A 72,089-nucleotide genomic window follows, 5' to 3' on the forward strand; every position below is an offset into this window, starting at 1 on the left:
TGTATATAATAGAAACTCTAGTCCCAATACTTAACTTGCAATCAATTCTGTCACTGTACTATTCCATATTCTATTATATTAAATACGGAATTGCGTTCTGGGGGTCTTCGCCGAAGCTTCAGAATATATTTAAACAACAAAAATGTGTCTTAAGAATCATTGCTAAATCACCGAAACGCACCAGCTGGAAGAAACTATTTGAATCATTGAATATGATGCCAATTCCTTCTTTATACATATTTGAACTTCTCAAAATCACGTGGAATCATTTAGATAATATTAAAAGAGATGGTGATACTCACAACTACCTTACGCGTGGAAAAGATAACTTATCCACTGTGTACCACAGAACATCTGCATACGGAAAAATCACATATCTATATGGGTGTAAAGTTGTATAATAAACTAGCTGGGTACATAAAAAATAGTCATGGAAAGAGTTTCTTTGTGAACAGGCGGCTGGAAAGTAAGATAGAAGAGCTGTTGGAGGAAGATCAATTTGGATTCTGGAAAGGAAAAGGCACCAGATGCCATTGGATTGATGAAAATTATCTCAGAACGAGTCCTTGACGTAAAGAAAGAGTTGGGTTTGTGCTTCATCGACTGGCAAAATGCTTTCGGTCGGCTCAATTGGTTGAAACTTCTGAAAATATTTAAAAGAAATTGGAGGCAACTGGAGAGACCGACGATTCATTCGTAAACTGAAGGAAGTTGCACTTGAATGAAGGAGAAACTAATAGTGTGGAGATTAGAAGAGGAAGATCAATTTGGATTCTGGAAAGGAAAAGGCACCAGAGATGCCAGTGAGTTGAGAATTATCTCAGAACGAGTTCTTGACGCAAAGAAAGAGTTGGGTTTGTGCTTCATCGACTGGCAAAATGCTTTCGGTCGGCTCAATTGGTTGAAACTTCTGAAAATATTTAAAAGAAATTGGAGGCAACTGGAGAGACCGACGATTCATTCGAAAACTGTATAACGTAATCGTTATTCACCCTTTAAACAACCCTCGTATACGCAACAGGATTTCTTGGAATCACTGCGCACTGAGAGAAAATTATTAAAATTACAATGCTGTGAAGTTTTTCTATGTGTATGTGTGGTTGCTCGCCCACTTTTCTCCTCGTATAGCATAATATATAAATCGGCTCAGCTTGTTTTCTCCTCCTTCCTACACAAGCTAAATTGCGACGCTAAAAGGCAGCACCAAAATGCTATAATTTGCATATTTCGTAACAAATCCTAATTATTCATAGTGTCATATATTTAAATGTGATTAATATGTTTTCAATAATGTGATAATTAACCAATCAATTGTTATCAGTAAAGTAATTCTTTAAAAACTTAATGTTTCGGTATTCGGTATCTTTTGTTCTAATAATGTATTCATACTGCATTGTGCAAGAAAAAAGTAGTTCTCACTGGGCGCGAGGAGTGGGATTCCAGCAACTAAAGAAAACAAAGCACACAATTTCGTTCCCACTTCAGTTTTTTTCGTAAACATAATAACATAAAAATTTTCAACCTAATAAATAAAATCCATATGAATCATCAACTCTTTAATATAAAAAATGATTTACAAAAAGTTGTTAACGTTAAAGTGCTTCAAAAATTCCAATTATCTATAAAAATGTACCAAACGACGAAATACAGTAGTCTATGTTAACTGGAATGGACGATGGGACCAGCATGCAGAAAAAGTAAAAACATTTTAACAACCAGTGCATAAATTCCTTATCTCCAGTAAATAGTGTTTATACCTTTCGGTTATTCGACTTTCGTTACTGTAAATACGCGCGCGGATACATCGGTATTCAATTGTCAGCGCTATACGGGGCCAAATTGGGATGCTCTGAAAAGTATTTTAGTGTTTGTAAAATGTTAAGTGTTACAATAATTAAGAGGCTTGAAATATACGCATCAAATATTTGTGGGTATCAATTAATACACCAAGTAATCACAATAAATATGTGAAAGTGTGCATGTTACACAATAATATTTTATGTCAGAAAATAAGTATTGTGCATGTGTATATTTCATTACGTTTACAGTTTCCGCAGTGCTACAGATTATCATCCTTAATAAAGTGTGTGAAGTACGAATATGTCGCACCCAGCGTTTCCCGAACTTCTGACCGTAAAACTGGGTAACCACAATTGAAAACAATCAGCTGATTCAGCTGAGGTAAATACAGGGAGTTATCACGAACACGATGTAAACTTAATGCCAATAGTCCATGGTTCGAATCCCAACTTTCACCATTTTTGTTCTTTGTTGGTTAATATATGTACTTGGTTGGTATCATCCAATCCAAGAGTCTGTTTTCTTTCATAAATCAGTACAAAAACTTTCAGGGATCAAACCCGATACCATTAAATCTGTTTACACAAACAGTAACCCACAGAGAACGACCCCATACCTGTAGGAATATGCGCTTTAATGAAGGAGAAACTAATAGTGTGGCGATTGGAAGAGGAGTCACACAAGGAGGTAGCATGTCGCCCCAAGTATTCAACATTTACAGTCAACGTTTAATGAAGGAAGCATTAATGGGAATTGGAGATTTCAAGATTGGAGGGCAGATCATTAACAAGATCAGGTATGCAGATGATACGTTATTATAGGCAGAACTAAAGAAAGGACTACAGAAGATGATTGACAAAGTAGTTGACACTGGGAAACTATATGGAATGGAAATCAACCTCGAAAAGTCGAAAGTCATGAGAATATCCCGTGCAAGTGTTCTTATGGGTCAGAGTAGAACAAAGAGAACTCGAAGAGATGGATCACTTCAAGTAGCTACCTGAAAAGTATTAGATGGCAAGACTCTTACTGTACCAAAGAGATCAGGTCATTCAATAAGAAAAGATAACTCTTTACTAGCAGGTTTAATACTAGACTAAGGAAGAAGTTGATCAAGTGCTATATATAGGAGTATTGGGCTTTATGGTTCAGAGACTTGGACATTAAGGGTGTTAGAGAAGAAACGTTTAGGGAACTTCGAAATGTGGTGTTGGAGAAGATAAAATGGATAGAGAGAATGAAGATGTTTTGAAAAGGATAGGAGAGAAGAGAACGCTTTTAGCCAGTACCCTTCTTAGGAAGACCAATTGGATTGGATACATCCTGCAAAGAAATTGTCTTCTTCTTACTGCCCTAGAAGGAAAGATGGAATGGAAAAGAAGAATAGGAAGAAGAAGAACACAGCTGATCGATGATTTGAAAGATATAAGAAAATATTGGGAGTTAAGAGAGGAAGCTGAAGATCGAGAAAAGTGGAAGAAACATTTCCAGGCTCAAATCTTAGTCCCAGGACCTATCAAAAGGCACAATACTTAATAAAAAGTAGAAGTCATGCAACTTCGTGAAATATTAAGGTATACAAAGCATTCGTTGTGGAGTTATTGATAAAATTTGGGGTTGGACTTAGTGAAAAGAAATTTCACTAAATCACGATTGATAAAACCCATCCAAGCTTGGTATGATAATAAAGGTTGACGAAATTTGTACACATTGCAGCATAATATGAAATATGGTGTACAAATCTTTAGTTTCCAAGTTATTGGTGCAGCGAAGTTGCAAACCAAGACATTTCACTGAAACGCCACTGACGGAATTAAATGATGGATCTCGATTAAATTTGGTGGTGGTAGATCTTGATGAGCTTACTACTCACTTCGAATATTATGTTATGGAGAACTTTGGTCCTCGAGATATTTCCTACAGAAGTTGGTGTTTGAACTTACTTGAGACCAGAGTCGGATTTAGGTTTGCTGGGGTTCTAAGGTATTGAAGATAATGGGGCCTTTTAAGTATCAAGATGAACATAGGCACCCTATATAGAGAAGTGATATTTTATTAAGCAGGCTAGCAGAAGGGGCCCCATTACTGGCATCATACGAGTCTACACACACGAAGCACTATTGTTATATGTAATTTTATTTTATTTATCTTTTTTTAAATATTTTGGAAATATACATCCAGTTGTTTCCTTTAATTTTTGAGGCCCCCAAGAGAGTGGGGCCCTAAGCTATGGCTTGTTTAGCTTATACGTAAATCTAGCATTGCTTGAGACCAAACGAAGTTATTGAGTTGATTGTGAGTTTAACGTCGCTTTCAGCAGCAAGACTATATGAGACGGGACCTACTGATAACGTGGAATCACATGAGCTCCCGCCGGGAATCGAACCCAAGTCTCCCACGCCAAAAGCGCGTACGCTTACCGCTTAGCCACAAGGGAGCTCAAACTTTAAGTTATATATCTAATATGTTAAGAATCAACAAGGTGTTTCACACACGCATATTAATTTTGTTAAAGTCTACCAATACTTAGAATTTTGGTCAAGTGGAGATCTTTAGTTCTAGAGTTATTGCCTACCAAATTTCGGGCTTGGACTTACAAACAACATGGTCTTGTATTATTCTATCGTATCATATTCAACACAGCTTTAACATCGACAAAACTGTTTTGTTTACGAGAAAAAAAAAAAAAAAAAAAATACAAATCTCTGCTGATGTGAAAAAGAAACAAGGAAACCTGAATCATTTTATATTTGAATGTGAGTTATTACAACAAAAAGGAAAGATTTTACAAAAAGGAAAGATCTTTTAAAATGCTTTCACACCTTCCCCATCACAGTTAGCATGATAATTGCATCAGGAAACTGGAATCTTGTCAAGATCCTTTTACAGTACATACAGGATGATCATTTGAATCTATTTAGAAAGAAGAAAAATCTTACGAATTAGTTGTTTCATGGAATTACGTTTCACCCTTTATAACAAATTTAAAAGAATGAATGGGAAATAACTATTACTACTATTCTACTATTAATTCAACATGTTTACAAGAGTGAGTTTAACAATATTCGTTTAGAAACAATGCCAGTGCTTTTATCAATCATACCTCTCAGTGATTCCACTTACACCTTAGTGTTAAATATGTTATTTTATTAAATGTTCAGCTTCATTTTCAATAATTATAGGGAGAAGGCTATTTGAACTTAAGTTTTGAGCCTCTGAACAAGGCATTCACGGATGCCGAAATGGACTTACAAACCTTGAAAACTTTGGATTCAATATTAATCTAGGTCAGTTTGAATATTTTACTTTTCATCTCCGTCCTTCTTTCTTCCATGCCGATGGGGATAAACTTGCACTTGAACGACTTCGGGAATGTTACTATGCATCTCAGCGAACCCGAAAACTATGGGTTTCACATTAATATCGATCGTTTTCGATTATTGTTACGTATCAACCCACTACAAATTTCCCCTATCTAGAAAGTACCCCCCCTCCATAAAAGAGAATTTTAAAAAAATGCTAGAACACGTTCTGTTTATTTTTAATAACGAGTTAATATACTGAATTACAGCTCATTAAGTTGAAGGGCTAGTGAGATACTCCATTTCCAAAAATTCGGACCCCTTCCCCTTAGGATATGTATTATAATGAAAGTGATATGGTAACATCCTAGTTGGGATTGGGGCCTGACTATACACCAAAAGTAAATTCATTTTCCTTTAGCATTTGATCTCACACACATTTATTTTTTAATATAATTCATATATTACAGGTGATTGAAAAATATATTTTTCCAGTAGTCAGTTTCTCTAAAAACTCACAGGCTGTGACACGAAAGCCAGGTAGTAAGTCCTATTTGTATTATTACAACTACAAATATCAATATCCGAAAGTACCTGAAGTTCTTTTCTTAGTTACTTACAGTCATCTCAGGTAAGTAAATAGAAACAAATGAAAAAGGAAGAAAAATACAGCGTTCAGAAGATGCTGTCTACAATGGACTGAGCAATGTGAGCCGGTGTGTCATGGTGGATGGTTAAGTTTGGTTTAGAGTCCCTTTTGGCAGCGAGGCTATCTGAGACCTGGACTTACAGCTTAACTATGGATCCGAACTACATGAGCTCCTGCCAGGAATCGATCCCGACTGTTCTACGCCAAAAGCGCGTGCGTCATAGTGGATGGTGAGTTGCAGTGGGTCACGTCCTGTTGACCCATGACCCACTCACAAAACTTAACCTACTCCTTGTCTGGTGTGGAAGAGTAATGTGAGTGACTGCCCAGCCCTACATTATAACACTGGATGAAAGACTAAGAGCCCGTTCCTATAGCCACTTTTCCCAGAGTTGGCATTTATTAAATATGTTGTGATAACTGTTTGTGTGAATATTTACCTTTTTATTTCATTAATGATGATAATTGCATTTACAATTGCAAAGGATATGTTTGGTGTGGGGCGTGTTCTCCCTACTACAGAGTTCTCACAAGCTATTTCAAAACGGACTGCCTGGCTCGTATAACATACAATGTTTACAAGTTACGGAAAAGTGAACTTTATTGTTGCATTTGTTAACACAATCACCCTATATAAATAACATTTCGATTGTATGAGGCTCCTTACTAGAATGGTTTAATAATACATGTACCCCACTTAATTTTCTTCAGTTCATCAATTTTCTCTACCTCTCTTCGAGAGAGAGTGAGTAAAAGTTGAGAAGCTCAATGTAAAAGACCTGGGATTCTCTTTTTTGACAGCCATTTTTTTTTCGAAAAGACAGTAGCTGATAATTACTGACCGGACGTTGGGTAATCTGTTTATATTCTTAACAGTGTCTGTTTGTCTCAAACTTTTGATTCACACTTTACACCACAGCAGAGATCTATTGTTTTTTTATCTGTGGAAATTTCGTACACCTGTTCATTAGCAAATGACCAAATATTTTAAAAATTCATACCAGACGATTATTTATGAAAAGTCGAAAAATATATGGAATATGGGAGATGCTCTCAACTATCGCGTAGTAACTGAACAAATTCTAACTTTTTTCGGAGTCAACGTCAATTGTTTACTTCTAAGCACAACAAACGCGAAGTAGAAACATTATAACTATCTTGGGAAAAACTTCTTGGCAATTTACGGAAGCAGCAACAAAAGCTGAATAGAAATAAAAGCAGTAATGAAAATAATACTTTAAGGTGGATCACCACCCGGAAGTCAGTACATATTTTAGCTCATTCCCTTAACTACTGCGCAATGAAACGTTACATATTATAAATATTGTACTATAAGATATGTTTCAGTTACAGCACAAGACACTGATTCATTTGATCGTGTCTTCTGATATCGAAAAAGGTAACAAATAGAAAAACAATTGATTCGTTTTACAATGAGCACACAAGATGGCACTTGCTGTTAGATCTTACTAGAAGTGCTCAATTTTATGAAATGTTTATTTGTGTGTGTAAAGTATTTTAAAGTAACGATCTTATTACGAAATAGATATATTGTTTGACCGTTTTTCGTGTTATGTTTCAAATTTTATTTAAATATTAATTTACATTTAAGGAAATAGATTTTGAGAAGAAACTTGCGCAGAATGCCATAATGCGTTGTTGTCAAAATTTGTATGTTTAATTCCTGGATTCTAGCGTTGCAATTCCAGAAGCGGAACTTAGCTGTGAATTGCGGTAAGGGTCGAAAACTAATTTCTACAGTAACTATTCAAGCTGAATTTCATGATTACTTCTTTTATTATCTGGCACCAGTAAACACTGACACTACCTGGCAACGCCGCATTATTTAAGCAGCTTTTAGCATAGCACCGAGAACACTTAGTCATCCACCTTAAAAAGTTGAGAAGAACTTACTGAACAAGAAACTATTCGACTAGTAGAAAGATAAAGGAATTAAGAAAACAAAGCGGTGCCGTGAAAATAATGAAATCCAGATACGAGAGAAAGAACTGGGGATGGTATAGAGAGTAGTGGGGACAAACACCAAATGATTACTTGCACCAAGATCATTCCCAGAATCACAGCGGGGAGAGGGACGTTGACGTAAACGATATAAACGAAGAGGAGTGGGGGCAACATGAAGACAAAGTTGTAATAATAAACGGATTTGGAATGTAGATAGGGAGAGGGTGATGTCAATACCAAGCATTGGTAGAAGTTTGAGAAATGACGTGGCCCTGCGTAGCGGCGTAGTCGTAAACGCTCTCGCCTTCGGTGCGAGCGGTCCTGAGTTCGAGCCCCGATGGGGCACTCGGTCGAAAAAGTGTAAAACGCTTTTTCAGGCCAGCCACCCTGAATGAGGTTTTCCTCATTCACACTAGGCAAATGCCGGGGTGGTACCTAACTTATAGGTCCCAGATCGCTTCCTTCCTTTCCCAATCCTTTCTTCGTCGCCTTTTCCTGGATAGTGTACTCGTCGAGGGATGCCATCCGTCAAATGTGGCGGCCTAACATGGCCTTAGATGCCGAAAGCCCAGAAATCTAAATCCTAAATCTTTTGAGAATTTTAATGTTCTTAATGTTGTATGTGATGGGAAAGAAATGTTCAGAAGGAAAAAGTTTGAAAGAGGCCAGGCAACCAAGAGTTCACTTAACAGCCGTGCGAAGGTGAAGGCAGCAGCGTTGTCAGATCGTGCACAGTGTTGCCAGTCTCATTGCTCTTCTAACACACCTCGTATTACGCAAAAGTCTACTTGAACAATATCACAAATGAAATAAATGTGACGGAGGACATGTTTGAAGTGTGGAAGTTCCTGCAATAATATATTCTGAGTACGAACAAGTTCTTTCCCAGAAAAGAGGACTACTATACGTAATCATTTGAATGAATTTTCGAAGCAGTACATCCACCTTTGACTTCTCATTGCTGTTCTCCCGCCAAGTGAGCTAATGTATAATTTTATTGCGGTGATCAATTATTTTCCTTAATTAGTGGTCACTTCATGGCCTGAAGTAAGGACGATTACTTTCAAATATTAGTTTAAAGATTTTGTGCCGCATTAAACTTCTGCGTATTGCTAACTCTAATGTTATGTCAATTTTTTATTTATATTGCTCTGCTCTAAATTTAGTGTGATTCCTTAGCGAGAACGTCGTACACTTTGAAATGACATAAAATGAAATTTTAATTTAACGTATCACGATTATGCCATTTAGACAAAGGGAGACGGATGATTAATTAAACTGAATGATGGTGAAATTAAATTTTTTGTGCTCCCATTGGGAACTGAATCCAAGACCACGTGTACCAAAGACACACGAGCTAGCCACTAAAGAAGCGGGGAGTGTTATGTGATATATTTTCAGTTTGTGCTTTTTCATTATGTAAAACCTGTAATTTTGTAAGGACAGGTTGCTTTTCTAATTATTTGATAATCTTGAAATTTTTTTGTTTATTTTGTTCGATTCTGTCATATGTCTCTTAGTTGTCGTATGTTTTTCGCTGTCGTTTCTCTATAATTTCTGTGCCTTGAGAAGAAATGGCCTCGTACACCCCAAACACAAATCCTTTGAGGAAATGTTTCTCCTTCAAAAATTATATGTACACATTGTTAGGTATATTCAAATACCAATCTTAAAATTTCCCTCAGTAAAAGCTAGTTTCCTTACACCTTCACAGCCCTCCCCGCTGGTCTAGTGACTATGTACGTGGTCTCGAGTTTGATTCCCGGTGGGAGAGCACAAAAATTTAATTCCACATCATTCACTTTGATTAATCACCTGTCTCCTTTAGCCTAAAGGGCATGATCATCGGACGTTAAACTTAAACAAAACAAAACAAAACAAAAAAAAAAAAAAAAAAAAAAAAAATCTGATGCAATCACATTGTTAGAATTTAAACGTTAATTAGTGAAGTGCTTGGGAGGGAGTCGTTATACAGGGTGACCCATAATTATGTATATGGTGTTTCAAAAACTGCGGTAAAGAAACTACGAACATAACTTGAACATAAATATAAATATATTAGTCTCATACCTTTCCTTACAAGAATTTTAGCCTCTGTTCCCCATGGCATAGTCCACCAACGCACCATCGAAATCGATACGTGCATGGACATGAAGAGTACCGTTGTCACATGGAGCTTGATAGACCCATACTAGTATCTTGTGGAACTCTTCTGTGATAGCTTCTTATAGTTCGGCCTAATTGCGTATCTGATTGATACACTTTCTCCTTTAAAACACTCCATAAGGAAAAAAGTCAGGTGGTACAAATCAGGAGATCGAGCTGGCCACTCCACAGACCAACGTCGACCCATCCAACGGTTCGGGAATGTTTCGTTCAGCCACTCTCGCTGTGATATGGCATAATGTGGCGGCATAGTCCACTGATCGTTATCCTCACTCTCAAGCTACACAGTGTTGCCATATCGAAACTTTTTGTCCAGAATTACAAATACTACACTCAGTCAAACATTATATACGTAATTTTGGGCATCCTCTAGAGTAAGACATATGCTGCATCGGTAATGTATTGGTATGAATCGGAGCGAAAGATAGTCTATGAGCAGTAAAGTGGAGAATGCGATTACACCTAAATGTATAGTCTTACAGCAGGGCAGAGATTAGACTAAAGTGAGAAAAACTGTAAACAGAAAATCACGCAAAACGTACGTTTATTTTTATTTCAAGAACTTTCATTTTGTCCGGTAGATGGCAACCGCTGAAGGATCTATGCTGCTATCTAACAGCGTAACGTGTAACTTCTATCATTCTAGGAACATGAATCTTCGTTTCAATGGTAGAAAATGGGATGTGGATAGCCACTGTTACCTGTATTGACTCCATCAACAAACTCGACCGAGAAAAAAAAATATATTCGCTTTCGTTATCGTCTGAAGTAACGAACGTCCTTACGTAGCAAGATTACAACTTTATAAGTCGCACTTGCGTGCTAATAATAGCAAAGTCAGAAAAATTGTGTAGTCATTTTGAGGTGTATCAACTTCAACGTAGCCGCGTAGTAACCACTGCACGAATCGTCCGAGTAGCAGCACATTTTCTGATGAGATCCATCAAAAGAGCTTTCAGAGTTGTGTTCGAACAGATCGGTGGACTGAAACAAACAGCTTAGAAGCAAGCTAAAAAAAACTTTAATTAAAAATGTTCTCTGCGCGCCAAATAAATTACAACACTGAATGTTCCATATTTTTCAATCATTTTATAAAATGTTATTTTACAAGTGGATATAACTAGTGCTTCTTCTTCGGGATTAACTACTACTACTTTGAACAATCGCCTGCCAGTAACACATAAAAGAAAATTTTGTTTTATTTGAAAATTCGAATAATAAGCTTGTAACCTTGATTTACCTATTAAAGCTTAAATATTTTCATTTCGAATTATGCAAATAATTGAAAAGAAACGAATCATACAAATAATTAAAAATAAAATATAACTGGAATTCTCTTTTTACAATGAACACGCTTTCAAATGGTGTAACAAAGCATCGCATCCTTCTTGATTACGGTAATTTCGCTTTGTCGTTGATAGCTTCTGGTTAATTACCTCAGGGCACATTGGTCCCAACTCTTTCAAAGATTCTGAAAAGCAAGAAAAAAAAGAAACAATACATGTACTATATCTTTGATTATATATTGTTCATGGTATTTTATTATATCTATTTTTGTATTATTTACACTTATGAACTTCTGCAACAACTTTCACTACAATATTACATATATCGGCCCCGGGTGGGATTCGCCACTGGGCACAATATCTTACATCTGATTATAACAGGCTACTCAATAATATTTTAAGTAGCCAATAATTAGTTTTTGGATCAGGGGTCACAAAACTTTTGAACAGCCCTAAATCGAGTTTTCGTACATTTTACGGAATAAGGACATCATATTGAGTTAAGTGATAGTTTGGGTTTGACTACCCTATATGTAGTTCTTCAGATATATATGGCTTACAAGAAAATTTTTGATTGAATATTGGATCTTTTGATTTAAAAATAAATAAATAAAATAGACTCTTAGATAAATAAGTATAATAATCCATACCGGTAACACAATGACAATTTTTTTGTTATGCAATAATGAATATTCATATTCCTTCATCAATATATACAGGGTATGTCAAAATAAGTATTACAAGCCAATATCCCGCGAACTATACGTCAAATAAGAAAAATATTAAGTCAATGTATAATACAGAGGGGCCTAAAAATGGGGCAAACACGAGGTTCCGCCCCATTTTGGCGGAAGGGGGGTATACGCAAAATTTTCAAATGGGAACATAGGTCGAATGATATCTCGTTCGAAAGAGCTTGGAAAATTGAACAATTTTTGTAGGAAACAATTTTTGATATGGGGCACCGTTTTCAAAATGGCCTCCGAAAAAGGTTCCACGTTCAGATACAAAGCTCAGTGTTCAAATTGAGTGTTACAAGCCAATATCCTGCGAACTATGCATCAATTAAGAAAAGTGTGAAGAGTCAATGTACAATACAGACGGCCTAAAATATGGGTGAAACACGAGGTTCCCCCGCCTCCCATTTTGGAGAGAGGGGTGAACGTAGAATTGTCAAATGGCAACATAGGGCGAGCAATACCTTCTTTGATACATCATGAAACACCAAACATCTTAGTACAAAAGTTTCGGCGCCCATTTTGAAACAGACTTGCCCGAAATCAAAACAAATTTTGTACTAAGCTGCTTGTTTTTCACGATCTATCAAACAAAGTATCACTCGACTTATATTCCCATTTGAAATTTTCAAGTTGGTCCCGGGGTACCATGATGGGGTCTCTGGAGACACCGCGACAACACCATTCCACGTTGCCTACAGCTTTTTTCCTTTTCCATTTTTTGTTTCATCTTTTTCTACTTAACTGTTTCTGATTTATAAGTACTGGAAATTTTATCTGATACAGGACCATTTTTGGGGCCCATCTTGAAAACGGTGCACCACATCAAAAATTGTTTCCTACGAAAATTGTTCAATTTTCCAAGCTCTTTCGAACGAGGTATCACTCAACCTATGTTCCCATTTGAAAATTTCACGTACACCCCCTCCCCCCAAAATGGGGGCGGGGAGAACTTCGTATTCGACCCATCTTTTAGGCCTCTCTGTAGTGTACATTGACTCTTAACATTTTTCTTATTTGATTTATAGTTCGGGAGATATTGGCTTGTAACACTTATTTTGACTCACCCTGTATATATCAATATATATATATATATATATAACAGTTATTTACTACAGCAAATTCACGAAAACTACAATGAAAACTGCACTGCAAAATAAATTCTATAGAAACACAAAGTGTGAATAATTTTGTATTTACCTAAGAGCACTCCCTGTATCCGAGGGTCTGGGTCATCCAAATGAATAAGCATTGTTTCCAACACAGTCTGCAAGTGAACCTTCCGAAAGCCTTCATCACAATCCGTTGGAAGATTCTTAAACATCAATACCAAATCCTTCGCCGCATAAACACGAACGTCATCGCTCACGTCATCTAGACGCTTCAGAACAACTGAAACAGAACACAGTTTTATTCAGAATTATCAAACTGCAAATAATACTGTTCATTACGAATATTCGATAGTTTCAGTATTTCACAAAAGTCTCTAACCCAGCCTTCCTCAAACCGTCGTCTGTGAATACAAGTGGTCCTTGAGATCTGACTCTTCGATTGAACATTAAACACAAAAGAGACAGAAAAAATAAAATTCAAATGAACTGCGTATCATACAATATAGTTGAGAATCTCCAACAAAATAAATAAATAATATATAATCAGGCGTTTCTTACTTTCTCTCATTTATTACCTAATAAACTATTTTTTTTTCTTTTATTAATTTCTACATATAAAAGAAGTTCTGACTGACTGCTCAACGCCAGGCCGGTAGCCAGCCTAAAAATTTAGGGGGGGGGGGAAGCGATCCAACTTTATTATAGTTCATTTGCAAGCCTATCGTGAAAATTTTAGGGGGGGCCGGCTCCCTAGACCGCCCCTGGATACGGGCCTGGTCAACGCCCAGGCCAAACTGCTTAGGATAGAAACTAGAAATTTTGACAGAACATAAGATTTGTGATATAACATACCACTAAGGAAGGATTTTTCGAAATTCATCATGGAAGGGAGCAATTATTATAGTAAGATGTCCATATCTTGGAAACTTGTAAGATTAGATACGAAATTTTATATTTGGACTTCTTATTTAAAATAATTAAATATGCTTTTCAGCTGTTTTTGGTATTTGACCTACCAGCAACGAAAAAAAGAGAGAGGACTGCAATTTTTACATTAAGCTGTCCATATCTCGAAATTCATTTAGAATATAAACAGAATTGGCCGTCTTGTTTACTTAGTAATTGTGTTGGATACTTGTGTAGAAACTCAAATAGATCTTCGAAATGGTGTGTATGTTGCCTGTTAAGTGTACTGTGCTGGTAGTTAGTTGATTTTTAGTGGCACAAAAATATTACACAATATTTTGACTGTTATGTGGTGGAAAGAATATTCTTTTATAATATTTATGGCTAGGAATAGTAAGAATGATAAAGTGAAAAAAAAAAAATAATAATAAATAAATAAATAAAAATTCGAACTAAATCTGAATGTTAGTTGCTTTTCAATGTGAAATATTTGATTGTGAACATCCTAGGAGCTATTTTATGGGAAAGGAATTTTTACAAACATCTTCAAGAGAGACATGTAAATGAATTTGAGCTGCAATGTAAATCACGTAAACCTATATTTTATTAAACACACTTAGTCGATTGTCACTTAACTAAGGGCACATTCTCCTGCATCCATATGTTTTCAGTTTAGCTAAGTCCTACAACTTGTAAAACTATTGCAGCAGATGCAGAATTTTATAAAACGTAATTACTATTGTACAGACTTTAATTCATGTTAATCAAGCTATTTGTAGTGTCAAATTGCCTCGATCCATATCGAGTAGTTTTGTTGTTGTTGTTGTTGTTGTTGTGAATGTAGAGTTTATTTATGTATTCAATACGTGTAACAGGAATTTAGATAAGGAGTGGGTCATCATTATAAACTGGTTTACTAACACTAATTGAAACTTCATAGTTTACAATAGTAATGACTCTTGCGTGCAAATTCTACATCTGGATCAATATTTTTATAAGTTGTAAGTCTTATCAATATTGGAAACGTATGAAGGTAGCAGATGCAATGCTCATCTTTCTACTTCGTGTGTGTAACCAGCGAAATTTTTAAGATAGTGCTAATAATTTATGTCAATATTCGTAGCTCCCACTTTGGATAAACAATTAAATGAAATCTTTCAGTTTAACGCCCCACGATTATGTACTTAAGCTAAGGGAGAGACGATGATTAAACGAAGTGAATGATAATGGAAGAATCGGTAGAATGAGAAAGTGGAAGGAAACGGGAGTACCCCGAGAAAACCCACGGACACCATGTTGTCCACCACAAACTTACTTGGCCGGGGATCGAAACAGGAACCAAACGCACCAGAAGTAAGCGCTCTACCACTGAGCCACTATGCCTTTGTCCTAGCTTGGAATTGTAACTTTCTAATTTATTTTCAACTTATCCTTTTATTACAGTATTGAAAGTAACTACAATTATATTTGCTAATGCACGATATAGGACACATGCATTTTTTGAGGATACAAGGTTATTATTTAAGTTTATTTCACAATTTAATGTTCTCACTATCTCTTGGTAGAATAATGGAAGAAGTCGAAAATCTAAAGAAAGGAAATTTCTAAAACAATATGCAACAATACTGTTGCTATTAAAGTACATTGTTTAACATTTCATAACATTTACTTATTCTACTTAAAAAAAAAAAAATAAATAAAAATAAAAATAAAAATAAAAGTGGAAGACCTGAAACAACACATTCCGTGGTTTATTTTGCACACAGCTGAATGTCATTCTTATACTACCTCTGTATCATTTTGGTATCTGAAACTTGATTTCACGTTCAATCTGAGAAGCGACAACTAACACGATTACGTTATAAACATATCATCTTTGCTGTATTACATCGCTCAGGGGACGAAGATGTTCAGAGGTCTTTGGAGTATTTCTCCGTGGGATTACTCTAGTACTGCATTGTTCCAAAACATTGACTTAACCCATGATTTCCTCCTTATGCATTTAAATTTATTATACTACTTCCCACACGTTGGCACGGGCAACTGATCTAAGATATTAGGCTGGCGATCGCGTGTTCGAATCCCGCTTAAAGCATGGGTCTTAGTTTGTCCTTTCACCATTTATTTCATTGTTTCATTTAGCCTAAACGACAGAACGTGGGATGTAAAATTCAGAAGTAAATCACACACATCATCGTTTCAAAATTAGAAACTATTGAGCAAGAACACTATCAGGGAAACATTGAACAGCCTGGCTTAGTGCAAATGCGATTCACATAAAATCTCCAAATTCTATAATTTTGCTTAAACATTTATTTACTATTTTTAAAAGTTTGTTTACTCCGAAGATGTAGGACGCACGAAAGTTTCAACAGCTTTATTATTAAACATCAGGAAGAAGTTTGAAATATGAACAGACTATAAATAGCAATCAAGTTACGAGCGCTTTTTGGTAACTTATTCATTGATTCCATGGTTCAAATTTGGTCTCGAGTCTGTTTAGAAAGTGAAATTATGTAATAATTGCTCAAATAAATGGAAGTATCCTCGAGAACTTCCATAGGCACGTTTTTGTCACTGCTGTGACTAACGACTTTCCAAGTTCATTGAAAAGTTCTCATTGTTACAAGAGAAGTAGATCTCTCGATTGTTCTCAATTTCAATCAACTTCCTTGAGTTTCAGTCACAGCATTCTCCCCGACTTCTGAGACATTGAAATGTTGCCTGCTTGCTTTTTCTGAAGAAAAAAAAAAAAAAAAAAATAAATAAATAAAAAATAAAAATAAAAAACCTCAGTAGTAATACTATACCTAAATAGAGTTTCTCCAGATGGTTAAGTGGCAAGTGTGTGCCGCAAATTGTTGATATTCGGTGGACAGTTTGGCAAGTGAGCATTCGACAGGATTTAGACGTTTCTTCAATGACGGAGCATACAAGAGGCACCAGTTTATCTAGCAACGGCAGAAGATTGTCTCGGATGATGAAGCCCTCCTGGACACACGAAAACAAGCAACATACTGCAGCCGTCCTTACAGCTGCTGCTGTACGACCTGCATGCCACACCAAGTTGGGAATCACCATTTCTGGAACAAACATTTTTTTAACTAAGTGCATTTAAGCAACAAGCATATATACGATAGCGCAAAACATATCTACCAACTTAAACTGTAAATAAGTACTAAAAGATATCAATTTCTTATTTAAATTTTCCCACATCCTGTAGATGTGCCCCCCCGTGTGATTATATTTGGTCTCATTTTTGCAACACAAACAGTATTTGAATGTTTTCTTTGAACAGCATGTTCGTTTTTCTTCACTTTTATGAATTATCCTTAATTTATGACCATGAGTGTACCTAAACGTCAACAGATAATTCATCTGTGTACCAAAAACACTAGATCATTTCACAGACTTTGTCCTGAATAGCGTATATAGAATAGAATATTTTTATTATCATTAAGTCTCTATACAGACAACAGACAATATCAAATGAAGATATACAAGCAAATTTCTTTTTTACCTATACCAATACACGTTTATCTTTCTCCAAGTCCTTAACATTATAATAGGGTATAGCAACTAACTAATCATACCATTTATTTTTAAATTGAGCAATAGGTAAATTTTGCGTGTGTATTGGTAATCTGTTCATGAATTTTATACTCTATATTATATAGCTATTTTTGATAGTCTGCTATATGATATATCATCTTGTTTAGCAGATCTTGTATTACCTATATCTTGTCTACGTTGCATATCTGACATATTTTGTTTTACATATACTAAAACTTTATATATATATATATACAAATTGACAACACTCATAATTTTCAACTTACAGAACAAAGGTTTACAGTGTTCTTTATATGATGCCCCACTGATTATTCCAATAACTTTCTTTGTAGTAGTAGAACCTCATTTATGCAGTTATTGTTACCCCAAAATAATATTTCATATTGTATGCTACTTTAAAAGAAAAGCATAATATGCTGATCTTATGTAGTTGTTCGGGACTATATCTCTTAAATATCGTATTAAACTTATTATTCTGGGAAGTTTTACACATACGTATTCTGCATGTGCTTCCCACGTTAATCGCCTATCCAGAATGACACAAAAGAAATATTACATTCTTTGACGCTACCTGCCACTCGTTCAATAAAAATATTTGTCTAGTAGTTTTATTTTTATTAAGAAGAAATCCGTTTGCCTTAAACCATTCCTTGGTTTCTATAAAGATTTCCTCATTCAATATAATTAGCTCTATAAGATTATTGCTAGGGTTTAGTAAGGTTGTGTCATCAGCATAAAGAAAGGGTTTACCTGAGATATTCAACAGTAAATCAATATAAACAATAATGGTCTCAGTACACAATCTTGAGGAACCCGTATTTTATTGGAATGCTATCTGATTTCATTCCATTCACATTAGCATCTTTATCTGAGTGCGACTTTTTAGGTATGTTTTAATAAATTTCACACTTTTACCTTGAAAACCATAACACACCAATTTTCTTAATAGTATATTATGCTCTACACAGTCAAAAGCCTTGCTTAAATCACAGAACATGACTAATGCAGAACCTTAATTTTCAAATACTTCATGTATACATTTTACTAAATTACCAATGGCACCTATTGGTTGAGCTACCTCGTCTACACAGCCAAACTGTGAATGATTAAGCAACCGTTAAAGGATATGTAATCGTTACCACCGCTTCTGAAACAATAACAACTGAATACTTTTAAAAAAATAACTGATGTGTCGAAAGCTATCAGGGCCGCTCTACAAGTGTGCGACGTGTGCGGTAGCACACATGCATTTTGATAGGGGCGCCGAAATGATAAAAAAATAATATGGTAAGAATTTAAATTTTGAATGTACATTAGCCATTTGAATATCTTAACTTTTGTTCAACAAATAAAATGTTGCTTGAAAGTATAGTAAAGAGACTGGCTCCAAGTGCTCCGCTCCGTTGTTTTGAAAGAACTAAACAGTTGTAGTTGGTGAGTCACAATCAGTATCACATATATATTGTTTATAGTAATATTGATGTACCTTTTCTAGGAAAGTAAATACCAAAATTTATACTTGTGAACTTTTTCGTAATTTTTCTAATATGCTGACGTAACTTCTTTCAATATTAATACATCTATATTATAAAATTGAAAGTGACCATGTTTGTGATTCTTAACCTGTTGAACCACACAACCGATCTCGATCAAATTTTCAACATAGATGAGGTTCGGACCTGAGGTGGTTTTTATCATATCACTTTAACGATAGAACTCAGGGGAGGAGAGGGGAGGGGAAAGATATATAAAAATAAATAAAACTTCATCATTCTTGAACCACTCGACCGATCTCGTTCAAGTTTTGAACATAGATAAGGTTTGGAACTGAAATGGTTTTTGTCGTATTACTTTGACGGTGCATTTTAAGCGAGGGGGAGAGGATAGATAAAAATGCTCGAAAATAACTGATATTAATGTCGAATCTATAGTTTTGGGGATCGTGGAGATAAACAGTGACACTTGCGATGCTGTTTAAATCCAAATTCAATCCCGCAGCTTTGGAAGAGCAGGTGGAGATATATATATATAAACGATCGAAAATGATAAATATTAGTGTTGAATCCATAGTTTTTGGGGTCTCTGAGATGAACAGTGACACGTCTGATGCCATTTAACCCAATGAAGCGGGTAATTGATGCTAATTCAAACTAAAATATATTTTTCATGAATATTAAATGAAATAAAACTTCGTTGTAGTAAACAAACGGGTCTGTTATTTTCTATCTGACAAAACAATAAACGGAGTAAAATAATTTGATAGGAGTTTGGTCTTTACACTAGTACAGTACAGCACGACTACTGAAGTTTGAAAAAGTCAGTTAAAAGAGTTAGTACTAGAAGAAGTCATTTTAAAAAAATAAAAATAATGAAGAGATACTAAATACTTTACTTTAATATTTACTGTTTATTACTATTTATTAGTTTTAGTTTTTGGTTTTAGATCTCTTTAAAAGGGCAACTTCAGGTATTAAGTTCCGACAAATTTCAGTTATAGAGCACCCATATAATTTTTTGTTAGGTTTCCTATGCCCTTTTTTCATTTAAGGGGCGCCAAAACGCATTCTTGCACACACAGCATTTTGGTCTTAGGCCGGCCCTGAAACTCATAACTTTTCCACATTAAATTTTATTAAAGTAAAAATGCTTAAGTTTTGTTCTTTACTCTTATTTTATTTAGATTGATACTGAAACCGATGCAACAAATAAAGGACGCGTCTTTCGAAGAAAGAATACTTCTCCAAATCAGTGGAGTAAAAATCCAGACACCGCAGCAACGTGCGAGTGAAGTTCTTTTTATTAATATTCTCAATCTGCACACAAAGAATGATGATTCACTTTCGTATTATGAAAATATACTAACATTAAATACTGAAGTACTAAGAGATTTCACATGCTATGAAGATACCACTGATATATGATAAAAAGCTTACCTTCAATAACCCTGCTCATCTTGGAGGATATATCTGGGGACTCAATCAATGAAGACTTCCAATTGGTTAACACGGAGGAAAACGTTGTGAACATATTCATTCTCACTTCAGCATCTTTGTCCGGGTTCACACTGCTAATTAACACCGGCAGGATTCTCTCCAGGTGAACACCGATTACAGGACCTGCAATATTTTCATATTGATTTTGTTACGCTGAACTCTCATACTTACACAGGAATTGGAGTAGGTTGTGCTTTAAGTCCTTGTGTAACGGACCAACTGTTCAAGTGGGATATGAAATACTAGTCGCATTACCCGTGAGGCATTTAACGTCCCACAATTATGCTCCTAGGATAAGGAAGACGGTAATGACAATGAGCGAAGTGGTACTCTGAACAAAGTAAGTGGAAACGGGAGAAGCCCGGGAAAATCCATGTATTTGTTTACCAAGCCGTAAGATTACGAAAGCCGTCATTGCTTTCTTCTTTCTTTCTCTCTGTCCAACGAAAAGGAAAATTGAATAACAATTTTTTTGTCACGACTTTTTAATTTATTCTTTACTTCCATCGATTATACACTTAACATACGCATCTTCGGTGCGCGAGACGCAGATTCGATTCCAGTTGGGAGCTTTCTCTCTGTCCACGTCACATACACACTCTATGTTGAAAAGGAAGCTAAACTACAAAAATCAATCAATTAACCATCAATTTCTTGTTTATGATTAATACAGAAGGTTGCCATCAGAACTTAACAATGTTTTTATATATTAATGAAAGCAGGAAATAACAGATTTGAACTTATTTTTACAGACCAAATCGTCTGTAGATGCGAACTCAATAATATACATATATGGTCACTAGATTGTCCAAGCACAGCAGCTAGGCAGTGGTAGAAGCCATGTGGTCTGAGTGCAGCACCGACTACAGGAGTGAGAAAGTGTTTAGCTGTTCTAGGAAGCGGACTGGGTGGCGTAGTGGTTAAGTGCCGGAGATCCCAAGTTCAAGTTCCGGTCCAGTCAATCACTTTTTCACTCTTTGTATGTTACTTATCACGTTTGCTTGGTTTGATTTTGAGTTTAGCGCCCCTTTCAGGACCGTGGGTATATGAAACGTGATAAGTAACATATACCGAACCACGTGAGCTTCCGCCGGGAATCGAAGCCGGGTCAACCACATCAAAAGCTCGTACGCTAACTGCTTAGCCACGATGAAGCTCACTTACCATGTTTGCCTTTGACAATTTACTCTTAAACATTAATTTGCGAAACTCTCCTTGTATCATATTGATATGACATAATTTAAGAAGATGAAGGTAAAACAACCAGATTAACGAAACTCAAAACACGCCATGAAATGACGTAGCACATAATTAATGAAGAGGTATTCATAATTAAAACATGGCATACTACCAGGGACTCGAAAATCAATTATGTAGTGATTGCTTTCCCAATTGAGCTGTCAATGACACGGCGAGTTCTTGAGTTTTTGGAGCATAATTCCATCATGAAGAAAAGAGCAAAAGGATATCACGATTTGAATTCCCGACAATCCAAGCAACGGATTTTGTTCTGTTATATCTCACCCTGACTCTGAACCTCTATTAATCGACTATAATTAATAACATAGGGTGGGTCATAAGACACTAGACCAAGATGAATTAGTTACTAACTACAAGACTATGAATTATTACAAGGTATATCATAGCATTAAGTTAGGCTATCTCCATCATTTAATCTCATAAGCAAAGAGCATTTCTCCTATTGTTGGATGATATTTTATCAAATTCTCAAGTTATACGCTCTTTTAGATGCTTTAAATCACCAATTTTTTCCAGGAAAAAATCTTTCATTATTCCTGAAATAGAAAAGTCCATTGGGCTGAGATTTGGTAATTGTGAAACACGAACACACATTCATACTTTGACAATGTTGTATTCATTGTAAAACTTACTTAATTACAAAATGTAACGAGGTTTATATTCCTTATAAATTCAATTCTTATAACACGTTATTCATGAATCACACCATAACGTATTGTTTACATCAATTGGCTCCTGCTACTTTTAGTCAATTCAAAACTAATACCAGCTACTCTAGTCAACTAAGAACTGAATAGCTCCTAGTGTCAACAGACTTATCGCCCATCGCCGACTCATATTTGTTTCAGTTTAATGTTTAAATTTTTTATTTATTTATTTTTATTTTTAATGTTAATCATTCAGTAGGTAACCTCAACTTTTCCTTCGATCATTAAAGACTCCCTCAACGTTTCGGGCAAAATAAAAGACAGTATCTTTTTCAAAACATATTGATTATTATTATTATTATTATTATTATTATTATTATTATTATTATTATTATTATTATTATTATTATTATTATTATTATAAATCCCTCTATATATATAAATATAATATTGGTAACCATCATATACACTTTGTAAATTATGTTAAACGATTTAGGAATTACTTTGGATACGAAACTATTGTTTCATAAACATCTTTAAGTTATAACATCTAAAGCAAAGAGAAATTTAGTACTCATTAAATGGTTGTGTAAACTTCAATTCAATTAATACATGCAAGGTTCTCTATTTATGTAATGTACGCTCTCACCTTGAATATGCAACTGTTATTTGGAATTGTGAACCTAAATATTTTGCAAACTCTATTGAATCTATTCAGAATAATTTTCTTGTGTGGTTAAAATGGAAATTCAAGTAATATGATAATACGAGCTTAAGTGTTATACGCGAGGATTTAAGCTTATTAACCTTTAGTGATAGACCCAGTCTTTTAGATCTAAAATTCTTACGTAATCTATTACATGGAGGTTTTATTTCGTTAAGAGTTCCTTACTGTAGAACCAGGAAATTTACTCCTTCTGTTTGTACTAGGTTATTTTCGAAATCTTCTATTTATAGCTGTATTGAGACAGCTAATAAATTCCATTCTAGTTTAGATCTATTCCAATCTAAATTTCCAAAAAAGTTGTTTGTTTTATTCAGATGGATGTCTTTAATAAGGACATTTTATATTTTATTTTATTTGTATTAATGTTTGTCTTTTCTTATATCTGTACATTCGACTTTTATGTTCATGCATATAATTCTACCATGTATGCATGTAATTTCTAAGCATATATTTTTTTATTGCAGATACTACATGTTTTTTTTTATTTCTATATTCATTACCATTATGTATGTAGCATGTTTCTTTTATTCTTGTGATTTTATGTATAAACTGTTTATTCTATAGTTAAGATGCGATGTATTCACTCTATTTTGTATTATTGCTGGCGCACTAGTGGTTGTCAAGCAGTTGTTCCCAATAAACTGCTTAAGATTATCATTATTATAATTATAATTATTGACAATAACATATCCCCTACTCATAAAAACATATGCAGACCATCAGTACATGTTTACACTAAGTAATGGCTGACCTGCATTGGTGAGAAGAGCCTCGAAAATGTATTTTTCTGGCGTACACACCGTCCAGGATTCAACTGTCCGTTCCAGCATCTCGAGTACCTCTTGCATGTGTTTTCCATACAATTCCTCCTTTGACCTCAAGCCTTCCACTGACTGCAGTTTGTCCAAAGCAGCTACAACAAAAACTAGATTAGTACGTGCAATTTTTCTGGCTTAATGGAGACTAATTATGTGTTATCATGTTCATTACCTTTCACCAGTGTGTTGTTGAGGGAAATCAAATTGATAAAATTTAAAATTTTATTGCTATAAGCTAAAGGACCTAATGTTCTAATTCTTGTAGAAAGCAGTAAGGACAGTAGCTGAGTTTCTTCCATTACCTTGAAGAGAGAGATAAAATTTTAATTTTTACCGATCCGACTACCTTCATTAGTCGCTAATGCCTTTTACTTTCATTTCAAAGACTTTTCTTCGCAACTTTACTAGACTTCAAAAGGACATTTTTATTTGCTGGGATCCTACTTTTGTCTAAGGATGAATACAGAGTTTCTGAAAGAAAGATGGTTTGATTTCTGGCTTTCAAATTATGTCCTGTCTGTCTGGCGATAGGTATCAGATTTAAAAAAATAAAATAAAATAAATAATAATAATAATAATAATAATAATAATAATAATAATAATAATAATAATAATAATAATAATAATAATAATAATAATAATAATAAAAGAAGCTAACAGAGCGAGAAGTGGTTTTCGGAGATGGATTCAGTGTTCCAAGAACAGGTTCCACCTTCTCCATTAACCCCCTATTCAAATCGGAAGTGGTAGTAATCTGTTTTCAACGTCAATGTTGGTGCCCACGTTGAAACATGAAATGGCAACGATCATATATGTTATGTAATTGAAAGCAAGTATGTAAATTAATGACAGATCTATAGAAACAGCAAATTGATTTCCAGTCGCCATTTGTGTATTTTAGTGGCTATAATTTATTTCTCAATTACTTAATACGTAATTGAATTACCTGAGCATTTCTTAACGATGCAGTCGTCTGCCGCCATTGCGAGGACTGTAACAATGACCATAAACAAATGAGAGGAAACATCTTTCGCATCCTCTCCAGCCACTTCCATCAGAGCCTCACAGCACTCCAGCAACTCCACTTGGTAGCACTTCTAACAACAGAAACACAAACAAGTAGTTACAGTCTCCAGAAAGAAGACTTATTTGTTCGTAGAAGCTTTTGTTACACTTTCAGCAGACATATTTCTGACTTAGAAATAATGTAAGTAAAAGGCTAATAGTCACGCAAAAAACAAACTTTATCTCTAGGAAGTACTTTCGAAGAACATAGTCTTCTTCGTCAGCCTAGGCACACTTCAAAAAGGATTTAAACCATCAAAGACTATTAACATATGTCTAATTATAGTGACAACAAGATTTTTACTTCGTACATTTTTAAAATTCTTTTTATGGTTTCAATCCTTTTTGAAGTGTCCCTAGGCTGACGTTGTTCTTCGAAAGTACTTCCTAGAGATAAGGTTTGTTTCTTGCGGTGAGTATTAGCCTTTCACTTACATTATTTCTAATCATTATCACCGCTCGAAATATAATGATAACATTTCTGACTTTTCTAAACAAGCTGTGTTTACCTCAAAAGTTTAAATAAATATTAATAATTTGACAAATCAGACTCCGTTTCGTTTCATTTAGATTATGTTTATAATCAAGGAATCAACACACAAAATTTTTGCACCATATCTTCTGTAAGTTTAGATATAACGAACACCTTTAAACAGTGAAAACGCCAATGGGACGTGGATTGCCCTGCCGGTTTCTTTCTTTCTTTTTCTTTTCTTTTTTTTCTTCTTTTCTTCTTCTTTTCTTTTTCTTCTTCAAACAACACAATTTCTTACCATTGATACAGATTTCAACTAATTGAAACCTCGCGTACTATAGCGCAATATACATCTGCCATTCTGGATAACATAGTAATTATACTAATCTTTAAGAGACCAAGCACTTTCGCAAAGGAAAGATCCAGATATTTAGCAACTTTTTAATAGAATCATAGAATTATGCATTTAGATCAAAGTAACAATATATCATTAGTTGGTATACATTCCACGTTCAAATCGTCCTCAACCGGCTTCCTTTTTACTCAAGCAGAAAATTTATCCTAATTACATTTCGAACACGCAATAAACGGCATACGGGTGGTGTCGATGTGAGGCGTTGTTGCCATCGGTAAACTTATATTAAAAATGGATACATTTTGAAAATTTGTATCTATAAAATAACAATAATCTTAGTAACACGAAAAACAGTAAAGCAGTCGTTTCAAAGTAATCCAACATATTAAAAATAGAGTTATAAAGACCAAACAATGTGTTGACTAAGTTTCTACATCGCTTTCTGTACAAGAGGGTGAAAAAATTGCTACATCGCTTTATTTCCAGCGGGTGAAACGGAAGACTATCTTTAACTAGGATTTATTGAAATATCCCTCTTATGTAACAACGAAATATGTAGGTACTTCAATTGTGTTTCACTTCCTTTGAAGCCGCGTCAACTTTATCTAGATCCTTACCTGAAAGTAATATATTTGTGTTCTTTGGTTCTTAAGGGGTTAAGTTATAGTAAACAAAAAATACAATTACAACGATAATTGTAAGAATTCATTTAAGTTGTATAACTACTGAAGCAAATAAATTGAGAGACAATTGTATTATATTAGACTCAGGAATTCGTCTACATATATATAAAGGAGAGAGAAAGGTCTTACACTTCCAGTATAGATACAGAAGACCATGACTCAAGGGGTCTCCCTAGATAAATAAGTTTGAAGCGAGGCACACCAGCTATTTCGAACTATCAGTGAAAGTGACGCATCAGATGTGCATCTAAAAGTTCTGTACTTATAACAAATTGTTTACTGAGTTTTTCCAGCATGTTATCCACAAGCATTTTTACATCAATAAAAGAAAAAATTTTCACAACACAATTAAATCCCGGTGATTACACAAGAAATATTAGTGTATTTACGCTCTTATTATATGTATATGCTACAAACAATCCATTATGGCATGGTTTATAGTTTGTTTACAGAATGTAAGAGGTAAGCTTAGCCATACCTGAAATGATTTTACCATTAAGTAACGGAAGCCATGAGATGTGACTGAAACAGCAATGTATATTTATGTAAATAAATAAGCCTCTGACGAAGGTGGGAGTCTTCATTAAAAATTACCTCATTGCAGGTCGTAATAAATATTCACACACATTCCTGAATTTAATTTAAATTACCTATCTTGAGCTGTTTTCAATTTTAGTAGCTGGTAATTTTCTGGACTTTTCTTTACTCTGAAAAAGTATCACAACTTACGTCAATTCTTAGTGAATACTTCTGATCAAATACTACGTATGTTAAGAAATGGACACATCAATGGATACTTTAATACCACATCCCCAGCAGTGTCGCTCATTTTCCTGGCACCGCCATCATTCCACAATATTGGCAGGGTGGTAACGTGTTCCTGGTCTCCACCAGATATACGAGGGCTGCTAGAAAAGTTTCTGTAAGCTACTAATGTTCAAGTATTATAATATTAGGAAGAATAAACCTTTCTCGGTTTGAGTGATCGTATGTTGTTTGTTTACGCCTATTCTTTTATCTTCCACAGCAGTTTGAAATAGTTTTATGTGAGAAATGGAATTTTCTCGTGAACACTTTCAGGCAATGTTTTTTTTTATAATTTCAAGCACCGAAATAATGCATCAAGCGACATCATTTGGCTTTTGGGGATGAAGCACCATTTAGTTAGAACTGTTTACAATTGGTTTTAAATTCCAGCACATTTCTCAGTGATGAATTTCGTGAAGGTCATCCATCGACGTGTTGTTGCTAGTGATGTTGATACTGTGCGGGTCGGATCAGGTTAGGGGCACGGACATTCCTGCATATGTTGCAGTATGGCACTGTGAAGGGTGCGATCTATCGTCACGTTATCCTACAATATGCCGGTGATCACACCCCATATTAAGCGTTTATGGCAAAGTGAAAGAGACCGATGTGAAATCAACAGAATAAACTCATACGAGGCGTGTCGTTATTTGTATCAGCTCACCTTCAGTGTGGTCTCTTTACATCTCTCCTACATGTTCGATTCCGCAGATCAGCATCGGTCTCCAATCTTCACTCATTTGTCACTTTCCCATGGTGTTCCTTAACTTCTGGAACGAGTAATATACTCCGTGTGCTTGTTTTCATGGATAATAATATTAATTTATACGAAGAAGTAATATAAAGTTATTTGCTACAAACGCATTAGCTACGATATTACCTGAACATTTATATTCCCCCTGGCACTAGAAAAAATGTTACCTTGTTGCTTCTACAAATATCATATCTCTGTAGAAGTAAAGCCACATCATTCAACTTCGGGAGAAACGTTGTCTTTTCGGATCCTCTGATGATACTCTTTAACACCCTCAAATGTCCCGTAGAGCAATAGTCCGTAAGAACAGGAAGCAGGATCTTACAGTAACTGTCTGGAGGAACAAAGTAGCCAATTAGTTCCGCTGCTTTCTGCACCTACAGAAAAAACAGAACATGCTTCACTTTATTAACTGTATTTCTATTGCGTGCAATAGTTAATTCATTCTATTTTGTGGTTTTTCACACTATCAACAGCATGGACCTAACAGTGTTCTAAATTGAGAGGATGATTTTTTCAGGCGAAATTGATATACAACATTACGATGGGACTAATGTTATTATCTTAAAACTTTGAGAAAAATATTTAAATAATAACAAAGATGTCGGCTATGCTAAAGGAGACGGTGTTGATATGAAATAAATGAAATGGTAGAATGAAGACAGTGGGAGGAAACGGAAAAATCCCGAGAAAACCCACGTACACGGTATTTGTCCACCACAAAGCTCATTTGGCGCGAGCTGGGATCGAACCAAGAACCCCATGCACCAGAGGTGGACACTCTACCACTGAGCCACCGCGGCCCCTTCCTGAAGTATAGTAAATAACTTCCAGGATCCCACCTATGCCATGACTTTACTTTTTAATTATTCACCATGGGCCCTTTGCCCCAAATCCCAACTAGATTACACTTAAATTTCTTACAATGATAATTTCAGAGCTTTCGCCATTACTTCCATTAAAATTCAATAGACTCAACATAATAGAGTATTTTCCAATAGCAACGTAACAACTGTGTTAAATCATTATAAATTTATTTGCCCTCTAACAACAATCACCAACGTCTTGACTTGAGTTGATTTTGAGCTTAACGTCCCTTTCAACAGTGAGGCTATATGAGATGGGACCTACTAATTAATGTGGAATCCAAACCACATGAGCTCCCACCCGGAATCGAACCCGGGTCTCCCACGCTAAAGTCGCGTACGCTAACCGCTTAGTCACGAAGAAGCTCACACCAATGTCTTTATGCGAAGTGAATTCGTAGCTTAAAAGATTAAACAGTATGAGGTTTTCCATTACTCATACAAACACTGTATATGCAAAATGCAAATACAATATTTTTATTTAACTATACACAATTACAATATGTTAGAACAAGGTCAAAATGAAAATCACAGATAGGACCAAATTATTATCGATGGTCTGAAGAGCCGAAGAATCCTTCCTGGCCTTACTTTAAACTCTGACTTTAGCTGATATGTTCCTATTTCAACTGATCGCATCCTTAGATAGGTTTAAAGGCACTTGTGTCATAACTAAAATTAAATACACAATACACATATCATTACAGACTCGTATCTAAGAAACATTTAGAAATCATCAGTTAGCACAGGTGATTGTAATCCATACGTCATGGTCACAAGGGGCATAATGGCTGTGACATAACTCTCACCTCTGATGTAGTGGCTTCTAGTTCGATCCAGGTCATATGAGTTTGTTGTGGACAACATCGTGTCTCTGGGGTTTTCTTGGTATTCTCTCATGTCCACCCCACAAATTCATTCCACCAATTCACCAATAATTATTCTGTTTCCATAATTTTTCCAAAGGGTTTAATTGTGGGACATGAAACTAATCATATGTTCGATTACTGGTAAGTCATTATTTCCCCGGAATGTTATAATTCTAGTTGATTTCTTCTCCATTCAATACTTGAACACAAGGAAGAAAACGTTGAATAAATACAGTGAAACCTCTGAATAATGGACATGAATAGCACATTATAACCGTCACCAGGTTATAGAAGTATTTTTTGTGCACGCTCTGTATATTTCGTAAAGACAGTAATTATTTTTCGAGCTATACTTTATTCTGTGACGCAATAAGTTCTTCCTTCGAAGGGAACTATTTCTCTTCCCACGCAACAGGACAAAGAAATCGTTATCATTTATTCATATATATATTTAAAACGTTGCTTTGTGGTGAGTACATTTTAGTGAGCGACGAAGGTTCTCAGTGTTTTTTCCTGACTTATTAATATGTAAAGAGTATGTTCTATGGTTATTTGAAAATGAATTAAGTGTATCTTCCTGTATCTTCCAATCATTTATGGGAATACTGCGACCCAGAGCACACCAGGTGTCTGAGCACCAGAGCGACGCCAGCCACATCGCTTTACCACTTCGTTATCTAAACGTTCCCAGACCCAAGTTATAGCAATGTCTCGTGCGTCGTGACCAGTGGACTAAAATTAACATTAATTCTTTTTTATATTTTATTTGCATGTACACTCATGTCCAAAATGATTGTCGCATGTCTATAAATATGATGATGTAGGAATATAATTTGATAACGAATATGTTAGTATGTATATGATCGGCAAGGACGTATATGTGGAAAATTTCATGTCAAAAGAACAGTAAATAAGAACAATAAAACGAAAATCAAAATTTTCTTGTCTATTTAGGAACATTTTATTTTACTCATTTTAATTTTGGTATTTATAATTCTTTTCCTATGAAATTTAGCACAAATAAACATTTTCCGATTATACATCTAGTATCAGTATTAAAAGCACCCTGCAAAATCATTATCAAATTATTTCTTACGAGAAGAGAGTTATAGATATGCGACAATAATTTTGGACATGAGTGTACATACAGGTAATTTAACCTGAGTGCTTTTGAGAATGAACTGCCAACATTGATCAGTCGATCAGTGCAGCTCGTATCTCGAACCTCGGAGTTCGAGGAGTCTTACTCCGTAACTGTGAGCAGCAACCACGCACTTTGCATCGAGCATCAAGTATAATGTTGTGCTAAGGATATACGTTATTAGCCAGTCAAGGACCTAGTTATGGCTAGCCCCAATCAGTGAAATCCTAGGTTCACATACCTAGTGTGTCTGAGTTATAAACGCGCCCTCCAACATTATCATTCCATCTTGGTGACTACCTATTTTTGCTGAAGACTAACGTCGACCTCTAAGAACTTTTTGGAGCAGCAACCATATTACTTCGTGGGATCAATCCGTTATTACCCCCACAGTGCTAATTCCCCATGTGCATTAACGTGTGAGATAAATATCGATAGTGAAATCCCAATTATAAGCTTCCATATATATATAAAAGTGATAAAGGGCTATAGTGTAGTGAAAATGCGAAGTGTGATTTTATTAATGAAAATAATTATACATATTCAGTGTCGAGTGTTGTGACAGTTTCTATCCGTTATTTTTAATAGTACTTTAATAGATAACCATAGTGTCTTTTAATCCAGTGTGTTTTTGTTGTGTATATGAATAATGTTTGTGTGCGTTGTGGTCTGAATGACCGTCTGATCGTCCGTGAGGTTTTCGAGACGAGACATCTGAACCTCTCGGTGTCTAATGCTCATCTCGTTATTGAGACCGACAGGCAATTTGGGAACGATTTTGTAATCCCTTTTTGGAGATGTCGTTCAACGTTTTACCGAGGTAAGTCCAGGTCTCCGGAGAATACTCATTGGCAGGACGACGGAGGACAGACCCCGGAAAGCGGTTATATAAATAAATAACGCCCGAACAGCGACTCGGTTTGGCGATTATAAATAAATTGACGCCGGAACAGCGACTCGAATCGATTATAACATGATTATTTGTACGTAAATGAGAGGTTACACAAATTTTGACTGCTCAACCTCAAGCAAGAATGGTACGCAGTATACTGTAAATCATTAAATTATAAATGTAAACATCGAAATACTATACTTAGTGTTCCAATTACTGGGGAATGGGAAATCCTCCTCTGGAAAGAAACAAAAGTATCGCTAGTGCAAAATATACTGCATCCAGGGTAATTATCTTAAAGGAAAGAAGAGTGGATTTATAAGGAAAGGGACGCTCAGTGAGCTGAAACCCAAAAATATTGTTCAATCTGCATGATATTGTTAATATATAGGTATTCGAGGTCGCTGATAACGATTGAGATTATTTTTTTTTTAACCAACGTGGTGCATACAATATGGCTGGCAAAAGTTTTTAAAATTTCTCCAAACAGGCTGAAAATTAGTTCATCATATTTTTGAGGTCGCTGATAACGATTATAAAGTCAGAATGTCAACATTCAAAATAGTCATGACGTAAACTCTAATATAACAAAATATCATATATGGTATATTTATTATTGCTATACTTGCAAGTTCCGAATAACTGTTAAAAAAAATGGTATGCTAGACATCTATTGGGAAACATGTGAACAAATTTTGCAAGGGGATCTATGGGCAGCTGTTTTTCTATTTTTTCTTACTTTTTCTTTATTTTTCGTTAACTTTACTGATAATTTGTGATAACTTCAATTGCTTTGTCAGCTTAAATTATTTAAATGTCAATTCTACATTCCTTCATCTATTTTATCCATTTTGGAAATCCAAAAAAGTTGAAAATTAATGAAGTTATGATACTCTATTTTTCTTTCTTTTTTTTTTTTTTTTTTTTTTTCGTTCACGTTCACTACGTCCAAACAGGTCAAACGGTACTTTTCAAATGACTGCCTACTCTGCAGGTATAACAAAGGGACGGATGTTCTAACGAAATTTGATACTTCAAACATTCTACCATACAACCCAAGACCTAACAATTCGTAAATTGAAACTTCCTTTTCTGGCTTTTGACCAGTTTTTAAGGATTTCAGCCCACTGCAGGTCGGGAAAAATTTCGCATAAAATTCTTGTACATACTACTGGCTATCTACGATTATATTTATTCATTGAAGTTTTCTTTTTCAAATATATATAATTTTGGAGAAAGTACGGAGAGCTCTCTCCTGCAATAATACATATACAGGGTGGCCCAAAACTAGGTATACAGCCCCGTACTGATCATCTCACTGTATTTTATATAATTTCTTATTGCTATCAAGCAGGTAGACCTATTTTCCTTATTATTTGTTCTTGACGACTTAAGCCCAAAATAGTCGAAGCAAATTAATCCATAAACTAGAATGTTATACTTTATCAATGCAGAAGTGTATACCTACTTTTGGGCCACCCTGTATTTTTGATAAAAAAAAAAAAAGTCTGTATTATGGACATGTCCACTAAGAGTGGATTCACTGTATTTTAGTCATAAGGAACGCCACTTACATTAAGAACCACCTGAATTTCTTCATCGTTGCATGCTCGATACATTCCTGTAAGTACTTTCTCCAAATGTTGCGTTAGATTCTTTTCAGCATTTAGAAGCATTATGTAGAGAAGCTTCGCAGATTTCACACGGATTTCCACGATCCAATCTTCCAAGTCTCTCAGCAGGGCGGGAAGTATTTTTATGAAATTCCGCTGAACCAAGGTTCGGCAGCCAAGGTTTGGCCTCACAACTGAAATAAAGCAGTATTACTAATATCATGTGACAATTTCTTGCAATAAATTACAAATGATTGCAAGTTTTTATACAATGTCATCCACTATTAGATAAATACGTCTATATCATGTTCTGAAGTGATTCCTATAACAAAATAGTTAACACGCGTCCTACTAAGCGCATGGCCCTGGGTTCCACCCAAGGGAGCATTACTCCTGGATAAAAACTTATGGGGACACGATAGCTCAATAGTAGAAAGTTTACGTTTGATGCATGGGGTCCCCAGTTCGATCTCCGACCAAGTAAGTTTGTGATGGACATCATCATGCTGTGGGTTTTCTCGGAGTACTCGTGTTTCTTCCACATGCTCATCCCATCGATTCTTCCAGCATCATTCACTTCCCTTAAGAGTCTTCATCCCGGCGAAATTAAAATGCCGCTAATTTTACAGTAATTATATGATATCTTCAAATAGATAAAAGATAATTGAAATATGGAACAAGAGCGCCCTAGACAATATTATTTTGCGTGAGGTACCGTTATCACAAGTCACCTAGTGGCTTTCCGTTTTCAGCTGTTTAGAAACGCGAAAATAAATGCCGATTTTCAAAATGGCTCGAAATCGAAAGCAGATAACTGAGTCGTGATAACGGCTTCTCATGTAAAATAATATTGTCTAGGGCGCTCTTGTTCCACATTTCGATTATCTTTTATCTATTTGAAGATATCACATGATTTCTGTAAAATTAGCGGTATTTTAATTTCGCCGGGATGAAGACTCTTAATCATCAGTCTATCTTAGCTTAAAGAGCATAATCGTGGATGTTAAACTGAAAAATTTTTTATAGATAAAAAATTAGTATGGTTTGTAATAATAATAATAATAATAATAATAATAATAATAATAATAATAATAATAATAATAATAATAATAATAATAATAATAATAATAATAATAATCATCATCATCATCATCATCATCTTCTTTGATGTTTCAAAGTTGACTAATAGACGAAAAGGAAGGGAACAGATGGTATTAAGGTAGTTCCATGGAAAGTAAGATCTCACAATAGTTTCAGAACAACAATTATAAGAAATTACCAGTGAAAGTGGTAGAGACCATAAAATTATTTAATAACTAAATCTCGTAACTGCAGATACAAGATAAGAACATTATAGGGAAACTGTCCCAGTAATTGACAGTGTACCAGTAATTGACACTGTCGTCTTTTTCTCGCCACAAGACTTCGGAGCTAGGTACGAGCAAATGCTGTAATCTTTTATTCCTTTGTAGTGTTGTCAATCCTACACTACTGCTAATATTTGCCACTCGGTAGTAGTACTTCAAAGGTAGCAGAACATCGATGGAAGGTGAGAAGTGAACTGTTTTTCAGACTTCTAGTAACGGTTTTATCTTAAGGTAGGTTGTTTAAGCTTATAAATCAGCTTGGAAAGTTGGTAGAACATTATATAGTTCATTGTAAAAAGATATTAAGGGATGTCAATTACTGGGCCACTATGTGTTAATTACTGGTGATTATCTGAAATCGTAGTGTCAATTTCTGGTACAATGGTTAACCTTTCGTATACATATTTTAAAAAATAATAATTATAAGTCTATTATTTTTATGGTGGTGTGTATGGATGAAGGAAGGATGCCTTCGTAACTATACGGGAGATCAGTATGTTAGGCCCATTTAAAGGGTGAAAAACATGCAATTTGTCAAATACTGATCTTACTGTCACTTATTGGAGCAGTTACCCTATTTATTCCAGATGTGAATGAACTTACCTCCTTTTGGATAGTGGTCGGGGTCCTTAACGAGAAAGTCCAGCTGATCTTTGAGGTCTTGTTCATTCTCTTCAATGAACTGTTTCCCAGCGGCTTCCCACAGTTTCTCTCCCGTCTCTCTCACCTCGTCGTACTCATCAGTGAAACTACACAAAAACAAAGAAACACATATTTATTTCTTTTAAAACAATGAAAAGTTCGGAGCATTTTAATTACTTTTAAGATATAAAGATTCAAAATTCTACAATGCCATTAGCATTCAACGAGAAAATGAGGGACTGACCATTGGATAAATCTCATTGTGCCGAACATAATAATATAGATGAATGCAAATCCTTTTCAGTTTTTTTAACCTGTACGGCACTTATCACAATGAAACTGAGACTGGTGTGATGTAATTTCATATTATAGTAGGAAAAGTTTTTAAAAATACTTTAATTGCTTTTCTAATATTTTATATTTGAAAGAAAATGTATATTTTACCTTCATGAAAATAGAAGGATACATTTAACAGGGAAAAGCGGGTGTCCTATTTTGAATTCAAGCCTACATGACCAGAATAAAAAGAAAGTCATCCTAACACATTAAGGTAAACAATATACGAAGGCTGTCCAGATAGTAATAGACGATTTGGAGTAATAATAAAAAATAACAATGAACAAACTAAATTGTATTATATACATTTGAAAGGTACACTCTTAAGCTATTTTTCCACATAATTGCCATGCAAATTAAGATACTTTTCATACCTTGGCACAAGTGTTTCAATACCGTCGCGATAGAAATCTTCTTCCTGCGATTCAACCACTCGCTTACACCAACATGCAGTTTCAGCGTCAGCAGCAAAGCATTATGTAATGTGACATGTCTTCATCGCTGGGAAGAGCTGGTAGTCACTCGGCGCCAAATCTGGGCTGTATGGTGGGTGATCGAACACCTCCCATCCAAGACTCTCGGGTACGCTTGGCCGTGTGTGGACGAGCGTTGTCGTGAATAAACAACACCTTCGCGCTAAGTTTTCCACGGCATTTCTTTTGTATCGCGCGCCTTAATTTTCTCAAAGTTTCACAATATCTCTCTGATGAATTGTTGTGCTACGTTCAAAGGCGTTATTTTCTATTGCAGCGCACATTGTAACACGTCACAGAAAGCACAGTAAGAACACAGTCCTCATGTTACCACAGCTAGATGCGTTCTGAATATGGCAATGTTCTGACACTACGATGGAGACTATAGGCTCGCCCTCTGCCGCGGTAGGCCAAAACGTCTGGGACTTTGTGGACAGCCCACGCAAAAGTTCAAATTCTTGTAAAGGGGTTATTTCATTTTCTTGGAGCTCTTTCTCTTTGAACCTATTCTTCTTGCTGGTCACTATGGTTTAGTGCGGAACTATTTAATTCATTAATTTTGTATTAATGGCTAAAAGCTGATTCTGAAATATGGAAGGATCGTTATAAGAGTTAACACAAACTTTATACCCATAAGTGTGCAACATCGGGCTACGGAACAATGTTGGTTATGTCCAATACCATAGATGGTCACCCTGACAGGCCACCTTTAAATGTTATACACTAAAATTTAATTAATAATTTCTTTGTCATATTAACAATCAAGTATGTAATTAAACTTATCAGATATCTGAAATAAAAGTTCATTTTGGTGTAGGTTATATTTCTTATTTTTCTCTGCTAAACATATTAATTCATTTGTAATTTGGTAATTTACGCCTCCTTTTGTATTAGTACATTATTTTAGCCTTACACTTACTCATAACATTCTCCTACATCTCTTTAGCATTAGCAAACATTTTGTTAATTAACATTTATAATTAAAAGCCTAATACAGTAATTAGGAATGTAATAATAATAATAATAATAATAATAATAATAATAATAATAATAATAATAAATGTAAAAAGAGGAGGAGGTCAAACTTTCCAACGTACAAAGTATGGTAAATGAGATACAACCCAAACTTATAACTAAGTCTTAAATATTAATTTTTGTTTACGTCACAGATCACATCGACGTGAACAAAATGAGAGGCTTAAGGTAGTTTTTGAGAAAATCGAATTTTTGTGACGATCGCTCCTCACGAACAACAATTGATAGTTTATATTGTAAAGTAGGGATGGCCACAAAGTTCCGGTTCCGGCGGAACAGGTTCTTGGAGATCCGGTTCTCAGCACCGGTTCCAGACCTGGATCAAAAGCCCCCCAAAGACCCGTAAAGGAGGCACAAAGTTCACCTTCAAAACACTGCAAAGAGGACCACGCGCTTGTACCCTTCCCGCCTAGAAACGCTTGTGCACCCAGAAAAAAATTCTGGTCCACCAGTGTGTGTTTAGTCAAATGAGTTTGCTTTGTGGTGCACAAACATCGTATGCGTGGGTTTTCTCGGGGTTCTCCCGTTTCCTCCCTTTCTTCATTCCACCATTTCATTCATTTCTCATCTTCACCGCCCCCTTTAGCCTAACCGGCATAACCGTGAGACGTAAAACTCAAAGATTTCATTTCATTTTCGAAATGAGTTGGCCAGTTTGCCTGTTTAGCCAATGAGTTTGCCAGTTACCCAGTTTATTTAGCCAAATGAAACAAGCGGCCGCCGCCTGGGTGCCTGCCTGTCGCTTCCACAATTTCATCTAGCACACTGTTCACAGCCTGCCAGCAGCTCGTTTTTAGAATACGGATGATCACAAAGTTTCGGTTGCAGCGGAACCGGTTCTTGGAGATCCGGTTCCAGACCTAGATCTGTAAAACCCGGTTCCACCAGGAACAGGTTCTGGCCATTCCTATTGTAAAGCTTTGAGAGGTTCCTAACTCAACCCAAGCCTTCTAGCTTGTCTAAAGTTCTAAAGCCTACTAAATCCATTCCACTCTGCTTGCTTAGACTATTGTAAAATTCCTAACTGCAGCCTCCCAGCTTGCGTAAAGCTTTGTGATTTCTCTAACCTCTCTGCTTGAATACAACATTAAAAATCCTAAATCCACACCACTTAGTTTGCGTAAAACTCTGTGGAAATCCTTCCCTAGGCTGCAAAGGCATATAAAAACCTATTTAACATACCTATTACAAAAATATACTTTTTTAAATATCATATTGTTTTATAACCAAATAAATAAATAAATAAAAACTAATAATGAAAATAATAATCCCCGTGTGTAATTGCTCTACCTTCTACCTGCTTGGCAGAACTTTACAATATTCTGCCAAAACTAAATTCTTTAAAGCAAATGTTAAGCAGCAAATTGTCTCTATTGTTTATCCTACAAACGGTGACACACTTACTACTTGTAACGTCCAACTTTTTGCTATAATGGACAATTCTGGCGATGTCTAGTATTGCAACACCAGGATCTGCACGAAGGCCAATTCTAGCTCATTTACCTAACATACTCTGGCTGGGCTTATTTGTGTGCAGTGAGGGGTATTTTGCATATGAAAATTGTTAATTCTTTGTGATTTTCCTCTACCAGTGTCCAATGTATCTTTTAATCGCCATTACCTGTTACCGATTTCATTTTTTATAGACAACTTTTGTTTATTATTAACTACAGCTCACTTATCAAAGCAAGAGAACATTCCAATAAATAGTTATTGATTTTCTCAGCACGGATTCTTTAACAGGGTGTCTACTAAAATTCCAAAATAAAATTTCGTGACTTTTTCGTGACCTTTTCTTTACCAAATCATAAAATTTCCTAACATTTTGAAGAGCGAATTTGCGTGCGAATTAGGCCGAATTTTCATCCGTGCGATAAAACGTACTTTGCTTGCGACTTGGTAGCGTCTAAAGCCGGTCATAGATATATTTGGTGGTGAATTTTGAACAAAATTTTTCAATCTGTACTTACATTTGTACAGACCGCAGAAAAAAAAAAAAAAAAAAAACCTGCAACATGAGCATGTAAGTTTATTGTGGAACTACGCCTAACAGTGCAAGGAATCAACATAACGCTAAGTGGCACGAATCACACCGGGAGAGACCTGGGCGTCCTCGTTCGTTTCACAATAAACTTACATGCTCACGTTGCAGGTTTTTTGCTGCGGACTGTACAGTTAAAAAAAAAAAAATCGTGACCCAAAAGCTAAATTCCGTGACTTTCATGACCGTTTTCTGATTTCGTGACCGACAGACACCCTGTTGAAAAATTTACGTAATAACTACATTCCTGTTGATTATATTTAAAAATAACGTATACAATTCCAGACAAGGGCCGCGGTGGCTCATTGGTAGTGTTCAGCTTTGGTGTTTGGGATCCCTCCTTCGATCCCAGCTAGCGCCAAGTGAACTTTGTGCTGGACAAACACCGTGTGCGTGGGTTTTCTCGTAGTTCTCTCGTTTCCTACCACTTTCTTCATTCCACCATTTCATTCATTTCTCATCATCATCGTCTCCTTTAGCCTAGTCGGCATAAAGGTGGTTCGTAAAACTCAAAGATTTCATTTCATTTTAATTCAATTCAACTCCATACAACATGAAAAAGTTTTGACAAATACATTGCTTGGGGAACTGTATACGTTATTTTACAGCGAAGCATAACCAACAGAGACAAATTTCTAACGGAGTTCTGTAGCTTTCTGAACCACTTTAGTTTCACCACAGGGATGGTCAAGCTAAAGACGGGAATACCACGTCCACTTACTCTTAACGGAACCAGAAGAAGGTCTTGGGGATAAACGAAGCCAAAGGTGCACCGTCGCTCTCATCTATCGAGTGGTTCGAGGAGACCCACCGGCAGTGTCTGGTACAACCGAGGCAAAAGAAACTGGACCAACAGCAACAGCAAGATCCCTTACAACAGCTTCAGTAGTTCTTTTCTAAGGCGTTGAACATGACTTGTTAAAGAAGTTGCTGTTGCTCTCGTCCGGAAGATGTAAAGCGTACTCCCAAGTAACGCAAAGTGGTTACAACCCAAGTCTAATGAAAAGATCTGGGACCCAGCCTAAACTATGGCTTTATCATGATCTTAATTATCTTCTCTTTTCCAGCTGGTTGCATAGGGACTACAGAGCTATTCTTTAGTTCAGCTCCACGCCCCTCTTCGTAAACACCTCAGCAGACAAAGCAGGCAGTACGGTATAAATCACTAGATTGATAAGTAGTGGAGGAGGGAGTACAGTTTCAGAGGTCTCCCTAAGTTTTACAATGATAGTACATAGATAATGTATACTATTTTTTCCTTCTTTCCCTACCTATGATTTAAAGAACTGCGGAAATTGTAAACACTACAGGAGAATCTAATATATTACCTGGTCAAAATTAATGGAAGAATTCTTTGGAAAAAGGAGTATCTATCAGGTAAGTTCAAAAGCCAATCCCCAGCAACCTTCACAACGGCTAGCCTCACCATTGGAGTCTGATCAAACAGACGCTCAGCTAAATGCGTTGACACATCCTCCACAGACTTATTGTTCCCATAACGAATTACATCTCCTACAAAAGGAAAAATATAATTCTAAATTTAAAATGTTTCCATCACAGACACTGGATACTGGATAAAGAGTGGAAAGAAGGAACATTTAAAGCAATGAAATTTAAGTACGTTTATTAGGCCTATAGCTTAGATAAGCATCACAAGTAGCTATACTTAAGAATAATAGACTACAAACATTCAACACCCAACAGAGTAAAATAAATTTGTCGATTGTATTCGAGACTTACAATTTTTTTCTCGGTAAATTTTAACAAGCTAAGAAAAGGAAACAGTTACTTATTGAGAACACTTTCTAGAAAAAAAAAATTTAAATACTATTTTATTTGCACAGTTCGAAAGAACAACTACCAGTTAAATTTCATTTTCTCTATTGGCTACTTCTTTTATATGAAGAGGTGTTTTCTTTTCATTTTTAAATTGTGGTCAATGTTCTTTGTACACTAACCTGTAGATATTCTAGATTGCATATTTGAAATAGAAAAGGAACTCGTCTTGCATTCAGTGTTTTTGTATCCCTTTTAAAACACTCAATATTTCAGCCCGTGCTGGAGCCAAGATCTTGAACACTCCTATCGCAAACTATAAGAAATCAATGAGACGCTATACACTTTCTTAGTCTTGTAGTAAGTAAACACTCCAAAGTGTCCACAAAGCACTAAAAATATTTAACATGTAACGGTTCAAACTACGTCCGTTCATTTTTAAGGTTTAAAATGTATTTTTAGGAAGATATGTCTTGTTTAAATATTAATCATTCTAAGGGAATAGTTCGCACAGCGAAACACGTTGTGAGAAGTGGAAATATCTAAACAAGACAAATCTTCCTAACAATAGAATTTAGACCTTAAAAATGAACGGACGTAGTTCGAACCGTTACATGTTAAATATTTGTAGTACTTTGTGGACAATTCGAATGTTTAGTTATTACAAGACTGAAAAACTGTGTAGTGTCTCAATAACTTCTAGTTTGCTGTAGGAGCGTTCACGATCTTGGCCCCAGCGAGGGCTGAAATATTAAGTTTTAAAAGCGATGCAAAGTGAGCTTCTTTTCTACGTTCTTTGTACACATTTTGTATGTATGTTCACATCTGTCCTTGAAAACAGCACATAAATCAACATGGAAGCTGAGTGGATTAGGTAACTTGTCAAATTCTAGATTCGAACCAATGTGAATGTTTGCTGATAGAATAATTGTTGTTGAGTCATTGGATATGTATCGTATAGCATCTATCAGGACATACTTACGAACTGGGACTTATTTTTGTCGACCTGATTCCAATTCGCCTGCCAGTGAGAGTGTATCCGTTGGAGGAAATATCTACTGAGATAGAAACATGACAAAGACTACTCCTTACGACTTGAATTTTCTCTGACCACTGTTAAGATGTAGACAAAAGTCTAGTTATGGAAGATAAATGGAAGGGTGGAGGTTCGTCTGTCACATGTTTATTTTTCTTTAATACTAACAATAAATGAAGAATCCTAACAATATCGAAAAAACATTTTAAAAAGAAATTACAGGTAAACTTTACAATGCCTGCTCCAGATATTCTTAGACAGACAAAAAAATACGCTCAGTTAATTTTTAACAAAATAGGTTCAAACGTCTCTGAGCCTACTTTATCCACTATTTATCATTGTCTTAGTATACTACCCTTTCCTATTTCAATATACCCTTTTAAAGCGGTCCCACTTATCGATGCGCAGCTAAAGCGAGTACTGTAAATAAAAACTTACCCCAAATTTAAATCATGTTAACACTGAAGCACTACGAAATGTTCTATGAGTGTTGAACTAATTACAACAACTTTTAAATTAATAATTCATTTCAGGGTCTCTCATTTCGCCTAATTGGATGCAGACAGTTGTTCATTTGTTACTCTACTGTTGTGTAAAACTGTCTCAGTTTAATCTTATTTATGAAGTATTATTATTATTATTTTTGTCCGTAGTCAAACAAATCGACTTCCCTAAACAATTGATGCTCCCTTATTAATAATTATTAGTACACTTCCTACGAACTGTGATTTTGGAGCCGCGGTGGCTCAGTGGTAGAGCTTTCCCCTCTGGTGCTTGGGGTCCCGGGTTCGATCCCAGCCCCCGCCAAATGAACTTTGCGGTGGACAAACACCGTGTGCGTGGGTTTTCTCGGGGTTCTCCCGTTTCCTCCCACTTTCTTCATTCCACCATTTCATTCATTACTCATCATCACTATCTTTAGCCTAACTGGCATAAACGTGGGACGTAACACTCAAATATTACATTTCATTTCAAACTGTGATTTTAGCATCGCGCATTGTCAAGACCCATGTTTCAATACCGTAGCATACTAAAACATTATAGTAATAATAATAATCATTAGGCCTAATATGTATGTATAGTGGAGACTTTCCATTCACTTTTAAATGTAAAAATCTTGGCCCCTCTGAAAAAAAAAAAAATCATACTCCTCCCTTATGGAACATCTTGCTGGCTACACCGATGGAAGTAAGAAAAAGGGAGGATACGAATTAATTATACCGATTACGTACTGTATACAGTCATAGCCTGTGCAATTCTCGTCTTTTTTATGGTGAGAGGAGCCAGCGACGTTTAATACGATTCTCTTTTGAATAAATCCGTGACAGGAAAAGAAAAGCAAGGTGGATATTCATTCAGTTTAGATGAAATATCAATTAGATATTCAAATGCAGTGAGAGTATTTTGATTACAAAAATGACTCATCACTTTTAAGGTTGGTGTAAATGGACAAGTTTTGCCAATAGATGTCACTACAGTCTTCGTATCTCTGTCATGTGTTTTTTATCTTTCACGAAAATTTACAATTTCTCTTACAAATTTCAACCTAGAGGCTTCAAATTTTTGGAGAAGGAACTTCATAATATATCGAAGGCAACAATCCGTGCCGATTTCTTATTTAGAATGTGCTTCATTGTTGAAAGAGTTATATTGTTAAAGGTTTGGATATTCCTTTCAACAATGAAGAAAATTCTAAATAAAAAATCAGCACGGATTGTCGTCTTCGATGGGTTATGAAGTTTCTTCTCGAAAAATTTGAAATCTCTAGATTGAAATTTCTAAAAGAAATCGTGAATTTTCGAAGAAAAAAAAAAAAACATGAGAGAGATACGAAGACTGTAGGGACATCTATTAACAAAGCTTGTCCCTTTAAACTAATCTTAAGTGCTCCTTTGGAATAAATTACAACTTCAGCGCCTCTCTGCCGCCTTCATCCGAAATTCTCAGTGAAGTTGAAGGTGTCTTTGCAACTTGATTTAATAGGATGCATATTCAATATTTATTAAAATTATACTTTCTCGAAACAACCCAATTTATAAGTCAACTGCCAATTTATAATTCGGCAAGAGATTATTGGCATCCTCAGCACAAATCGTTTCAGAAAAGAGGAATTACAATGACACTTCGAAGTAATGTTCCATTAATTATCCAGCGCCAGTTTTATATACAATACCGGTTAGTGCACAGAAAGAGAAGTATATAGGCTGAAGGGAAATTTCGTTGAAAACCTACAGGAAAAAAAAATGAAATGAAATCTTTGAGTTTTACGTCCCGTGGTTATGCCGGTGAGGCTAAAAGAGACGGTGATGATGAGTGATGAATGAAATAGTGGAATGAAACGGGAAAACCCCGAGAAAACCCACGCACACGTCCACCACAAAGTTCACTTGGCGGGGGTTGGGATCGAACCCGGGACCCCAAGGACGAGAGGTGAACGCTGTACCACTGAGCCACCGCGGACCGTGAAAACCTACAGGAATTAATAATTTCTGCTACTGAAGAATAGTCAACGGAATGAAGTTGTATACGAAACGTTAGTTTTCTGAAAGAATCTATGTTGACGACGGCAATAAACTTTTACCGAAACGTTCAAACCTGAAATCTAATTTGGTTGCTTTTGGATAAGTACTATTTTAATAAATATTGACAGTATCTTGTTATTTTAACCATCCTCTATATACTCCAATTACTGCACCATAAAATTATTTCATGAATTTTGTACATTAGGCTATTATTTCCAAAAGTACAGTTGATAAAAGGCTCCATTTTCGATATAAAAGACTATTTAACAATTTCTATGGCTCTGGTCGCTGAGAGATCTATCTGTAACACACTTTAAAAATTGCGATAGAGGTTTTTGCAACAACATTTAATGAACATGTTTTTACTTTGCTAACTTTCTATTTCTCACTTTCTTCCTGCATGGAAGATTCTATAAAGGCCTTAATTTTCGACTGTAGCGTAGTTGTTAACACATTGCCACAATTAGAAAAGACCCCGGTTCGTGTCACGGTCCAGTTGTGCAATTTTTTAATTTCTTGTATGTAATTGTATTCGCATTGGACTGATAGACGTCGGTTATTTACTTCCCTTACTTCATGCTTAATACAAATCCAACTGTAAGAGGTGTTCTGTTATATAGACACTGTGCTAACCACGCATCACGAGTCGTGATCTGAGTAACGTAGTGGTTAACATAATGGCAGAGCAAACTGGAGACTGGGTTCGGATTCCGATGCAATCATGTTTTTCACTGCGTATATTGAAAAAGATATTTATTATATACACGTAACATAACCATATTTCAACAAATGCTCGTTATCTCTTATGTAACTCTCCAGAAAAGCTAGTGATAGATCCATTAATCCTACCAAACCAACATCTTAGAATGAACAGCTTCGGCGTACATAGATGGAGAGACCTCTTTTAGATGAGTTTATCAATGCTCCGAAGTAGACTGAAAGCACCCCTATAGATACATACAAAGTGAAACAAGAATTGCTTACACAGAAGTATCCAAGTTACTATGTAACAGCGTGGGAGACTCGGGTTCGATTCCCGGTGGGAACTCATGTAGTTCGGATTCCACGTTAAACAGTAGGTCCATGTTTCATATGGCTTCGCTGCTGAACGGGACGTTAAACTCAAAATCAACTCAACTCGTTACTATATAATAATAGTCGATGGTTAACTATACAGTCCTGAACAATAAACCTGGCCTCCCAGCTCTCTTTGAAAAGTCCAGTATTTTCATCATAAATTGGATGGTACTGAATATGAATCTTCTTTGACAATTTGCATTTTTATTCGCCCCACGGTATTAACATTATGTAAGCGTGGTTACGAAAATATGGGTTTTAAAAGAGAAGTGAATTGCCACGAATTTTTGACAAGACTATACATCATTTGTCCAAACTACGCAGATCATCAACTAGATAGGTGTTAATGTATTAGGTAATCATTATATAGGAGTACAATGGAAGAAACAGGCGTTCACAATGGTTACCTTATGGAAGACTGCCTCAAAGATGGCGTTCGTTTTTGTTATCTTTCTTCACTATGTATGTTATAGGTATGTTCCATAAGTAAGTTAACTACTTGTACAATGCATGAGTCAAATATGGCGTATTTTCACCAGTTCCTTCAGCATCATTTGTTTCCGGTGGGTTTGAAAGACATGAGGTACATATGGAACTTAAAATGCTTATGTCTTGTGTTGATGGGTAAATATTACAATGCAAGAGAGAATTATATTTTTTGTGTAAATTTCGGAAAGAAGGAACTTGAAGGAGCAAATTGATCGAAAATTAGAAAAGGTAACGAAACGAATTTACATAAAAATATAGTGAAATATACATCGGCTTATGCTTCCTACACCTAGTAGACATTTTACTTGCAATAAAAAATGTGACGTTTGGAACCCTGCACGTAAGTTAACAGCAGAAGTGACGAAATCATTTGGGGTTCACTCGAGCAGGGTTCTACCAAATAAAAAATGTATACGAAAATACGTTAAAATATTTTGTAAAGGAATGACAGTGTGAATGTAAGTAATTATATTCAGCGCACAGTATACTGAATGAATTTTGAGTAATACTGAAAGTATTGTAAGTGTGCTCTTCCACTATCCTCGTTTATGCGTATACCTCCGTCGCTGACGCGCCTGCTCCCTATGAACGCTCCCCCTCGCTACTGTTAGGGCCACCTGCCGCGACCTGCCCTGACTCGGTTAGATAGGATTCGTGCTTTTAGTGGCCACGTGGCACAATTGCTTCATTTTATGCACTGTATTTTTATGCCATAGGCCCACTGGTATACTGGGCCCTTCTAAAGTCAATCTGCGAGTAGTAATCGAGTTCCTCATTTAGTGCATACTCAGCAAAAATAAATACAAAGCTCTAATGTAACCTGAAAATGTAAGAAATGTAAAAATTTGGTAGAAACGTCTCCTCGAGTAATGCTATCATTTGACTCGTTCATATTCTTTTATTGTAATATACATCTCACCTACATATTTTCCAAATTCTGGAATCCCTATTATAGCCTAAATTCCATCTGATCGAGGTAAAGCGGGTAAAGTTCAAATTAACATTTGAAGTTGATATCGTCACGCAAACAAAACAATGGCACTAATTTGAACCAGGAGAACAAACCAACTATTTTAGAAAATGATGGAAGAAACATATCCCTTTATGTGAAACAAACCGTGGTGGTGGTCCTATGGACGCGCTCTCGCGCGATTCCTACCGCTTCAACCTGTCCTGAATCGGACTGGGTACAATGCCAGCTCATAATGACAACCTACTACGTGTTTTTCACACTTTTATAGTACAATTGCACATACAGTGCTATCTTCCACAGGGGAACGACCGCATTTTCGGATTCTAATGTAAACTTGATATATTTCTTGCAGGATTTTTAACGATAAAGCATTCACTGATAGTTTTGACAGATGATTTTTAATGTGGATAAAGCTCTCACTGATTATTTTGATTCGATAGACAATTCTAACTTACCGAGACAATTTATGGCAGTTACTCGAACTCTGTAATGTTGGTGTGTTAAAGCTTGAATCATTGGTTTTACTATCGATTCTGATTGCATGTGAAAATCTCGCGGAATAGTGCGAGCTACTTCCGCTGCACACTCACAACTTTCCTGTTTCACTTTGGGATATGGATCTGTTAGTGTTCTGCATAATATCTGTATTATATCATCCAGGTACGGTGTAATTTTGTCACCACACTTCATAACAATCACTCGCAACGTTGAAATTAAAATTAATCTAACTTCCTCAGAAGTTTCAACAATCTCTTTACTCCCAATCCTTTGTAATATCACTGGTATAATGTACATCATAAATCTTTCTGATGAAGACAGTTGTTTCACAAAATCGCAAATAATAGACGCTGACAGTTCCCGACAAACTTCAGCCTTATCACTCAAACACTTGAGTAAAAGTTTATATAACTGTTCGAAAACATCCTCTAATGTTCCCTGTCCCCATTCGACGCCACTTTCGAATACCTCATGCCTAATTTCCTCCAAAGACCGTTTCCTTTTCTTTCTATCTTCACTTTGAAGCCCACTAGTATATCGAATAACTTGAATATTATCAGCCATTCTGTTGTTATTATGCACTTAAATTCCGCCATGCGTCAGTCTCCATGGCAACGAACAAACATGTTTTCAGTGATCAGTTGATCACTAGAAAAAAACTTCTTTCATCTTTCTTCAAGGATGATGAAAATAAATATTCACGGTATAAGCTTGCGAGTTACGTCGACCAATTGTAGTAAATTACTATAAAAATAGTAATTGATGAAGATTAAAAAAAAAAGTGTTGGCACGGACGAACTGAATTATCTTATTTTGAATACTTTATCACAATTATCAAATTATCTTGTGTACACCTTACAAGAAGGGTTCTTAAAATGAAAACTAAAATATAAATGTCATAAGAAGGAATAGAACACGTAGCAATTGAAACAAGTTCGAAATCGGGATAAAATTCAGACAGTGGTAGAGGGGTAAGTACCTGGATGATCAAGGCGGAAAAGATGGGGAAAATGAGAAATGTATAATGAAAAAGAGAAAAATGGAATGGAAGATGTGGACGTAAACGAGTAAATGTTCAAGTGAAAGAGAAGTAAGAAGAAACACATTCCTGATGATCAGTGGCGGCGTTTGGACGTTAAAAGTGGGGGGGGGGGCAAGATATGATCTGAATATGTGTATATCAATGTTAGTGTTCCTGGTTGTTTCTAACACTTTGTTTGACGAAAGGTTGTATAACTAATAGGATACTATCTTTTTCAGTTAAAATACCGTATATCATGTTTCATATTTAATTAAGTAAATCGACAAGAGCAACGCACATAAGTATTTTTCTCACTAACCCTTCATTCCTTGCTCATTAACGTCTTAAAATTCTGTCTGGAAAATTGTGTGATCAGATTATTTAATAACATTTGTAAAACAAATAAATAGAAAGGATATTATTAATCATACTAATGAATAATGAGGCATGTTTAGTAGAAGTTATATTGAAACTGGGGATTAATGAACAATTTACATTTTTAATTTCACACTTGCCATTAAATGTGTTATTACTCTTAATGAAAGACAGTAAATACTACAAGCATATGCTACAACGCAATTATAATATTAATTCCTTTGAATTGCAATTAAAACGCAATTCCTGTAGCTGTCTTAACTCCACGGGAAGACAAATAACCAATATACACTTACGCAACGACAAATATTATATAATACCATTTTTTTCTATGAACCAGTAATATATGAAAAAAACTTTACATTTCCAAATGAAACTATATATATTAACCATTTTAAATTATGGCTTTTTAAAGGTAAATTATTGAATGTCAGTCAATCAGCTACAGCATCATCCCTATTTATCCTAGGATCATGGTTAATATCTCATTCCCTTCAGAATAGAACATATTTTCAAACGGTACCACTCACATGTCTTTATCATGTACCTTAGGTGGGAAAATCATGAAAAAATGGATTATTTGTTTAAAAACATTCCTTTATTTTACTTTCTTGCCCCTCTGTTTTAACGCAGAGATCTGAAACAAATCTGAAAAATACTAAGGGGTGTACTAAATATGTGTGTGAAATTTCAATCTTCTAGGTGCAAAACTAAGTTTGCAAAAAGTAATAAAAAAGTCACAACAATTTTTTTAAAGTTATAACGTCATCACACTCTACGTCTCGACACAAAAAGGCGTGAAAGCATATGTAACGTGTTCTACAATGCCTCCAGGCTTGAGAAAAAACAGAAGTAAAAAGTTTTTTGGTACTTTTTTAAATCGAATAATTAAGATTCTAGCCTATCACCGAAAAATAGATGATATAATTTAAAAGAGTTAAGTGGTCACTTCAAAAAAGAGGGGGGGCAATTGCCCCCTCTTGCCCCCCTAATCGCCGCCTATGCTGATGATGTCCAACTAGTAAACTATGTACCCGTTTGGTGAATTTTTGACTAAATTTAATTGAGCAGCTCGAAGGAGAGCAAACATAAGCGTCACTCCAAACGAAATTGATTTATTAGACGGATTGGATCGAGATTTGACCACACAAAAGTATATACGAAGTTTTATTTCGGAAATGTACAGAAGCGAAGATATATATATATTTTTTCCGTAAAATAATGAAAGGAAAATAATACATAGACCTATTCAACCCTGTTCAGAAGGCATCTTGGCACGTCTCGAATCAATTTGTTTGCTGTGCGACGTTATACCTTCAGGCAAACTACTGGCGATCAACTAGATAAGAGTGTAAGGGTCAAAATGATGAAAGAAAAAATATATGCTTATTTCATGGAGAGAACAAAATAAAATTAAGTGTTAAGTGTTTGAAAACCAAAACTGTTCTGAATATCCGTTTTCTAATCTCCATAGAAGAATAAAGGGAAATGTTAATTCTCATATATAAGAAGAAAAAATATATCTCACACAGATAACAAAATAAAATAGTATATTTATCTATGCCTTGGCATTGAGTTTTTCAAAATTGTTTAGAACGTTTCTTTTCCTAATTCCCATAGAAAAATAAAAGAATAATGAGAATTGTTAATTTCCATAGAAAAAGAAAGAAAAATATAATTACATTTATTAGACGAAAAAAAAATATTTCAGCCTGTCTTGGCAATTCCAAATGCTTAGAACGTAAATGTTTGTTTTTCTTTTTTCTTCTGCTCATGAACATTTCACATATTCAACCTAATATTAGTCTTGAACAAAACACTCTTCAATAAACATAAAAGTCGACTTTTAAACCCAATAGCGTGTCGACGCAACATGATTTCTATCACCGCATTGATTCGACGAGGCATGGAATAAATTAGTGACGAACACAAGTAGGCCTTCCCAGACTTCTCGAATATAGTTCTTTAAAGCTTCAACAGTTCTGTTCCCAATTCTGCACCATTGAGCCCATATATTTTGGGTGGGTTATGGTCCGGGGAGTTAGATGGCCAATCGAGCAAAGAAATGTCAAGGTGTGTCTGAAACCGCTATTTAGTTATTCTCGAAATATAGACGCTATCGTTATCTTGGACGTAATTAATGATAGGGATTTCGTCTTCCGGATATACGACCCTGACGGTTGTTAACATATGTCGGGCTAACATTTCCACATAGTCTCCCGAATCCATCCTACCAATTCTCCAACTCTTGCTGCTGATATCCAACCCCAGAAAGCAATGATAATTCTTGCCCTGTTTATGATATGATCTGGTGAATAACGAGTGCAATTGGAGCGCCACAGAGACAGCCTTCTATCTTCGGCGGAAGAGAACACTTTCTCGTCTGTCCAAATCACGGTGTCCCAGAATTGCTTCGTAACTGGCAGATATTGCAACGAAAACGACATTCTTGAGGCACGGTGTTCTACAGTCAATTTTTCTTTTACGGCACTAATTCTGTGATGGATTCCCGCTTAATGTAATCGTTTTCTTACTGTAACTGCTGATTAGTGATGGGTAGTTCCGGAAGGATTCGTTCCGAAAGAACGAATCCTTCAGAGGAATGGAAGGATTGAATCTCTGAAAGGAGTCGGATTCATTTGGGCGGATTCACTCACGGGATGGATTCACTCAGGAAGTTAACAGATTGAATCAGTGGATTCGGTTAGTGGAACAAGATGGCGGAACCAAACAACAGACGAGTGCATTGATATGAATGGAGTCGGATTGATATGGATGGGACAAAAAGAGTAGTGAAGAATAGACCGATACTGCACAACAGAGAAGCAAATAATGCACGTACTGCGCATGTCTGGAAACAAGCAATCTTACTTACGCGCTCTCGTGTCACTTTTCTGCAATATTCTGACCATCGCAACTGCTGTCCCAACTGGAGGAGAGGGGGAGATCGGTTGCTAGTCTTATCACTATTTTTTCTTTCTTTCTTTTTGTTTTTACGTTTTCACAGGTGTTCAGCGTTACCAGGTCTATAGATTTTTAGTGCAAAATGGATAATAAAACTATTTGTTGTAACACACAAACTCTTATTCAATATATTCTGATGTAAAGTCCATATAACACTATACTAATATAAAATTTGCAATTGGTTGTTTGATTAGGTTTTAATGCTTATTTCAACACACACCAAAATAATATGAAATAGGATTTAATGGACAAGATGGGACTTCTATCCAAGTCAAATATCCTCACCGGGATCAAACCCGGGACCACTTACACAAAGAGTAGGTGCACTAACAATTCTCGACCACGAAGAGGAAAAGTACAAGCAAGTCGAAATTTGATACAATGAATTCGTAGTTGGAAAGAGGGACATTAAGTGTTTTTACAACTATACCGAATAAGTTTTCCATTTTATTTCATTATAACTAATTCTTTTCTAGGACTAATTTAGATGTATTGTTCAAAAATCTAAAGGAAGCGTACCTGACCCGTGGACTAAACTCAATTCGGCAACTGATCTACGGCTTACGAAGCAGGGATGCTCATTTCCCTAAAAGACTTGGGCACAACCTTCAAATTTACCATTCTACAGTTTGATTGCAAAATTTTCAGTGAATAATTATGAACCCCAAATATTTTCATGAATGAAACCTGTGCCCTAAAATCCCTCCGTGGACCTCCCTGGAAAGGGACACATTTTAAAAGAACTTTTCAGCTAGAACTATAGCTAAACGACTAGCTCTCAGTCAAGTACAGACTTATTTCATGACGTGTAAAACGATGTATCGTCTATTGCAATAGCAGTATAGTTTTATACAAGTGCTTCCATTTAATGTGAGTGTTACACCAAAAGTAATACAGAAACGCAGAGTTGCAGACCAGTGACGACGCCGGAGAGAGGGTGAGTATTCCTGAGTGGCAAGACCTACCCCCCAGACATGTATTTATTGTATGTAGGTAAAGTAATAGAGAACTAATCTTTTCGGTTTACAAGAAAACACTCGTCCCAAATTTTATCTGCCTCTCCGTTTGCTCCCCACCCCCAAGATGTTAAAGTTGGTGACGTTACTGGTTGCAGCTCGAGAAATCCTTTGCTCACGTGACTCGTGATTTTTCTCGTCTTGTCTCGAAAACAATACAAGAAATACATTTTCAAACTTAAGATGAGACAAGAACAGTGACATTTCTCGTCTCTTTTTCGAGGCAAAACAAGACATTTCTCGAGTTTCGTGCGCAACACTAGTTCATATAAGTCTTAAATCTCCAACACTAAATTGATAAAATGTTTGTAGAAACATAATGAACATTTTTCAACGTTAAAAGATACCAAGTTTATACACAATGTGCTCCAATTAAGAAGTATAGACCCTACTTTAAATGTTTTTATTTCACATCCTTCGTGGATCTCTCGTAGAGCGGAAGGATTATGACAATTTTTAGATAAAATTAAGAGAATATGAGGGCATTAATTCTATATATTAATTTACAAAACGAGATGAGACAGGTGCCGATTTCTCTAACTTTGGGAGGGGCCCATCCAGATGTGTGATTGCAGACAAGGGTCTAAAAAGGTATATAAGAGAATTTTAAGAGAAATTTAATTTAAATTATACCAAATATTGCATATTTATTTTAAAAATATACATGTAACAATACATGTGAAAATAAAAAAAAATACATATAAAAATTCATATTCATAAAAATACATGGGGCCAACATAAGCATTTGGGTCCCGGGTCCCCAGAATCGGAGACCTTGTCTTGATCCACAATACCTTTCTTGGGTACGACCTTCAATCAACGTTAGCTATACTTTTTATAAAATAGTGGGCATGGTAAAGCGCTTACCTGTGGTATGCAGGGTCCCTGGTTCGATCACGGACCAAGTATGTTTGTGGTGGACAACATTGTGTCCGTGGATTTCCTTGGGTATTTCCGTTTTCCAGGGCCGGATTAAGGGGAGACTTAGGAGGGCTATATCCACGGGCCTCCTCTCTGATTAAAATCTCAACTGGCTATCTAAAAAGAGTAATGAAGATACAATCATCATCATCAAAACAAAATATGACCAGAAATATGAAACATATTCATTTACATTTCCTACTGTACTTTCACAAACATGTATTAAGTGAAGTCAACAACGGCCACATATTTTTTCAAGCCCCGGGCCTCCAGATGGGTTAATACAGCTCTGCCGTTTTCTCGCACTTTCTGATTTCACCAATTCTTCCATTATCATTCACTTGCTTCAACCATCGTCTCCTTTAGCCTAAAGGGCATAATCGTTGATATTAAACTGAAATGAAAGATTTTTACAAGATAATTCATGATAAGGAAACTCATCTGTTAAGATGCTGAAGGAATCCAATTGTTGTTGCGCTTGTTGTCATCAAAGAGGGCCTTGTTGTTTCACAATCAGCATTAAAAATGGAATGAAATTCTAAAAAAGACTAGGGAATCATATGACATCTGTATTTAACAAATACGAGCTATAAAAAAATGGAACCTAAACCTTACAGATTTTCCCCCTTCTGGCATTCATACAGAAAATTTTCTCCAAAAGGGTAAGATCAAAATGTGACTATTTCCTAAAGGTCATGCCCTGCACAAGAATGATATGAAATAGTGATTTACTTACCTTATCCCTTTCCCTCTCGAGCTCCTTCGTGGCTAAGCGGTTATCGTACGCTCCTTTGGCGTGGAAAACCCGGGTTCGATTCCCGGCGGAAGATTATGTGATTCGGATTCCACATTAATCAGTACATCCCATCTCATATAACCTAGCTACTGAAAGGGACGATAAACTCAACAAACTCAACTCCTTTTCCCTCTCCCTGAGAAATATGTGTGAAAGAAACTCTGCTTATGAGTTCCCATTATTCACCACACTTCTTTCATACTTTTGCGGAAAGGGAGTTTAGCTTCTCTTTCAGCAGCGAGGATATTAATGTATGTGACGTGGGTCTACAACCTTATGACAAATTCGAATTACACGAAAAAATGAAAATGAAATCTTTCAGTTTTACGTCTCACGATTATGCCGGTTAGGCTAAAGGACACGGTGATTATAAGAAATGAATAAAATGGTGGAATGAAGAAAGTGGGAGAACCCCGAGAAAACCCACGAGCACGGTGTTTGTGCACCACAAGGTGCACACGACGCGAGGTGGGATCGAACCAGGAACCCCAAGCACAAGAGGTGAACGCTCTACCACTGAGCCACCGCACCCCCCCTCGAACCACACGAGCTGCCACTGGAAATACAACTCGAATCTGCCGCGAGGAGAACCAAAATTGCGCGTAACGTTTATTATTATTATTATTATACAGTTTAATAAAAAATATGTAATTCTCAAAATCAGGATAGACAATTGCCCCTTGCTCTCCCCAAATGACACTTCTACATAAGAAAGCCCGAGACTTCGCTTGATGTTGCTGGTATTACGTATTTAAATAAATAGTAAGAATGAAAATAATTAACATTTATTTTTTTGGCGCTTAATAGTCATGTAAAAAAATGAGAAGAAAAAGAGGACCACTTGTTACTCTTTAACAGTTTCAACGTGAAGTCTTAGCAACACGCTTTAATAAAGCAGAAAACTTCAAAGAAACAAACAATATCGGTATCTGCTCTTGTCCTATGTGCAATATTATCTCTGCTTTATCAGAAAAAAATGGAACCTTGTGAACATGTTTCAAAACACTGCAATCCCTCCTTTTGCTTCTACTCATTCCAATTTCCCACACCACCACATTGCAACAACTTCTCAGGCGATAAGAGTGGTTTGGCAACTTACGGTGAAAGGAGGAATTGAATTGGAGAGCCATAGTTCATCGCAACCAAAGGATTCGATCCAGAGAGGAACGAATCCTTGTTTGGGGGAATCAAATCGAAAAAACTATGGAATCATTTAACTTTGCGGAACCAAAGGATTCGGTCCGGAGGAACGAATCCTTCTTCGGAACAGATTCAAAGGAATTGATTCCGGGAAAGGAACCAAACTGCCCATCACTAATTGCTGATATAGGCAAATGCAGGTCTTGTCCAAGGATGGAAGAGGCTGAAAAGAATTGTTCCTACTAGCAGAGACGAGTGCATTATCGTCCTCTACAGTAGTTTCTCTACGTCTTCCTAATTTTGGGTGGTTCAGTAAGCCCTTCTTCGCCCTCTTCTTGATAGCGTCGGATCTAGTATTGACACACGCTTTGGTTCTTATTAACTGTAATAGCAATATACGAAGCACTATGACCACATTCCAACTATATACTGTAAAAATTAAGGTATTGAAACAACACAAAATGACTACCACTTTAGCGTGTTAACTCAGCACCAAGCACATCGCATTCCGAGCATATCAGAAATAACTCCTTATTGACAGAGAATTTGCATTGGTATTTATCGTTTAATATGAGCAAAGCTTTGCGAAATATATTTGGCACTTATGCCAAGTAACGAATAGGCCTAATGTTCTATGTTTTCTGTAATCGGTCAAAATAATATTGTTTTAAGTCTGTGAATCGTCTGACAACAATTACATAGGCAATAGTTCTGCCATCTTCTGTTCATATGTGCTAAGACACAAGAATAACAGATAAAGAAACTAGATGGAAGCACTGCTACCTGCGTAACTGTTATCAGATGATTCACAGGTTTACAACAATATTATTGTGACCGATTACAGAAAACAGAATGTTATTAGTTACTAGACATAAATGCGAAATATATTTCGCAAAGCTTTGCTCATACCAAACAGTAAGAAACAATGCAAATACTCATCGCCAGAAACGAAGTATTTCTGATATGCTCTGAAGGCGATGTGCTTGGTGTTGAATTGGCACGCTAAAATGGTAGTCATTTTGTGTTGCTTCAACACCTTATTTTTGGTTGTGTATGGCTTCTTGTTACTTCAGAAGTATAAGGCATGGTATCCCATTAAGCTATAGCTCACATTCACTGTAATAACTTACAATAATTCTAATCCACAGACTAACAACACCTTTTATGGTAATATCAGCACATTGAAGCAATCCATGTGGCGTTACATTACTCCACCTTTTCTTAGGGGAGATAGGGGGAATCCCGGTCATTGGGCAATACCGGTTACCCTGATATCTTGTACACGACGTCACGTGAGAAAGTTTAACATGTGCTATCCTTTTGCTGTCTGTCTTCCAACTCCACACGTGAAGCCCGCCAGTCTGGAGAAGAACGACAAAGAAACAGGAAGCGAAATTGTGATTTTTGCAACTTTTCATCTAAAATTCATAGATTCGAAGAACTGCTTGAAGTACCATTATTATGATAATTATTTTCTATAACCTGTTTGCATTTAATATACATTCCTCGTACATTTTAAACGTGCATTGAAGTTGCTTTGGGGTTAACGGCAGAATGCCTCATATGGCTTTTTCCGCACAGGAGCCTCCCCTACAATACAAATCAAAAAGTCGCATCCGAAGACGGCGTCAGTGAAACATAAGATGTATGCTAAAAATGACCTGGTACAGGAAGGCATATCAGAATCCATGCATAATAGAATTTTAGTGTATGGGACCAAATGATTACACTTTACCCAATTAACAGTGACTTGTGCAACCCATCACAAATCGAGGCTGCAAACTGAATGGAAAACGTGCACGTGTTACCATAGCATATCACGGTGAGAATGAGCAATGACATAACTATAGGAGTGACACCTAATTGGCTGGAAACTTCGGGCCATCAACTACAGAAGTGTTCATGAAAACGACCGATGTAACTTAGTGTGTCGACGCAAAGAAAGTTTTCCGAAATGTCTTATGGTTATTACTGGCCTTTGCTACAGAGGGAAGCTCGAACAAAAATTGTCAAACTCAATGCTGCTTGTTACCACCATTTTATAAAAACGAAAAACCAGAATTGTATGGCGACGATGCCGATTGTATGGAACTGCAGTGGAAACTTCAAGCCAGACGGCCAAAACATCGCTGCTTTTACCGACATATGGCAGCTGCAACTAGCATCCATGCTATTCCGCTCGAGGATATTCCCATTAGAAGTCCAGACGCTAGTCCTGTGGATTATTGTGCTTTTGGATCTCTCAAACAGCGTCTTCAAGCAGGAGTGGGACAATATATCCCTAGTACAGCTGTAACCAAATTCTACAGTGGAAACTGCGGTGTCATCAGGCATGATCGATGATGAAGGAACACCTTAGTGAGCAACAACTTCCGATGAAAATAGCCTCTGTATTTTTATTCTCAACGACATATTAAATTTCAAATTTGGCATTTTCGACCCATCTTCCATACTTACATATGGGGATATTTCCGTGGACACTATTACAAGATAAACACCGTGCTCGTGGGGTTTTCTCGGGGTTCTCCCGTTTCCTCCCACATTCTTCATTCCACCATTTCATTCATTTCTCACCATCAGCGTCTCCTTTAGCCTAACCGGCATAACCATGGGACGTAAAACTCAAAGATTTCACTTCATTTTACTATTACAAGATTGCGTTTGGGACTACATCTGTCAAGATCGCAACAAGTATATCGAGTGATCTGCGGTGACATCGACTTATACCTCGTACGTACTACACAAACAAAACATGCTGTCTTCACTTGATGACTGGTATTACAGTGAAATCTTATTTATTTTCAATTCTATACAAGTATTATTACATTTTCTAAAGAAAATAATATTATATAAAGTCTACTACAAAAATCACAAACTCAAATTATTACAACCAAATATAATTCTGTTGACAATATCATTATAAATCACAGCATTGAAATATTACAACCAATGCCTCTTTATAAACAATATTCCAATCGAACTGAAAAATATATAATTGTCATTCATCTATTAATTGACAAATATTTTCAATGATTGTTTTGCTGTAATGGCTACATCTCTTTCTTATAAGATTACCTATTAAAAATATACACAAAATATTCACGAATATTTAAATGTATCAAACTCCCGAAGAACATCGAAAATAAACTGTTCAATTGCCATTGTATAGAAAACACATGTCTTAATGTTGGACAACAGAAGCAAGAGATTTAATAAGTTGCCAGTGTAACAAGGAAAGAATAATTTCGGAGAAAATTCCGTTCAATATAACACAAAAGGTGTCTCAAAAGTCCCCTGACATAGGGTAACTCTGTTATCATCAGAGTTACAACAATATGTAAGAGGGGAAACTATCTCCAAGTATGATGTTTTTAATCTAAAGTGAAGGAATTTTTTAAATCGGACGAGCCGTTTGGGCTGTACACTCTTTATGCGCCCAATGTTAAATGAAAATGCAACGTTGCAATTTACTGGGAGGTGGATAAATATTGTAAGAATATGATGAATGAGGGCATGGTTGAAATGGGAGCTGGTCATCTACATGCTAGCGTAAAAGCCAGTAACTTCATTCACTTATGTTGTGGGTCCAGGTAAACGGCAACGTTGCATTTTCGTTTAACATTGGGCGCATAAAGAGTGTACAGCTCAAACAACTCGTCCGATTAAAAATTTCCTTCACTTTAGTTTGAAAATATATTTGGAGACGGCTTCCCCTCTTACACTTTGTTGTAACCCTAATAATAACAATGTTACTCTAAGTCAGGGGACTTTTGAGACATCTTGTATATTCAATTGTTGTAAGCCACCTATTCCACAAAATTTCAACTGAATACCAGTATAATTAAGGCACGAAAAAGTCATTCCATGCGGACTAATAAATGAGTTGTTAATAAATGACATGTAAGAACCGTTGGCATCATCTCCGAATCAAAGAGTTATGAAGAGATTTTGTAAACAATCAAAGTTCTTCGAGTAACAATGGTTACATCTAGTGGAAAACGATTTACAAATGTTTCTTACATCACTACCTGTTAAAAGGGTTCACATTCATTTTATAGGGAATCCTCCGACGTTTAACCATAAAAATGATTGGTATATAGTTCACAATTTAGTTAGCATACAATATACGCAATCCACGCATGGCTTGTAAAACAGATTTACTCTGAAAGTATACCTTGCATGTCACACCGGTAACACTTTAAATTCTGCTTCCTTCTCCTATATGAGCACGTGATACACACACATCCACTGGCATAGAACATACTCTTTATTCTCTTAGCAAACACTTCCCATAGTCCTTTGTCTAACTCCATGCCCGCAGAAATATTTCCAGCGACATTTCATAAATTGCTTCCCGGACGTATCCACTTCTTTTTAAAAAAAACTTTATACATCAACAATTACATATGTACAGCCATGCTGAGAAAACAAATCACTTTATTCAAGGACAAGGTACAGTATTGTAAAACTGTAAACTACTACTCTAGAGCACTAAGAATCACAATAATGATAACCTAAGATACAGAATACTAAAATGAGCTTCAATGTAATAATCGATACGGATTCTTACAAATACATTTCCTAAAAGGATTTTACGAGACACACATACAACTAAATGCATTTTCTTTATTTGATGGAGTAAGGGATTTTTTAAAACAAGAAGAGAAAGTCATACACATTAATACAAGCAGCACTTACTTGCCAAATACATTCTCTGTCAATATTAGTAGTTATATTTTGTAAAATACGTAATAAAACGAAATAAAGATAATTGGAAGAAACGAGTTAAATGGTCAGCAACTTTCGTCCTCGACTGTACTTATCGAATAACTCAGTATACATTACTAGACAACTGAACGGAAAGACTGCGATATATTGATATGAATTCTTTATTTTTGAGACTACTGAAGTTATTAAACAAATGAAAACGTTTAACGAATTTCTGATTATTATTTTAAATACTATTTCCTGTGAAGTTTTCCTCATATTTTTCTGGATTAAAGTAATTTTTGAGGATTACAACACTAATGTTTCACTTGAAATGAAAACTCTGAATTCATTCTGAATTATTTTACATCACAAACTGTAATGTAATTTTAAATCGTGATAACCACAACACAGATTCATCTGCTGCTTAAAATATACTAATATTCTCAGAAAAAAAGGAAATACCTACAATATTTTTTTTTGTTTTGATTCGAATCGATACTTCACAGAAACTTCTGAATATATAAATTGAATATTATGCATCTGATATGATTATTGCACTTTGTTAACAAGTTACAAACATATTCCTCTCCTGTTCGTTTACCTAAATAATAAACAATTTAAAATTTCTCCAAAATTTGCTAGAAAAGTGATCGTAAGATGGGCAAAATAAGTAGCAAATGAAACCAGTACAAAACTGATCACTCAGCTGAAGACATTGAACTCCTCTCCGATTTTATATCTAACTCTGTTGCTGTGTTGTGAAACAAAGAGAGGATTTATGACGAGGCTGACGTCATCCAGGTGTTATCAAAGGTGAAACTTTACTGATGATATCAGAACAGATAAATCCGAGCGTTTGACCGGTGAGGATTGAAACCCCTCTCTTCTCTTGCTGAATGGTTATGCTACCTGCAACATTCATCAGTGTTCTGATTGTTGCTCGTTTCTCGAGCCTCATCTAAGCAGACTCTAGGAATGACTTTGTGAGCACAGTGCGCGTGCAGTTCGACGCCAGTTAACTGAAATCTTATTTGGCACAGAAAGGTCGAAGATGCTTTCAGAGCATGGTTATGAGCAAAGCGTAACACAACCTGAGAGAGAAAACGATGATTTCTTTGTTCCTTCAGCATTCGAGGTATATTTATGAGACTAGAATAGTTTTGCAATACGTTTACGATTTAAGGCAATACGTATTTAATGACAAGATAAAACCAGAACAAGGTCAGTCTCAAATTAATTTGTATGTCTGGTGCTCATTCTTTCCGTGAACGGAACTATGATTATACACTCCTTACACTGGCGAAGTCATTTGTAATTTAGCGGAAGCAACACAGAGAACAGAGTTCGATCCCTCGTTACCTCAGCAAGCGATGAGTTTTGTAACAAGAAATCCAGTTTTTCTCTTCTATGAACAGAAATTATTTTCCCTCATACGAAGCATACAAAAATGTAGTATTACTTTAGTGCCCATGTTTGAAGATTTTATGTTTTCAACAAACAATAATGTTTAAGAGCAACGGTTAAAGGCTTTACACATAAAGTTTACATTTTTCAAAATAATAAGTAAAGACATAAAATAACGTTAAAATTTTACATCATGATTACTTTTAGTGTTTACAAAAAACTACCATCAAAGATGTGTTCCTGACATTTCAAAGGTCTTTTAGATGAATCGCCCAAGAACGAAAAACTTCAACTATGTTTCCACTATACGCATCGAGAATACATACAAACTGAACTATCGTACTTCACTATATCCTATGCATGTGGATAAATCTAATGTCTTCCAATATTTTGGTTGATGATTTCAGCATGATGAGAAGTGACGATTTGCAGCCGAAATATTGAAGAAATTACATTTATTCACATATCAAGAATATAATGACAAAGGACTGTTTTCATAATAAACTTCCTGAAACAATGAAGAATTTAGACCATAGTACGTTTGTGAGGTAAACAAGTAAACTCTGAACTAGTTACAAGTGCTCCTGTATTAATACTTCAGTTTATTAATTTCGAAAACTTGAAATCTGCTGTCTTCAATGAAGCAATATTGAAAAACGGTTACTAGTTATCAGATCAGAAGTTCGCATTACTTTTCGGTAGCTCCTTAACCTCTCTTGAATACTGTTCCGTTAAAGCTAACGAAATTAATTCCACAATATTAACGACGTTTAATGCAAAGCAACTTAAACGCCCACTGCAAAAAACATGCAAAACGGAGATAAATAGGAAGAAAACTAAAGTCATGAAGTACACAAGAACAGAACAGGAAGGGGCAAACGTATGGCTAGATGGAGAGAAAATCCAAGACGTTAAGAGACGTTCCCCTATTTAGGAAGTCTAATAGCTTCGGACGGAAGAAGTGAAAAAGACGTAAGTTCCAGAATAGCGCAGGCTAAACAAACATTCAATCGGAAAAGAGGCCTGCTAACATCAAAAAATGTATCGTTGGATGTTCGAAAAAGATTTATTAAGACTCTAGTATGGAGCGTGGCGCTTTACGGATTAGAGACGTGGACACTGAGAAAAACTGGAAGCATTTGAAATGTGGTGTTGGCGCGTATCATGAACCTAAAGGAAATAGATGAAGACGTACTAAAGGAAGATAATGAAGGACGACAGATCATGAAGATAATAGGAAAAAGAAGAAACAACATGCTCGACCATCTTATTGGGCAATCCGATTAGATCAACGTCTTGATGGAGGGAAAGGCAGAAGGAAAACCAGGAAGAGGAAGACCAAGATAGAATATCTAAAGGCAGTTACGAAGAAGAGACCTTATGAAGGTATAAAACAGCTCTCCCAAGGGAGACAAAAGTTTTGAAATTTACATGTTGCCCATCAACCTATGATTGAGGTGAAAAAGAATGGAAACCATTTCGTCCAAAGATGAGACAAATACCAACTGATAAATCTTATTCCACTGAACAAAATATGTTGCTTTTGATACCATGAAGAACAAACTAATTACTCTGTAAATATAAAAATTAACGGTATTTATTGAGGTGAAACTGATTCTGGCATCTATCTTCATTATGGAACTCGCAAGATAACAGTACATAGTAAGGAAGCCGCGGTGGCTTTGTGGTAAAGCGCTCAACTCTGGTCCATGGAGTTCCTGGTTCAATCCCAGCTAGCGTCAAGTGGACTTTGTGATGGACTGAAAACTACGTGTGTGGGTTTAAACGAGGTTCTGCCGTTTTCTCCTGCTTTCTTCATTCTACTATTTCATTCAGTATTATCATCATCATAACCCCTCAGCCACGGGGGATAACTGTAAGAATTGAAACTAAGAAAAAAAAAGTACATAGTATGGTTAAAGAAATACTTTCGAAAATTGTCATTACGTACATTTTTTTTTCTGTTTAACTAAAATGTTGTCCGAAGATAAGACATGAATTAGTCGATAGATTATATCGAGCTGAACCAGATCATAAATTCTGATGCGTAGTTTTTGAGAAAATGGAACTTCTATGCAGCTAAAAAGTATATTGTTTGTTGCCAATAATAACTGAGTTTTTATTTTGCTGAAAGAAACTGTGATTTGTGTATGGACTGTGCATGTAGCAAATTAAACTGCTAACTACTGTATCACAGATTATGTCTACTGTGGTCTCTTTTTTTTCTTCCTAACGGTGACACACACTACTTGTAACCTAAACATAAATACAGGAGCATCTTTAACTATAAGAGTTTATAACGACGCGTGTAACAAATTTACTAAACAACTCTAATATCATTCTATTGTACTTGAAATTAAACTATGCAGTCCAGTACTCTCTTCATTTATACACAACTTCCCTTTATTTCCAGTCCCATACTCTTTCTTCTAACTTATAAACAGAAATAAATATTTTACAACGAAAGCGACAGATAACTGATGACCACTGCAAAATACGGTTCATGCGTATAGCATTCAACACACACACAACTTAATCTAATTGTTCAATACGACCACAATATCTACGTCTCCTCCAACAAGTATGACGGAAAACTTTAAATTCTTCAATTACTATACAAAATCATTTTTTTAAAAATATTTTCTCTCCTACGACAGAATATTGTAGACGAATACACGAGTTCTTCATTAGTAATATTCATTAAATGAATCTGATCATATATAGAAAATTAAGACAATTAAAATACTGTAACATCTTTTCTCAAATACAAATTACAATACATTGATACATCGATTTACATACTGTAATGATAAGTTTGTAAACTATTGCGATTTGCTGATATATATACACAGGGTGGTAGGAAACTCCACCGACAAACTTTGGGAGGTGATTCCTTATATGAAACGAAAGAAAAAAGTTCTTATAAACATAGGTCGAAAAACGTCTCATATCAGAGTTATGAACCGCAGGAAATTCGAAAATTCATGTTTCGAAACGCCCTGCCTTAGAAACTATAGAAACTATAACAAGCGGTTTAAGGAATTACACAAGAACTAGTATGCGAACTATCTAAATATCCATGTTTTACCATCCTCCGTTATGGCGAAACGAACGCGTTATTAGTACTTAAAGGAGTATCCCTATACCTCAATTTCCTTTTTACAGTTCGTTTCGCCGATAACGGAGAATGGTAAAACATGGATATTTAGATAGTTTCTTTGTAATTCCTTAAACCGCTTGGGATCAGTCCTGTAGTTTCTAAGGCAGAGCGTTTCGATACGTGAATTTTCGAATTTTCGGCGGTTCATAACTCTCAAATCAGACGTTTTTCGTGCCATGTTTATTAGAACTTTCTTCTTTCATTTCATATAAGGAATCACCTTCCAAAGTTTGTCGGTGGAGTTACCTACCACCCTGTATATATGCATCACTAAATTGCAATGTTTTACAACTTAGTATACGCTATATAACATTCAAAATAAACTATACGACTGTAACAGACTACTCTAACAAGACTAGAGTAAACTGATTCATTTTGTGCTGCTGTACGTAAGTTATGTGAAATATTACGGCAATGCCAGTCCACAATTTGTAATAGAGTGCAGAGGTTGCACATTGAAAATAAGTAATACCTATCTTATTAAAAATCTTTTGTTTCGAAAAAGAGATTATTTGACAATGTAGCTGTCTACTGTGTCAGTGAGTTGATTTCTAGGAACGGAGAAATTTGCAAATGGAATCGCAAAATTTAATACACTGAAAAAAAAAATCTACCACGTGTATGATAAACACCTATTTTTTTCGTCAGTCCATCGTAGTGGTTATCTGTTATACACTCTAAACGAATTTTTGTCAGGTTGTAGTAATTAGAATGTGCCCAAATTCATTAAATTTTCATAAAAGTTAAGATACATACTCTAATAAATGTTACTAATTTTACTAATTGGATTTGTCATATTGGTATTTTTAAAGTATTTTTTCCACTAGTTTCCTATACAATATAATTTATTCCTGAATAACCCCCCCCCCCCTTTCTTCATTCCTAGAACTTAGCTCGCTAATAGGCAACAACTAGATTGTCGAAAATTCGTAATAGAAAAAAATAATAAAAAATACTAGAATAGGATATCTAATTATGGAATCACAAAAATTATGGTTAGAAAATATACTAAGTCTTGTTTAGAGAATTCAACATTGTCTAAATTAGGCCGTGTCTCACTTTGATACTGGATTAAACCCTTGAGTTGCTGCTTTTTCCTTTACGCGGCCATATCCCTACGTTCAAAATACTCTTTAAGCCAACTCGATGCACGATCGAAAGCTCGCACTGTAAAAGTATTAACCCTTCCCACCTATTAATTGAAACAAGAGACGCCGATCTAGTCTCTTGAACTAACGTCGACGAACATCTCATTCTCTAGAAATAAAAGAAAATCGAGTTTGAAATGTTATGTCCATCGTATATTGAGACAAATGATCTAAGGTAAGTGATGATACGAGTATACTCCTTACTTACAGATATACTTCAATTAAATCCACATTTTATTTCTTGTAAAATTTCTTATATGCATTTACAGTATATTAACTGATATATAGATGAACAGTTGAGTTAAATGATAGAAAAATACTGAGAGGTACGCACAAATACATTAATAGCCCTCCCTCTATTTAATGTTCAATAGTTGGTCTGTATGGCACATTATAATAGATCAAAGTTACGCTAGATCGACTAAATTCAGTTTTTAAGACTTAGCAGATGGATTGTTGGGCTATAGTTCATATCATGATTCATGAGTTCATATGAATAATTATCTTACGAGCAATAAATTGAATCAAAAAGATTTTCCAGTAATAAATCATAGCAAAATATATATGAATAGGAACTTGAGTAATTGATATATATCCGGTACAGCCACAAGTCATTGCTGTCGATAAGTTTAGATTTTAGCAGTTATACCGCTTTACGGCACAAAATCTTGAAATGCAAATTAAAAATTCTGTAAAATCGTGTTTTCGCTTTACTTCTGAAAGAAAATACAGACATTATTTCGTAATTCGTGTTATATTCGTATAGAGATTATTCTTAAATACAAGCCATTTAAACATACGAGTTGTCTCATATGTTCCATGTCTTTTTGAAAGTGTTGTCAGCATATATATGTATCTAAAACTACAATTTCGTATAACTACACCAACAGAAGCGACATCTTTTGTTGATCGACGGAGACACTTGCTATGTCGAATTGGTCCATTTGTTATTGATAATGTAACGGTCTATACAGCTGAGGGATTGATATGTTAGATGTAATGATAGTTTGAGTCGTTTCAGCCACTTCTTCAAGCTCAAAAAAGAGACCCAAGAAAATTTGAAGCAGTAGAATTGTTAACTTTTATAGAAAAAGCTGAACACGAGACCGAAACCACGAGAATACAAAATGGAAACCCCTATCATTAACCTTCGAAGGGAACAGCATCTTGTACAACATAGAAACTGCTTTACCTCTGTCACTTGAAATACAAATTTCGTAACTTTATTAAATACTACAACTTTCATCAACGTTAAAAGTAAAATCTTTTAGAAAACACGAACTTCTTGAATATTACACGATACCTTTACAAAGAAACAGATTTTCCCGTTGTAATTCCACTACGCTCCGGTCCATAATTCTCAAACAGAGAAGTAATTTTAATAGAGAAACCTTAACATGCCAAACGGCTCGTATGAAGCAAAATATTATTTGATGACATTAGCAGTAGATTGGTTTTAATACATTCAATTTGAGTTGTACAACAAATATTTTTAACTTACGGAAGAAAAAGTTCTGAGTTAATCGAATCATCACCCCAGTAGAGAATAACGTTTACCTTCCCTTTAACAAGTTGGGAGTAATAATAATAATAATAACTGATATCAATATAAAAACCTTAATATATAATTCCCATTTCCCTTGGAACACATTTATTCTAACGGGAACTCACTGCACATAAAGAATCTATTTACTCAGTCTTCTAACGAAAATGGAGAAACTTAATCTACTAATGAAGGCAACAAAGTAGACGGTAACTTAATAGCCAAACCCTGAATCTTCTGAGCACAGCAAGCAGTCCTGTAAAGGCAAACAACAAATGATAATGCATTTCTTTGGGATCTCATCTTTTTTTACATTCGTTTAAGTACATTCCCATCACTTGTTTATCACTTTAATCTTCGAGAGTGACATTCTTAAACAGATAGGACATCGACTCCTTGTTGTGGATGCGGCGGATAGCCTCCGACAGAAGGATGCTGATGTCAACTGTCTTGATCTTGTGGCACTGCATCTTCTGCAGTTCATGAGGAATAGTGTTGGTCACAACCACCTGAAAAACCCAAAACTTATATTACACTACGTAACACACACTAAAATATACATCTACATCTTACTAATTAATTGTAGCGCAGGAATTTAATTGCCACTGGAACAAATCTACTTCGCTGGGTATTATCCTGTACCTGCAACGTTTGCTTTATATTATCTTTCTGCTTGATTCCAGTTTCTTTACACCATACGTAAAAGTGTGAGTTAATATAAAATATCACATCCGCAGATTAGATAATAGATATGTACAGGGTGTCCTTAAAGTCCCCCTGACAGTGTAACTCTGTTATTATCAGAGTTACAATAAAACGTAAGAGGGGAAACCGTCTCCAAATAGGATGTTTTCAATCTAAAGTGAAGGAGATTTTTAAATCACAAAAGCCGTTTGGGCTGTACACTCTTTATGCGCTCAATCGTAAATGAAAATGCAACGTTGCAATTTTCCTGGACCCACAATGTAAGTGAATGAAGTTACTGTTTGACATTGGGGGCTGGCCATCGACATGGCAGCGTAAAAGACAGTAACTTCATTCACATATGTTGTGGGTCTAGGTAAACGGCAATGTTGCATTTTCATTTCACACTGGGCGCATAAAGAGTGTACAGCCCAAACAGCTCATCCACTTCAAAAAATTCCATCACTTTAGATTGAAAACATAATATCTGGAGACAGTTTCCCCTCTTACGTTTTGTTTTAACTGATAATAACACAGTTATTCTGTCAGGGGACTTTTGGGACACCCTGTATACGGCTATAAGAAGGCAATGTTTCATGTAAGTTTTGATAACTTAGTGGTTTTCAGAATACGATTTGTTAATGGTACCTTTCGAAAGGCATGTTCTATGGCCTTGTAAGTGTATCAGCTTTTATTTATTTTTTTATTTATTTTTCCCCTAGAACTTTCCTTGTTTTCGATCCTCCTTCCAGTAACTCTTGATATGTACTTGTAAATTTTGTCTGAATGAGTTCTTTTCTTCAACAGACTTTGAACTAAAATCACTAACGTTTACGAAGCGAACTAACGAACTCTTTAGAAGGGTGCAAGTTCTTTCTGCAGAGCATAAACTAGTGGCATCTCTTTCTGAAATAGCTTTACAAACTTCTCAGATGGTAATGACGCCTGTGTTAGTAAACGCCACTGGCAGAGAGTTCTCAAAAAATAATCTCTTACATACTGCAGTATCCATTTACATCGATTGTTTCGTTCTAATTTTTGTTATTGTTCGAGAAGCTCTGAGATAAAATATTTTTTTTATTGCTGGCGACTGAGTTATAGCCAGTGTTGGCACTTTTAGGGGAGGGTTTCACATAGAAAAGGCAAAGATGCTAAAAGAAGACGAGGAAAAAAGAATACAGGTACTATTCCTCCTTAACTGTGGTTGAAAAGAGCTTAATATAAACTATGTACTTTTTTTTTTTTTTCGTTTTCTAAAGATATCAAATGTAAGCACTTTCTATTTGGATATAACATGTCTTTGTAGATGTTATATAGAACCTTCTTTCCACATCCAGAGAGACCAACAGAGCCAACTTAGCGTTCAACCCAAACAATAACTCTAAAGATGTTGGAAAATTCGACAACCATCGGATTCTTTTTCAAGCAGTTCTTTGGTAAGACCATTTACCTGTTCCTTAACGCAAATTGATAGCATATCATTTTTTTTTTCCTTCCCTAAATGTAGTTGCTGCAAGTTTCCAATAGCAGCTGTCTCATATTCGTAGCCACAGATCTGTTTGCAATCACGAATCTTCTCTGGCTGAGAAAGTTGGTGCGTTTTGGAAATGGCAACTGCGTCGTCTGGATCCAGAGAACGCACAAACTGTTTGGTCTTGTCAAATTCTCACAAACTCAATTCAAGATGACCAGGAAATTTGGAACCAAATTTTAAATAGTAGTAGTAGAAAGAGACGAAAGGAAAAGACAGGGAACTGAGATCAGATTAATCCCAGCTGCTGAAAAGGTTTTAAGTAAAGTTAGGACTAGAGCGAAAATCAGTCCACCAAAAGTACCGGAAGTGTTAAATGTTTGGATTAGAGATAATTTTCCAGCATCTTTTAGCACCCTTTGTCATTCCTTTTCTTTCCTTACGGTCAACCACAGTGTTTCAATAAAAATAAAGCGTAAACACCATTACAATATTACTTGCATATATTTATTTCAGATTGAAAAGTGAAAATAATTCTATGACTTGAATCTCTACAAATTACTAAAGAACGTGCCACATGAAATATCTTCTGATTCTTTTATCGTGTTCAAAATACTTAATTCCGCTGCTATTTTTAATTAAAATTAAACAAATGGAGCATTACACAAAATAGTCAAACCGGCAGCATTTCACATAGTACTTGGCTTTCTACTTATGTAAAGGTAAGTTTACTGTGAAATTTATATTCCTAGGTTGTAACTTGTTAGGTATTTGAGTAGAAGCTTCGAAAAATATACTCTCGCAGACCAAATATCCTTCGAAGTGATATCTCGCAAGGCCGAAGACAAGATCACAAGTACGACCAAGAGCAACTTCATCTTTCTCTTCGATTGACCTAAATACTAAAGTAGCACAATAGAGGAACAAGGAAGACGGAATGAAGTACCAACACATAGAACTGATAATTTGCAGCTTTCCACTTTGATTTTATTCATTTCCTTCATTCATTCGTAAATCTGTGCAAGTTTGAAAGGTAGTTTATATATATATGTAATTACATTTATATGTATGTATATATATGTATATGGAATTACAAAAGTATACACTGTTTTGCTTTGCTATGATTACTTTGTTATGCTTGTAATATTAAAAGAAAAAAAAGTCACTTTAAATGAAAGTGTAGCTGCATTATTTTATAAATTCCATTCAAAGTATGAATCATTGTTTCTAAACTGGACTAATACTAACACTGTACAGAGAGAACAAGAGACGAAGATGTTTTAATACGGATAAGAGAAAAGAAAAAATGAAATAAAATCTTTGAGTTTTACGTCCCACGGTTATGCCGGTTAGGCTAAAGGAGACGGTGATTATGAGAAATGAATGAAATGGTGGAATGAAGAAAGTGGGAGGAAACGGGAGAACCCCGAGAAAACCTACATGAGCACGGTGTTTGTGCACCACAAAGTCCACACGGCGCGAGCTGGCATCAAACCAGGGACCCCAAGCACCGGAGGTGAACGCTCTACCACAGAGCAACCGGATAGGAGAGAAGAGGACACTTCTAGCCAGCATCCTTCGTAATTGGATTGGACACATCTTGCGAAGAAATTGTCTTGCTCAAACCGTTATAGAAGGAAAGCGAGGAATAGGAAGAAGAAGAACACAACTGATTGATGATTTGAAAAACAGAAGAAAATATTGAGACTTAAAAGAGGAAGCTGAAGATCGAAAAACATGGAAGAAACATTTCTGGACCTAAATCTGAAATTAAAACCGATTAGTCCCAGGAACTGCCGAAAGGCAGAATACTTAATAATATGTCACAACTCGACAAATTTATTTAGAAGAAAAATAATATACATGGAATTTTTTACAAATTATCTACATTATATTTCTAATGTACGATACTAATACAATAAAATTTTATAATTACGTAAGAGGCAAATTGTATTTAACATGCAGTCTAAACATTATGATAATATTGAAAGTAATGTGTAGATTGATTAA

General features: G+C 35.7%; 2 protein-coding genes across 2 annotated transcripts in view; both read right to left on the reverse strand.

The window, feature by feature from the left end:
• Positions 1 to 10,880: 10,880 nt before the first annotated feature.
• On the reverse strand, positions 10,881 to 48,372 carry Dnaaf5 (Dynein axonemal assembly factor 5). Its single transcript, XM_081732328.1, has 11 exons — positions 47,684 to 48,372; positions 40,684 to 40,867; positions 35,432 to 35,577; positions 33,423 to 33,655; positions 28,248 to 28,457; positions 24,888 to 25,038; positions 23,875 to 24,036; positions 20,430 to 20,612; positions 16,734 to 17,006; positions 13,106 to 13,297; positions 10,881 to 11,353 (listed from the first exon to the last, which is right to left on the reverse strand). Exons 1-11 carry the CDS (start codon positions 48,288 to 48,290, stop codon positions 11,223 to 11,225), a joined length of 2,472 nt encoding a protein of 823 aa, XP_081588454.1. The 5' UTR covers positions 48,291 to 48,372; the 3' UTR covers positions 10,881 to 11,222.
• An 11,967-nt stretch (positions 48,373 to 60,339) lies between these two features.
• Positions 60,340 to 72,089, reverse strand: part of LOC145665069 (phosphoribosyl pyrophosphate synthase-associated protein 2) — a 45,468-nt gene continuing 33,718 nt past the window's right edge. The window contains exon 7 of the mRNA XM_081732329.1: positions 60,340 to 68,433. Within this exon, the coding sequence (XP_081588455.1) occupies positions 68,275 to 68,433 (159 nt within the window). The 3' untranslated portion in view covers positions 60,340 to 68,274. The remainder of the gene's footprint in view (positions 68,434 to 72,089) is intronic.

The sequence above is a fragment of the Thermobia domestica genome, chromosome 11 (genome assembly GCF_964235325.1).
Source record: "Thermobia domestica chromosome 11, izTheDome1.hap1.1, whole genome shotgun sequence".
Classification (NCBI taxonomy): Eukaryota; Metazoa; Arthropoda; class Insecta; order Zygentoma; family Lepismatidae; genus Thermobia; species Thermobia domestica.

What these genes read in the sequence shown, in the direction of transcription:
- Dnaaf5 (XM_081732328.1), bottom strand. Translation starts at nt 48,290, where the DNA reads ATGGCTGATAATATTCAAGTTATTCGATATACTAGTGGGCTTCAAAGT. An exon ending in ATATTTGTAGAAGCAACAAG is followed by an intron (nt 25,039 to 28,247) that starts GTAACATTTTTT and finishes TTCTGTTGTTAG; the next exon opens with AAGTGCTACCAAGTGGAGTT. An exon ending in CATCGTTAAGAAATGCTCAG is followed by an intron (nt 24,037 to 24,887) that starts GTAATTCAATTA and finishes TTTTTGTTGTAG; the next exon opens with CTGCTTTGGACAAACTGCAG.